This window comes from Cynocephalus volans, chromosome 7, assembly GCF_027409185.1.
Source record: "Cynocephalus volans isolate mCynVol1 chromosome 7, mCynVol1.pri, whole genome shotgun sequence".
Lineage (NCBI taxonomy): Eukaryota > Metazoa > Chordata > Mammalia > Dermoptera > Cynocephalidae > Cynocephalus > Cynocephalus volans.
In genome coordinates, this window is record NC_084466.1 from 149,098 (window position 1) to 221,186 (window position 72,089).

Genomic DNA, 72,089 nt, shown 5'->3' on the forward strand with positions numbered 1-72,089 from the left:
CTAGATAACTGTTACCACTGTAGAACAAGGAATGCTTATTTCCAGGTTGGTAGTGAAACACTGTCCACTACACAGTGCATGTGACTAATAAAGACTCTGCTTCAAACGTCACATCCCATGAAAATGTAGCGTATTCTCCTCTTAAGGTCAATTCAAATCATGTAACAATGTGTCTTTTGCCATGGAATCAGAAAGATCAGAGACCAACTGCACTCAGCTTAGATGGCTCTGGGGTTCTAAAACCTGCCTATATCAACATGACAACTTTATCTTGTTTACGTAAATTTATTTAATGTTAAATTTTATTTCTTTATACTTTTTCACCTTAATTACTGAATACTCATAAAGCTCCTAAAACATAATGTAAAAGAAGCAGACGAATACCTGAATAAACAACATGCCAGAGATGTTTTCATTTTCTTTGCTCTTGGAAATAGGTAGAGGGGGCTGGCTGGTTAGCTTAGCTGGGTAAGAGCATGGTGTTGTAGCACCAAGATGAGGGGTTTCTGTACTGGCCAGCCACCACAAACAAACAGACAGACAGACAGACAAATGAATAAATAAGCAAGAAAGGAAGAGTCAAAGAAAACCTCTGGAATTACAGCTGAAAGAGAAGGTGAATGGAGGCAGTCGTGGGTGAGATGGTGAGGCTCGCTCCCAGATTTTATGCATGAAGCTCCCTACACAACAGCTGACAAACAAAACAAAACAGAACAGAACAAGCCTCCTTGTGGGGTAATAGTCGCTTACATGAGAATGGGCAGGAAAGAACTCCTTAAAGGAGCACCCACAATTCTATTCATTGGTAGAGATTAAACCCACAATTTACCTATTGGTTAATAAAAGTATTTATTTGCTAGTGATTTTGTAAGTATTAATGTTACCACAAAATGCAATTTAATATCTTAAGGATGTTTTAATAAATTAGAGTACAACAAAAAAGAAACATTATGCTCTCGCTAAAATTGACATTATAGAAAAATACTTAACAGGTATTAAGGACTTTTCTATTATTAGAGATATCACACAGAAGTCCATAATAGTGTTTCCATTGGAATGCCTCTTGCTTATATAGACCTAAACTTTATGGAATAAACTTAATGGAATAAAGGTTGCATATTGCAACCTAACATTTTTGACCTATGAGGGTATAGGAGAAAATGTTCATAATATATATTTATTGTAGTATAATTTTCCACAACTGATTCCGAGTGACATGCCTTCTTTCGTTTATGCCTTCACATAGTTCCCTCCCACAGTGACACTGGGTTTTGGCATTTCACTTAATTTGGCCAATGGGACATCAGTAAATGGGATATAAATGTAGTTTTGGAACATATTTGCCCAACATAGTTTACCCTCTTGGAATCTTGTCATGTTGTGCAGAAGCTGGAGGATTTCCTATTGGATACACAAGGCCCAGCCAAGAGCCAGCACAAGCCACCAGATATGTGAGTGGAGTCCTCTTCAAGGATCCAGCCCGAGTCAGGGCATCAGATTCCTATAGCCTCATTTGTAATCTTAAGTGATACCAGCATAGGTAGTGCCCTGTTGGGCCCAGCCCTAAATGCTGACTGATAGAATTATTTAAAATTGTTTTTTGGTGGCTGGCCAGTAAAGGGATCCAAATCCTTGACTTTAATGTTATAACACTGTACTCTAACCAGCTGAGTTAACCAGCCAGCCCAGACATAGAGAATTACAAATGACTTTTTTAAACCAGTCAGTTTTTGTTCATTTGCTACAAATCAAATGCTAGTACCCTGTGTCAGGCTGGATCACAGACCCCTCTGCTCCATCCTATGCAGGTCCTGAGTCAGGTAAACAAAAGAAAAACCAAGCAGCCATTGGCAAAGTGGACATGCTTTACTTTTAGACACAAACTCTGCCAACCAGCAGTTCAGAGCCAGTGCCCTCCATACCAATAGAGTACACAACAGTGGCAATGAACCAAAGGGTACAGGGGCATGCATGTGCACTAACTCTACTCTTATGTATCTTGTTTACAACGGATGTGCTGAATCATACGCAGCTGGATATGAGGCGAGAGGGCCTGATCAAACCAACTCCATTTTCCTCACTCTCCATCCCTTCAGGATCTCTCACCATACAATGTACACATCTGAGACCTTCCATGGTGTTCCCTTAGTGAGGATGGCTGACCCTTGCATCCATATAACCTCTGTACTTATTGTACATTCAATACACCTTGAAGCTTGTCCCCATAGCTCTATCCTTTCAACTATTAGCCATGAAAACCCCACCCATACACATGTCCAGTTAGTAGTCATCATTGGGGTGATTTTCCACAGGAGTCCTCCAGCCACGCTGGTAGGAAACTTGGTGCATATTCAGCAAGCTGATACACTGGCCACATGAATGTATGTATGTGTCCAATGGACCCTGGTCCTGCAGCTACAATACTATGGGCAAAAAGACAAAAAAGTTATTGGCACCAATAGAGGGAGTTCTTGTCTCTCTGGCAGAACACATGCCAGCTTACCATCCTGGAAAGAATGGCTGCAGGAACAGCTGCTACTGCTCTTTGCAACAGCACGTCCACTGGAGAGGGCCAGCCCTTGTGGAGTCTCTCATTTAAGATCCCAACTGTCAGCCATAACCACCACGTCCACCCCTTCAGGGATAGGGGTTTGGTGGATAGCCTTAGTCCCTTTTTCAGAAACCATTGTAGCATTCAATCATCCCCACTACCTGGGGATGATAATGCACATGTAATTTCCACTGAACAGACAACTGGGAAGCCCACTTCTGTACTTGATATCCAGTTCCATTATCACTCTCTATGACTAGGGGCCAACCATACATTGCCGTAAGGCTATCCAACACCTTAATAGTGCTTAGCTGGTATGGGGCCTTACTAGACCATACAAACAGAAGACCAGTAGCTGTATCAATGGCTGTGAAGATGTACCTGTAGTTCTCTGACTTTGTCAGTGATTTCAAAAGATCCACCTGCCACCATGTTAGGAGCATCCTCCTCTTGAGTTTTCTGCCTATATGCATGTGGCACCTGGTGAGCCATCAAGGGTATATCTGGGGCCGGCCTGTGGCTCACTCGGGAGAGTGTGCTGCTGATAACACCAAGGCCCCGGGTTCGGATCCCATACAGGGATGGCCGGTTCACTCACTGGCTGAGCATGGTGCTGACAACACCAAGTCAAGGGTTAAGATCCCCTTACCGGTCATCTTTTTAAAAAAATTAAAAAAAAAAAAAGTATATCTGCCCATCAGGGGTATTTTTGTCAGATTTATGAAGCACCCAGTGAGCCATTGACTACACAGTCTTGCAGCCACCATGCTGCATTCTCCAATGTAGCCACCCACCTACATCAGCTGCTGGAGCTCTCTCCAGCCATCTTACCTTAGCCAGTGTATCAGCTTCATCATTGCCTGGACTGGCTAAGGGGAAATGTCCTATGACATGGAAAAGACTTACTTCCTTTTCATGTTTTAATTTCCATAACTCTTGCCACATGGCTTGTCCCCACAGGGGTCGGTGACCTACCAGCCATCACAGATATTTCCAAGTACATATCCAAAGGTTAAGACCCTTATATATGACCCACTCATATTGTTCCAAATGAACCTAGCAGCATTGGAGCCACCTTGGTTAAATCTGCAAGAGAATCAGAGGTTAGTAAGACATCATCTATATAATGAAACACTATAACCATGCTGGGCCTAGTCCACTTGGCTAGGTTCCCAGCCACTAAACCATGACAGATGGTTGGGCTATGCAGATAGTCATGGGGCAACACTTGAATAGTCCAGTGCCTTTCCTTCCAAGTGAAGGAATAGAAAAAAAAAAAAAAACATTTGCAAGGTCCACTACATAATGATAGGTTCCTAGCTGAGTTGTAAGCTGATCCATCGAGTCATGAACTGAACTCACAGCTGGGTGCAAAGGAGGCACTACTTTGTTCTGTTCTCAATAATCCACAGTCATTCTCCAGGTACCAACAGGTTTTTTCATTGGCCATACCAGGGTGTTAAAAGGGCTGTGTGTGGGGTGAATGATGCTGACCTTTTCTAACTCCAATATAGTGGCACCTATCTCCACGTGTCCTCCTGGCAGGTGATACTGTTTCACATTGACCACACGCATTGGCTTGGGTAATACTTGTGTGTCATGTTTAGCATGTACCCATAACACAGCCTTCACTGTCTTTATCTGCAACAGGAATTATCCAACCATTGCTTGCAGGTGTAGCCTACAAAGTACATCTATACCCAACATGTATTCAGATACGGGGGATACATACACAGCATATGCATGAGGGGGAAATCGTCCAATGCTCAATGGCAAAGACATAGCTTTGACTGTAATAGTCTGTTCTCCATAGCCATCAACATTCACTGTGGCCCCAGAAACTTACCCGGGTTGCCATGTATCAAGCTACAGTCTACACCAGTGTCCACCAATGCTAACACACGTTGTACATTTGTCTCAAACCAATGTATTACTGGTTCAACATGAGGCCTCTGGTCCTCTTCTGACCCTCAAAGAAGAGCACCTTGGCCTGGTCCCTAGCCAAAAGAGAACGGTCCATTCACCTCTACAGAAGTCACCACAACATCCTTCAAATACACTGGGTGTACATTGCCACCTGTTTCTGGATGTTTACTGAAAGGCTGTTTGAGACACAATTGTTACCACAAGGCAAACTAGACTGCATTTGGCTGCTGGTTGATTTTTTCCATACAACTTCCCGCTGCGAGCAAGTCAAACCACATCTGCATATGGCTGGTCTTGCTCAGTCCCTTCAGGGTAATATCCTGAGCATTTCTTGGGGATTTAGTCCTCACCACCTTTGGGACCCTCTTTGCTTGTCTCCTCCCCTCTGCTTCAGTCAGACTGGCCATCATGGTCACCACTTCATGTATAGGATAACCAATGCATGGGGCCAGTATGGCAATCAGTGACCCAAAGGATGTTGATGGAGCATTTCCAGCACTACGTCTCTCATGTTGCCAGTGAAACATTCATCGTGTGGGCCACAGATGTTCACATTAAACATGAACAGTCACATCCCCAGCTCCCAAATTAATTGAGCCATCTCAGTGTACAATTGCCACCTTCTCACAGTTTGGGGCAGTTTTCTGGCATTTGTCCACGTGGTCTGGACAGCTGCATTCACCCATTCCATGAAGGAATGGTTATCCTGTCTTTGTGCATATTTGCAGCTGTTCTGTAGCCACTACCACAGGGATGGATGTGTGGTGGTAGAAACCAAGTTCTCCATCTCCTCACCAGAGCACATCACATCACACCATCCACCCCTAGGTTCCACAGCCACAAAAGCCAAGCAGCTAGAGATTCATCCTGTTTCTGCTGGAACTGTTTCCCTAAGTCCAACAACTCAGTTGGAGTGTAGGAGACATACCTAGTGAATTGGGTCACTAGTGGGTTGCCAACTGGTTGTCCACCTGGTCCCATATGTTTCTCATTCTTCAGTTTCTGATGCACATGTCATCAGAAATTAAAATGAAAAGCAAAAATAAATAAAAATTAGTTTCAGAGAAATTTACATGAATAAGATAAAGTTGGCATGTGTTTATAGGCACATTATGAGACCTCAGAGTCTTGTAAGTTATGTACATAGTTACCTCTGGTCTTTCTGATGTCCTCACCAAAAGACACACATAATTGTTACATGGTTAGATTGAAATCTGAGAAGAGGGCATGCTCAAACCTCATGGGACATCAAGACTTGCTGACACCAAACTCTGAAACACTGTCTTCATTGATTGTGTAGATGATGACAGTGGAAAGCTTTTCACTACCAGCCTGGAAATAAGCATTTTCAATGTAAAGCACTGGACACAGCTACTTAGTACTGAGGCAAAACTCACCTTAAGGTTTTTCTGGAATTGTTAAAATGTGTGGTCCCAGACAGCCTTTGGAAGTCTGTACTTGATTTAGAGATAAAAACTGGAATGTTTGGAGGACTGAATTGACCCCAGGCCTTTAAGTAACTCTTCATGCATTTCTCTCATGTCATCTCTACATGCAGCTTGTGCAGCAGACTGTTCACAGTTGTGTTTTCTGGCAAATATTCCCAGTACTCATTTAAATTTTAGCCCACTCAATGTAATCTTAGTTGAGTTTTTCAAAAGCTCATCAACAATCTAAACAATATCAAATCTATATATTATTTTCTAATCCTTGTCTAATTTGAATCTTATGCCATATGTGAAACGACTGCCTCTGATCTGCTCCTCGAAATTCTCTGCTTGTTTACATCACTGCCTGTGTGATATTTTTTCTTTTCTTTACTTTCCCTGAATTCTTTTCCTCCTTCTTGTTTCTTCTCATAGCCCCACCAAGAGCTAAATCCTGGGCCCCACCTTCTCACTTTGCAGTTCTCCTTGGCTGATGTGGTCCTCTCTGGCTTGCACTCCTATTTGTCTACATCTTGCCCATCTTCTCCAGCCTTTAGAACTTAGGTTGAACTCTCTTTTAGATGCTTCTTCGTATTTATCCAAAAGACATCTAAAGCTCAACAAATCAAAAAGTAAAACCACATTCACTCTTCCCTTACTTACGGTGTCACTATCATTCAGCCAGCGACCCCCAACTCATTGTCAGAAGGTAAACAAAACCAACACGATTTTCTGCCCAACTTGCCCTGTTGACCGGTTATCCTCATTTCTTCACTTCACAGACCAGGCGCACCTTAACCTTAGGGCTAATGTAAAGGGATCATAGGTTTCAGGGAGTGAGTAACTGATGCCAAGAGGTGGCATCAGTGATCTCAGCATAGACATTGCAAGATCCCACCCTCGCCTCCCATGCCATGCGCATTACAAGACACCTGGTGAACAGTGTCGTTACCTTATTTTTCTTATGATGTTTCTTTGTAGTTATTCTTAGTAACAGGGACTTTTGCTGTATTAACATTGTGTAGCCTGAATAGCGGAGAGAGCTCTTTGGCTCATGTCTGATTCTTCACTGCCTCCAGCTTCCTAGTCTGTAAGTCACTCCAATTAATTTATATGTCTGATTGCCAAATGGACCTGCCTGCTTTCTTCTTCAGTCTCAAAGTACATTTTCAACTTGGAGGCACCATATTTTAATCCCCTTCCCGCACATTAACCAAAAGGAGATATTCTTCTGAAATGCTTTTTTTCCTTTGTTCAGCTCTAGTGTCAAGTCCAGTACTTTTGTCTGTCTGTCCTTTTCATTTCATTCTAAAGTCTTTATTCCACTGTCTAATATACAGTGCCAAAATTAACAGAGGAGACTTGGTGCTCACAAACAAATACCATAACTGTCTGTAATATTGCTGGGCCGAAAGCTCTTCCATTGGTATTGCTTAATTTATTTTTCTCCCTGTTTGGGACAAATCAATTTTCTCCTTTTGGGATAGTCAGCGGAAGACTCATGCACTTTGAACAAGCAGGAAGGGGCTCTGGTATGTTAAAAGGGGACTTTTTACAATACTGGAAAAGCCTAGCAAATCTTATTAAAAGAACTATTAAGTTAGTCAGGAAGTCTTTTCACGGTGCACTCTCAGGGGAAAAAGATCAAAAACATCATGACTTACAACCTGGAGACTTGATTTATTGAAAATAACATCAAATAAATAATTCCCTACTTCTGCATTGGAAGGGATCTTGTCAGGTGTTGATAACTACTTTGGGGGACAACTAAACGTAATGGCATTGACTCATGGACCCATATTGCTTTGTTTTAAAAGACAAATTCACCTGAGTGGACTGGTCCAATCACTGGAGATCTTCTGATAAAGACAACTCTGAAAAAATGATTCTTTTAACCATAGCAAACGAATTCTGCGTATACTGCTTATCCCCCAGCTACCAACCATATTTCTTTAATCATGTAGCTTTAATAAATCATTACACTTATTTTGTAATTGCTATATTTTTACTTTTAGAAATTTTATGTCCTCTAGACATTTTATGGCATGTGAATGTCAGGCCTTGTAGTTTTTAGAATTTTGGTGTGAACTTGGGAATATTCATACTCTTAGGTCTTTCCCAGACTATAGGACTCATCACTTTGTTAAAACCCTAAAAAAACACTCACTTACTTTTCTATCCTCAGTTTTTTTCTCCCAATCTTTGGTATGGCAAGACAATACCTTGGTCACACTAACTAAATGTGTAGCTGAGGGAGGTAAGTTGATCGATTGCTGGACATGTCACATAAATCCTAGATCCCTCAACTAATATATGCCACTAATGATACATGCCGCTAATTTTACAGATGTTCCTGATGTTGCCATTTATCTGGGACAACCCTAACCAGCGTTGACCTTCTGGGTCCAAATATTTAATCACTGCAAAACTTCCACTTCATGCTTCAGTCTATTTGAAACCATAAACTTTGTTCCCCCAGGCCTGAGTGTTAACCCAATCCTCACGCGTAGGCCACCCCAGTCTTATTCTCATTGGGAATATGTTTTATGAAAGTGAACAGCAAATACGTATTATCCCAACTACTTCATTCAGTAGGTTACTATGTAAATCAATTTGGAAAACATGTTAAGGATAGATCCATGGTTTAATTTAGTATTAAACCTTCCCCTGAACCAATCCTTTAATGAAAATACCATCTAAGGAAATACATGTGCCAGTTCAAAACACATTTTTGTATGTGGCACTGGTAGATATACCCTAATTTGAGTTTGGACCTACCATTGTCTAAATAGCTGGCAAAAGGAAGAGCTATGCCTATTGGGACATTTCATATCCTTTTAATTCTTACTTAAAACTCCTACAGGTCCACCCTTTTCTCCTTGTCTACTAAAGACCAAAAGGGCTATGTTAGATATAATAATCGCATTGTTCAAAGTATATAACAGAATTGTACATCAACAGAGATACAATTTGAAATCCATATGCTGTCATTGGCTAAATAACTGAAGACACTGTCAAAAGCATTGCTGCTCAACAAAAATCTCTTAATTGTCACAGGTGGCACCAGATTAATAATAGTGGAGTAGATTATTTGTTAACTAAATGTATTAGTCAGTTTTGTGTTGCTATAATAGAACTACCTGAGACTGGATAATTTATAAGCAAAAGAGGTTTATTTGACTTACGATTCTGGGACAGTTGCATCTGGGATGGACCTCAGGCTGCTTCTACTCATGGTGGAAAAACAGCAGGCAGCTGGCAGGTACAAGCAGATCACATGGTGAGAGGAAGCAAGAGAGAGAGAGAGGAGGTGCCAGGGTCCTTTAAACAATCAGCTCTCATGGGAACTAATAGAGCGAGAACTCACTCATTACTCCCCCCTCCCCCAGGGAGAGCATTAACCCATTCATAAGGGATCCACCCCCATGACTCAACCAGTTTCCAACACTGCCACATTGGGGATCAAATTTCCACATGAGTTTTGGAGGGGACAAGATATCCAAACTCCATCACTAAACAGTCCTGGTTCCTTTATAGATTTTCTAAATTGTCTTTGAAAATTGAACATTTTTCTATAGTCATCTCTCTCTTCTCCTAGTGTCCCAAAGGCAGAGAAAGAAGACCAGATAGCACTTTGTGTATTCTTCCCAGACATCTGCATAGACACACCACTGAGAGAGTGAGAGGACCTTTCAAGTTTTCATGTTATTGCAGGTGGTAGTGTTGCCAGTTATCCTCCACCACATGACCCATGTTAACAGTGAAAAGAGAAAATCAACAGGTTAAAGGCTAAAGAAAGCATCTAACCAGGAACAAGGATTACATCCCAGGTAGCACTAAGGCCCTGCATCATTAGAGAGTTTCAAGCAGGCTTACATTAATGAAATTTATTCAGGTTACAAAAGCTGTTTGTCAGATTATTTCTTTGGTTAGTTAAAGAAAGAAGTCTTTAATCATTGGTAAAATGGGGCATTTGCATTCAGGTGCAAGGGAAAGCTGTACACAGACTATCCATTTATGCTCCATCAGTTTCCTTGTATTGTACAATGTGGGGGGTACAGACATTAGTGCAACAACTTCATTACTCTTAATTTCTTGGTGACTTTCAAGGTTCATAAATATTTCCGCTGAAGTAAGCATCTCCAAATGGAGTTCCTGATGTCACTACTGGAATATTGCCAAGGTGTCATCTACATGCCTTTTTCTTCAGTTTCCAATGAGATTTTTCTCACTTCTCTTCAGTCCCTCTCCAGGTGTCTTGACAGACATCTATCTAGCACTGAAGTTCTCCTTTGAGGTCCAGCTTCTGCTCTGTCTCATAGCCAATGCCACATTTGGTAGCTATTTATTACTGCAGCATCCCATTTCCAGGTATCAAATTTAATTTCAGTTACCTATTCTAGTTAAAAATCCACCTGCAAGACATGGCAGTTTATATGAAATTATTACCACCTTTGGTTCTCTGGCTTAGAAAATCTTGCAGGCTAGCTAAGCTCCCAAACACTTGCAGTATGCAGGGCAGCATCTGAGAAAGATCATGTGGAAGCACAACTGGGCTTGTGTCCAAGAAGCCTCACTGGAGGCTCACAGTGGGTGCTGCTGGAGACTCGTGGGGCTGTCAATAAGCACACCTACTCATGGTCTTTCCATGTGGTTCTCTACCAGTGTGGTCAAAGGGTAGCTCCTTTGGAGTGAGCAGGGGTAAATCCATGTTGGGAGCAAAACTCGCATGGGCTCTAGGCATACTTAAAAAGACAAGAGGTTATTTTTGTTTTGCTTTCTAAATCTTAGCATGCATTTTCCTGAGTTTCCTCTTTTTCCACAGGTAGTTGCTATTTTGAACCCTGGTTAAGGGGCAAGATCACATTATTGACGCAAATGTAAAGTTGCTTTCTAGTTAGCCTGGAGCTGCAAACTTGCCACCAGACATGTACTATCCAGACCCTGAGAAACCAACAATAACATCAGTGAAGCTTTGTCGATTCTTCCCCAAGCAAAATCAATATCCTGCAGGACCCTAGGACAGTGTCAAGGAGGAGAATGGAGGCTGGACAGAGACTTGGTGAAACCATGCACCAGGTTTCTTGCATGGGGTCAGAACAGCTCATGTCTCCCTCCCTCCTGCTTTTTATTTCCCACATTCCATTCCCTCAACCCTCTCTTATACCTCTCATTAAATCAGAGTCCTTGAGATGGCTTCTGTCAGGCGATTCTCCTTCAGCTTTCCCAGACACATGTGCTAACCTAACATCTCTCCTCAGGTCACTGCTCTTCCTGAATAAGGGTTCACTTCATTTTCACCACCATTTTTCTTTTAGTTTCTTTGTTCTGGTTTGGGGGCAGGCAGCAGACTTGGGTTTGGTAACAGACGTTTGGGCATCATTCATCCAGTAGTTGAGTACCCCCGAATAATAGGTTTTGGTAAACAAAGCCAGAAGATGTCTGCCCTGAGTAGTTTCACCCCCAGCCTCTGTGGAAGTGAACCTGTGGGTATCAGCTGCCTGTGGTAGGTGAGCACTTAGGCTTGGATTTGGGGACTTTCCCTGTTCTTCTAGAAGTTGTGTTAACCACTGATTTGCCACCCTTTGGTTGGTAATGGAAAGTAGCATTTAAGGGATTATGGGTTGTGACCTGTCTGGTCCAACTGTAGTCCTCTTTCTACACTGGTTGTTTGTGAAGGGTACCACTTGGGTGTGAGAAATGACTATTCTGCACAGTTTTTTTAACATTAAAGGTACCGTTTTGTTGTGAGAAATTACTCAGGGACTAATGATCAGCTTTCTACTCGAAGGGGTTTGTTTCTGAGCTTTGTCTCTTTGGGCTTGAGTAAGTTTGTGCCTTTGGGTCAGCAAAGATGTGACAACAAAAAAAAATTTTTTTTCTGAGTTTCTGTTGGCTAGAGAAATAGAAACTCCTAAAATTTCTTAAGTGCCTTGGCAAAATTTGTCTATCTGTGTACTGAGTTCTAGAAGTGTTGAAACAGATACTCACTGTTAATGGCAATCCAGCCAAGATAAGAAAAAAGAGAAACTCCTTATTAGAAGGAATTAAGGTTACTTGCACATTTTGTTTTTCTTATACAATTCAGCCATAGCTAGGTGTAAACGTTGAGAACTTAATCAAAAACTCATCTGAAACTGAAAGATTAAAAATGGCCAAAAAGGTCTGCTTCAGACTACTGTGGAAATTGCTTAACCTAAGGTCTTGTCTATAGCACTTAATGGATTGCCTATTGGAGAAAACAAAGTTTAGCCATGTGAAAAGGTCCAGTTTGGTCTGAAGTATGATTTGGATTCAACCCTGTGTGATGAACTAGTGAGTTTGTAATACTATGTCACGAGTAAACTGAAAGCTTTAAGGTCTTTGTGTGTAAGAATATGTGTTTAGGTGTGTTTATGCGTGTGTGCTCCTATTCTGTTGTATGCTGTGTCCTGGAATTTGAAACAACTTGCTCTGGAGCTCAGGCTGGAAAATCTTTCCTCATCATTTGGGGTTTCAGCCATTTGTTGGTACCTTCTGGTGAGTGAAACAGTTGCTGGACTTGCTGTTTTGGAACTTCTTTTCCTCATCTGTTGGGCTTTTAGCCATTTATTGGTACCATCTCATGAGTAAAATAGTTCTACTCACTATTATTGTTTATTTGGTGGGTGTGCATTGTTTTGATTCTTTGTTTTGTTTTGTTTTGATGTCATTGTTTAAATAACATGATGAATTTTAGAAATGGAATAAACTATCATACATAAAATATTGATATATGGCAGACAGGTCAAAATTACTTGCTTCCAAGGTTTTCAATAAAAATTTTGGTTATTAAAATTTTTAAGTCTAATTAGTATGTATAATTCTCTGGGATGTCTAAAAAGAATAATAAGATGTGTTTTTGATGAGAAAAGAATCAGTATGAAGGAGAAGTGAGAGATGTGAAGAAAGGTATGGATATGAAGATGTAGTTCTGGATAGGACGGTTAAGAAAAAAGAGAATACTTTTGTCTGAAAACACGTCTTTAGTAACGAATTTTTGTCCTTAAAAAGACTGGTTGTTTAGTAAGGAGGAAGTATAAAAGAAAACAGAACGTCCAAAGCATGTTATGAGAAAGTCTGAGTAAGGTATAATAATGGATTCTGAAGTTTGGGTTTATGAAAGACATTTATGCATGACAAACTTGGATGCAAGTATAAGGGAATTATTTCTACATCTTCCTAAAGATTGAACTTTGACGTTACAAAGACATTGATGTAGAACTAAAATTTCCCCCATATTAGAACCTAGTTTTCTTCTTGTAATGATCTGCTGTTAATAAGACTGTGAGAAGTTTGGATTTTTCTCTATAAGGCATGAGATTCATCTAAGAGACTATAACAAGTATTTTTAAACACAGATTTCCATTTCCTCCAGATTTTCAAAATTGTTGGCATGTACTTGTTTATAGTAGTCTGTACTGATTGCTTCTATTTCTGCAGTATCAATTCTAATGTCACTTTTTTTCATTTCTAATTTTTGTTATTTGGGTCTTCTCTCTTTTTTTTTAAGATAGCCTTGTTAATCCCTTGTCAATTTTATTTATCTTTTCAAAAAACATTTTGTTTCATTGATCTTTCATATCATTTAACTACCAAAACTGAGCCAAGAAGATACAGAAAATCTGAAGAGACCAATAATAATAAAAGAGACTAAAGCTGTTATCAGAGAGCTCCCAACAAAGAAAAGACCAGGACCAGATGGGTTTACTGCAGAATTCTACCAAATCTTCAAAGAAGAAATGACACCAATTCTCTACAAACTATTACAAAAGATTGAAACAGAGGCCATTCTACAAACTCAGTCCATGAGGCAAACATCACCCTGATACCCAAACCAGACAAAGATGCAACATAAAAAGAAAACTACAGGCCAATATCTTTGATGAATATAGATGCAAAAATCCTCAATAAAATACTACCAGACAAAATACAGCAACACATACACAAAATTATACACAATGAGCAATTGGGAATCATCTCAGGGATGCAAGGTTGGTACAACATATGCAAAATAAAAAATGAGATACACCATATCAATAAATGTGATATACCAATCAAAGACAAAGACCATATGATCATATCCATAAATCTTGAAAAAGAATTTGACAAAATTCAACATTCATTCATGATAAAGACTGTCTACAAACTAGGTATAGATGGAAAGTATCTCAACATAATTAAGGCCATATATGATAAGCTCACTGCAAATGTCATCCTGAACAGGGCAAGCCTGAAAAGTTTTTCCTTAAGAACATGAACTAGACAAGGATGCCCACTCTCACTACTCCTATTCAACACAGTGTTGGAAGTACTAGCCAGAGCAATCAGTGAAGAGAAGGAAATAAAGGGCATCCAGATGGGAAAAGATGAAGTCAAACCATCCCTCTTTACAGATGATATAATCCCATATATTGAACAGCCTAAAGCCTCTACAAAAAAAAAAAAAAAAAAAAAAACTCTTAGAGTTGATAAATGATTTCAACAAAATTGCAGGATACAAAGTCAACACACAAAAATCAGTAGCATTTCTACACCCCAACACTGAAGATGCAGAAAAAGAAATCAAGAAAGCTGGCCCATTTAAAATAGCCAGCCAAAAGATAAAATACTTAGGAATAAAGTTAACCAAGGATGTGAAAAATCTCTATGATGAGAATTTCAAACCACTGTTGAGAGAAATTAAACAAGACACAAGAAGATGGAAAGGTATCTCACGCTCTTGGATAAGAAGAATTAACATTGTGAAAGTGTCCATATTACCCAAAGTTATCTACAGATTCAATGCAATCCCCATCAAAACTCCAATGACATTTTTTCTCAGAAATGGAAAAAACTATCCAGATATTTATATAAAATAACAAAAGACCACGAGTATCTAAAGCAATTCTGAACAAAATAAATAAATAAATAAAGCTGGAGGCATAACACTACCTGACTTTAAATTATACTACAAAGCTATAACAACCAAAACAGCTTGGTACTGGCATGGACACATGGATCAATGGAATAGAATAGGTAAATCAGAAATCAACCCACACACGTACATCCATCTGATGTTTAACAAAGGCACCAAGTCTATACACTGGGGAAGAGACTGCCTCTTCACCAAACTGTGCTGGGAAAACTGGATATCCGTATGCCAGAGAATAAAGCTAGACCCATACCTCTCACCATATACCAAAATCAACTCAAAATGGATTAAAGAATTAAATATACACCCCAAAACAATAAAACTCCTTAAAGAAAACATAGGGGAAACACTTCAGGAAGTAGGATTGGATACAGACTTCATGAATACATCCCCAAAAGCACAGGCAATGAAAGGAAAAATAAACAAATGTGATTATATCAAACTAAAAAGGTTCTGCACAGCAAAAAAAAAAAAAAAAAAAATAGCAGAGTGAAAAGACAACCAAGAGTGGGAGAAAATACTTGCAAAATATACATCTGACAAAGGGTTAATATCCAGAATATACAAGGAACTCAAACAACTTTATAGTGAAAAAACCCCCAAGTAACCCAATTAATAATGGGCAAAGGAGATGAATAGGCATTTCTCAAAGGAAGATATATGAATGACCAACAGACACATGAAAAAATGCTCAACATCACTCAGCATTTGGGAAATGCAAATCAAAACCACACTGAGATTCCATCTCACTCCAGTTATGATGGCTAATATCCAAAAGATTGAGAATAATAAATGCTGACGAGGTTGTGGAGAAAAAGGAGCCCGCATGTTACACTGTTGGTGGGACTGCAAAATCATGCTGCCTTTATGGAAAATGGTACGGAGGTTCCTCAAATAATTACAGATAGATGTACCATATGACCCTGCCATCCCACTGCTGGGAATATACCCAGAGGAATGGAAATCATCATGTCAAAGGGCTACTTGTACTCCAGTGTAATAAACAATAAGCAGTACCATTTCCTATAGCCAAGACCTGGAACCAGCCCAAATGTCCACCATCAGATGAGTGAATAAATAAAATATGGTGTATGTACACAACAGAATACTAGTCTGCTATAAAAAAGAAGGAAATACGAGGATTTGCAGCAACATGGATGGACTTAGAAAAAATTATAAGTGAAAAAAGTCAGGCATAGAAAGAGAAATACCACATGTTCTCACTTATTTTTGAGAGCTAAAAAGGAATAAATAAATAAATAAATATACAAATTAATGGTGGGGGGCCAGAAAGAAGACCCAACAATCACAACAATTCCTTGAACTTCTTAAAGACAAGTGAACAGATATGATGTTGATGGGTGGGATCATGGGGGGGCACGAATAGGAATCAATAAAGAAACACGAAAATCAACTACATTGTATATATATATATATATATATATAGTTTTTTTTTTGACCAGTAAGGGGATCGCAACCCTCGGCATGATGTGGTCCGCACCATGCTCAGCCAGCAAGCACACCAGCCATCCCTATATAGGATCCAGCTGCACTCTCCCAAGTGAGCCACGGGGCCGGCCAACTACATTGTATATTGATAAATTAAAATAAAACATAAATTATAAATAAATAAATAAACAGATTTCAAATAACTTCAAGATCAATGGACAAAATAAAATTTTTCCAAAATCTAATAACAAATCTTATGGGTTAAAAAAATAATAATTATGATAAACCAAAGCAAAAATTAATTACATGAAGTTAAATAATAAAGGGAATGTTTTGTAACTTCCAATGTTGGTTCTTTACTGAAATGTGTTGTTTTTCAGATTTAAGGAAATTTTCTCTCCAATTAGCCATAACTTACTGCAATTTGATAAAATATACCTTTATTATCACAGATGGAATCATTTGCTTTTTTAAAAAAATGTGATTGCTGCAAAATCTAAACTTGTTTGTATCTGTATGATTTTTATGGCAAAATGATTATTTACACAAATAAGTTTAATAAGTATTTCCCCTCTCTTTATAACAATAGACAATTGGAAATATCAGATATAAAATAGCATGGCTCTTCAAAGTTCATGACCCCACTTCATGTTGCCCTAACTTGGCCTAACTGCTGTTTCATCACTCTCCTCTCCCCACACCCACACCACAACGTGGAAGATAACCTGTGAATGAGCTTTTTCAGCACTGAGGGATCAATATAAAGAAGAGTAAGACCTTTTTCAATCAGAAAATTGATCTTCAATACTTCATGAGGAATGGTTTGATCAAAAAGGTGAAAGTAATATCTTGTCTCCACACAAGCAGTTCGCTGAAAATATTCACAGCCTTGAAGTGGGGGCTCATGACTTGGATGAAACCTCCTGCTCCTAAACAGATGATTTGTGTTCTTAAAATTGTCAATGTACCCATTAACGTATACCTTGCTAACTCAGTAAGCTGCCTGTTGTCAATCAACTTTTAAGACAATAGATAAACAATTGTTAAAGGTATTTTTCAGGCTTTGCTATCAGTGTAATGTTGGCTTGGTAGAATGCGTTTGGAAGTGTTCCTTCCTTTTTAATTCTTTCAATACTTTAGGAGGATTGATGTTAATTCTTCTTTTTCTTTCTTTTCTATTTTTATGGAGGTAAGAATTTGATAATTTTATTGATATTTTCTAAAACTAGTTCAACATTGTTGGTTTGTTTTTGCTTTTTTTATTTTCAATTGTCCTTATTTTGTTTATCTGTGTTATAATCTTTATTCTGCTTGGTTTTTCACTAGTTCGTTCCTGTTGTTCTAGTTTTTTGAAGAGTAATATTAGGTTGTTAATTTCAAATCTTTCTTCTTTTTAATGTAAGTTTTGCTCCCAGCACTGCTTTCACTTCATCTTTTGAATTTCTTTATGTTGTATTATTATTTTCAATTGTCTCAAGATCTTTTTGTCCTCACAAAGTGTACCTTCATTGTTTTAGTAAAGTGGGATTATGCAGTACATCCTCTATCTCTGGCTTATTTCATTAAGCATAATGTCTTTCAGTTACATCCATGTTGTCATAAATACCCTGATTTTTATTTTTAAGGCTCAATAATATTCCTTGGCCTGTATATACCACATGTTTCCTACTTATCTGTGGGTGGACATTTAGTTTGTTTCCATATTTTGGCCTTTGTAAACAATGCTGATAGCTTCTGGAAATCCTAATAAAAGAACCCTAATCGATTCCTTAGGAGGAATATCCAGAAGGAAAATTGCTAAATTATATTGTACTTCTATTTCTAATTTTTCAAGTAATTCCATGTTGTTATTTATACTGTCTTTACCAATAAATATTCCCACCAGCAGAGTACAAGGATTCACTTTTCTCCACACCCTGGCCAACACTTTTTATCTACTCTCTATTTGATAATAGTCATTGTTCTACATTGATTGGTAAAATCACATTGTTTTTGATTTGCATTTTCCTGACAATTAGTGATGTTGAAAACATTTTGAGATATCTCTGGGCCCTTTGTACGTATTTATTTTTTTGAGAAATGTCTAGTCTCAAAAATTTAGCCACATTGGGTTATTTGTTCTTTGCTTTTGGGCCGCCTTTTTTGCTATTGACCTGTAAAGATTTTTGGTTTTTGAGCTTTTCTTTCTTTTCCATTATTCTTTTATCAAATAAACAGTTTGCCAATATTTTTATCCATTCCATATTATCCCACTTTCATATTGCTGATTGTTTCTCTTACTGAAGATATTTTCTGATTTATCTTCTGATTTCTTCTCTTTCTGTAACACTTTCCGGGCATTTGTGAATTTTTACTTATTTGTGGAGTTTTGAACTTTTCTTCTACTATCAATTTTTATTTTTAATATATTGTGATTAGAAAAGTTTTTTCTATGATTTTGGTATTTTTTAATTGAAGGATTCTTTTATGTCCTAACGTGGTTTACCTTAAAGAATGTACTATGTGCACTTGAGAAAATTGTGTTCTGCTGCTGTTGTATGATGAATGCTCTATATGTCTGTTAGTGTAGAAATGGTTCGATATTGTTCACACCCTGATGTACTTATTATTTTGTCTGATTCTTCTATTTATTATTGTATGTGGGTTATTGAAATCTCATACTATTTAAATTGCTTTTTTATTTCTTTTAAGGATCTTTGCTATTTGCTGCATATGTAATTCTGGTCAGTTCAGTCTTTTATCTTTACATAATCTTTTTTTATGGGTTCCCCAGCAAATTCACACTTCCATTGAATTTGCTAAAAAACAGTCCCTAAGCCTCTATGCTCTCACCAGTTGTGTAACCACCCAGCACTTTGATGGGTTCATTAGCCCAGAAGCTTCCTGAACCCAATCCTTATGGATACTTAAGGAGGTTTCATTACATAGGCACGATTAATTAAATCATTGTCCATTTGTGATAGAATTCAACCTTCTTCAGTCTTACAGGGAGTGACCAATCAGGTTTCAGTCTTCTATTATATCTTGTAAGGTTCCAAAAGTGGGAGTGGTCTCAGCAATATATGGCTTCAGTCTTTCAGTCATTTGGTATAATTGAGCTGAAAGACAATATCATCTCGTGCTCTGAGTCTCTTTCAAGGTGTTAAGGTTATACTGAATTTCCCTCATTACATATTTCATTTATCAATTCACTTACAGCTACTATTTCCCTTTTTCTTCATTTGTACACACTTATTCAACATTGGATGGGGCATTAGGTTTGTCCATTGTGCTGGTCCAGATTGCAGGCAGTGGTTTTAGTCTTAACAAATACCCACCCTCTCCACCAATCCATTAGCATTCATACAGGAGAGGTTTACCTAGGTACAGATTCAGCGGGCTGTTTTACCACCTGGCAATAGAGCTATGTTTACTGTTAACCCCAGCTTTATCGGATAGTTTCAGAACACAACCTGCTTTATCATGCCCTTAAAAATTATGACACAAAGATTTAAAGATATGATTACAGTTTCTTGCATTGAAATAATTGCTGATTCCAACACTTGCAGTTGTAGCCCTGGTCCTGTGACCACAGTACCAAGTAGGAACAAGAAAGTTGAGGTGATGAGGGGAAGTAATCAAAAATTATACCAGCATCATTCCCCACCTTCTCATCACCATATCCACTTAAAAAGCAGAGAGATCTACCTAATGGGACCCTCCATTCATTTGTAACTCATGAAAACTATGATATAGTCACCCCTCTCCAATAAAAAGTTCAAATTAGCCTCTTCATTGCACAGCTTCTGAAGATGAGATTATATCACACTTAACAGGATCTGACTTAGGAATTTTGCAGAATTCTACATGATTTTACATTAACAGGGCACTGCATTAGAAAACCTGATGTGACCTTCAAGTTGTAGCAAGGAGGAGAGCAATGGATGGCTAAAGAATCTCGAAGCCAGAGCCTCTGAGGTTAATCACCACACACTGGGCAGGAAAGCTGGGAAGTGTAAATCCCAGTGGATGCTGGTCAGGTTCAGCTTTTTTTAAAAAAAATTTTATTTTGTCAATATACAATGTGGTTGATTATTGTGGCCCATTACCGAAACCTCCCTCCCTCCTCCCTCTCCTCCCTCCCACCCAACAATGTCCTTTCTGTTTGCTTGTCGTATCAACTTCAAGGAATTGTTGTGGTTATGTCTTCTTTCCCCCCCCCCGGTTTTGTGTGTGTGTGTGTGTGTGTGTATGTGTGAATTTATTTATTTATTTTTAGCTCCCACCAATAAGTGAGAACATGTGGTATTTCTCTCTCTGTGCATGACTTGTTTCACTTAATATAATTCTCTCAAGGTCCATCCATGTTGTTGCAAATGGCAGTATTTCATTCATTTTTATAGCTGAGTAGTATTCCATTGTGTAGATAAACCACATTTCCGTATCCACTCATCCGATGATGGACATGTGGGCTGGTTCCAACTCTTGGCTATTACAAAGAGTGCTGTGATGAACATTGGGGAACAGGTATACCTTCATGATTTCCATTCCTCTGGGTATATTCCCAGCAGTAGGATAGCTGGGTCATATGGTAGATCTATCTGCAATTGTTTGAGGAACCGCTATACCATTTTCCATAGAGGCTGCACCATTTTGCAGTCCCACCAACAACGTATGAGAGTTTATTTTTCTCCGCAACCTAGCCAGCATTTATCATTCAGAGTCTTTTGGATTTTAGCCATCCTAACTGGGGTGAGATGGTATCTCAGTGAAGTTTTGATTTGCATTTCCCGAATGCTGAGTGATGATGAGCATTTTTTCATATGTCTATTGGCCATTTGTATATATTCCTTAGAGAAATGCCTACTTAGCTCTTTTGCCCATTTTTTAATTGGGTTGCTTGTTTTCTTCCTGTAAAGTTGTTTGAGATCCTTATATATTCTGGATATTAATCCTTTGTCAGATGAATATTTTGCAAATATTTTCTCCCACTCTGTTGGTTGCTTCTAACTCTGTTGTTTCTTTTGCTGTGCAGAAGCTATTTAGTTTGATATAATCCCATTTGTTTATTTTTCCTTTGGTTGCCCATGCTTTTAGGGTCGTATTCATGAAGTCTGTGTCCAGTCCTATTTCCTGAAGTGTTTCTCCTATGTTTTCTTTAAGAAGTTTTATTGTTTCGGGGTGTATATTTAAATCCTTAACCCATTTTGAGTTGATTTTAGTATATGGTGAGAGGTATGGGTCTAGTTTCATTCTCCTGCATATGGATATCCAGTTGTCCCAGCATCATTTGCTGAAGAGGCAGTCTCTTCCCCAATGTATAGGCTTGGTGCCTTTAACAAAGATTAGATGGCAGTAAGTGTGTGGGTTGATTTCTGTATTCTCTATTCTATTCCATTGATCAGTGTGTCTGTTTTTATGCCAGTACCATACTCTTTTGGTTATTATAGCTTTGTAGTATAGTTGAAAGTCAGGTACAGTCATGCCTCCATTTTTTTTTTTTTTTTTTTTTTTTTTTTTTTTTTTTTTTGCTCAGCGTTGCTTTGGCTATGTGTGGTCTTTTATAATTCCATATAAATGTCTGGATAGTTCTTTCCATTTCTGAGAAAAATGTCATTGGAATTTTGATGGGGATTGCATTGAATTTGTATGTCACTTTGGGTAGTATGGACATTTTCATGGTATGGAGGTTCCTCAAACAATTGCAGATAGATCTACCATACGACCCAGCCATCCCACTGCTGGGAATATACCCAGAGGAATGGAAATCATCAAGTCGAAGGTATACCTGTTCCCCAATGTTTATCGCAGCACTCTTTACAATAGCCAAGAGTTGGAACCAGCTCAAATGCCCATCATCAGATGAGTGGATACGGAAAATGTGGTACATCTACACAATGGAATACTACTCAGCTATAAAAACGAACAAAATACTGCCATTTGCAACAACATGGATGGACCTTGAGAGAATTATATTAAGTGAAACAAGTCAGGCACAGAAAGAGAAATACCACATGTTCTCACTTATTGGTGGGAGCTAAAAATTAATATATAAATTCACACACTCTCATACACACACACACACACACACACACACACACACACAGACACACAAAATCGGGGGGGGAAGAAGATATAACAACCACAATTACTTGAAGTGATACGACAAGCAAACAGAAAGGACACTGTTGGGGGGGAGGGGGTAAGGGAAAAGGGAGGGAGGTTTTGTTGATGGGGAGCAATAATCAGCCACAATGTATATCGACAAAATAAAATTAAAAAAAAAAAAAAAGTATGGACATTTTCATAATGTTGATTCTTCCAATCCAAGAGCATGGGATATCTTTCCATCTTCTTGTATCCTCTCTAATTTCTCTCAGCAGTGGTTTGTAGTTCTCATTATAGAGATTTTTTACATCCTTAGTTAACTCAATTCCTAAGTATTTTATTTTTTTGGTGGCTATTGTAAATGAGCAGGCTTTCTTGATTTCTCTTTCTGCATGTTCACTATTGGAGAAAAGAAATGCTACTGATTTTTGTGTGCTGATTTTGTATCCTGCTACTGTGCTGAAATCATTTATCAATTCCAACAGTTTTTTTGTAGAGGTTTTAGGCTGTTCGATATATAGGATCATGTCATCTGCAAACAGGGACAGCTTGACTTCATCTTTTCCAATCTGGATGCCCTTTATTTCCTTCTCTTCTCTGATTGCTCTGGCTAGTACTTCCACACTATGTTGAAAAAGAGTGGTGAGAGTGGGCATCCTTGTCTAGTTCCTGTTCTTAAAGGAAAAGCTTTCACTTTTTGCCCATTCAGGATGATACTGGCAGTGGGTTTATCATATATGGCTTCAATTATGTTCAGATACTTTCCCTCTATACCTAACTTATAGAGGGTCTTTGTCATGAATGAGTGCTGAATTTTATCAAATGCTTTTTTAGCATCTATAGAGATGATCATATGGTCCTTGTGTTTGATTTTATTAATATGGTGTATCACATTTATTGATTTGCATATGTTCAGCCAACCCTGCATCCCTGGGATGAATCCCACTTGATCGTGGTGAATAATTTTATGTATGTGTTGCTGTATTCTATTTGCTAGTATTTTAGTGAGGATTTTTGCATCTATATTCATCAAGGATATCGGCCTATAGTTTTCTTTTTTGGTTATATCTTTACCTGGTTTGGGTATCAGGATGATGTTTGCTTCATAGAATGAGTTTGGGAGATTTGCATCTGTTTCAATCTTTTGGAATAGTTTGTAAAGAATTGGTGTCAATTCCTCTTTGAATGTTTGGTAAAATTCTGCTGTAAATCCATCTGGTCCTGGGCTTTTCCTTGTTGGGAGCCTTCTGATAACAGCTTCAATCTCCTTTATTCTTATTGGTCTGTTCAGATTTTCTACATCTTCATGGTTTAGTTTTGGGAGCTTGTGTGTGTCCAGAAATTTATCCATTTCCTCCAGATATTCAAATTTGTTGGCGTATAGTTGTTTATAGTAGTCTCGAATGATTCTTTGTATTTCAGATGAATCAGTTGTAATATCGCCTTTTTCATTTCTAATTTTTGTTATTTGAATCTTCTCTCTTCTTTTTTTTGTTAGCCATGCTAATGGTTTGTCAATTTTATTTACCTTTTCAAAAAACCAACTTTTTGATTCATTGATCTTTTGTATTGTTTTTTGGGTTTCAATTTCATTCAGTTCTGCTCTGATCTTAATGATTTCTTTCCATCTGCTAACGTTAGGTTTGGATTGTTCTTGTTTATCTAGTTCTTTAAGGTGAAGTGTTAGGTTGTTCACTTGACATCTTTCCATTCTTCTGAGGTGAGCATTTAATGCAATAAATTTCCCCCTTAAGACTGCTTTTGCAGTATCCCACAAGTTTTGGTATGATGTATCATTATTTTCATTAGTTTCAATAAATTCTTTGATTTCCTGCTTGATTTCTTCTTGGACCCATATGTCATTAAGTAGAATGCTGGTTAATTTCCATATAGTTTCCAGTATTTCGTTTGTTATTGATTTCTAGTTTTAATCCATTGTGGTCTGAGAAAATACATGGGATAATTCCAAGTTTTTTAAATCTGTTGAGACTTGATTTGTGACTTAATATGTGATCTATCCTGGAGAATGATCCATGTGCTGATGAGAAGAATGAATATTCTGAGGTTGTTGGATGGAATGTTCTGTAGATATCTGCCAAGTCCAATTGGTCTAGAGTATTATTTAGATCTTGTTTTTCTCTGCTGATTCTTTGCCTAGAAGATCTGTCCAATGTTGACAATGTGGTGTTCAGGTCCCCTGCTATTATGGTATTAGTGTCTATTTCCTTCTTTAGGTCTAATAGAGTTTGTTTTATAAATCTGGCTGCTCCAACATTGGGTGCATACATATTTATGATTGTTATGTCTTCTTCATGGATCAGTCCTTTTATCATTATGTAGTGTCCCTCATTGTCTCTTTTTATGGTTTTTAGTTTAAAGTCTATTTTGTCACATATAATAATAGTTACTCCAGCTCGTTTTTCTTTTCTGTTTGCATGGTACATCTTTTTCCATCCTTTCACTCTTAGTCTATGTGAGTCTTGATGGGTGAGGTGGGTCTCTTGAAGGCAGCATATAGTCGGGTCCTCCTTTTTAATCCAGTCAGCCAGTCTGTGTCTTTTGATTGGGGAATTTAAGCCTTTTACATTAAGAGTTGTTATTGAAAAGTGTTGATTTATTCCTAGCATTTTATTGATTGTTTGGTTGTCTTGGGTGTCTTTTGTTCCTTGCTTTCTGATTTACTGTTTGTTTTCTGTGTTTGTTGGTTCCTTCGGTTATAGACAGCCTTTTTGTTTGTTTGTTTTCTCTTCATGAATGCCATTTTTATTATACTAATAGTTTTTTATTTTTCTTGGGTTTTTATGGCAGTGGTAGTTATTTTTCAGGAACCAAACCCAATACTCCCTTGAGAATTTCTTGTAAGGGTGGGTGTGTGGTGGTGAACTACCGCAGTTTTTGTTTGTCTGAGGAATACTATTTCCCCTTCATTTCGGAAGGATAGCCTTGTGGGGTAGAGTATTCTTGGCTGCCAATCTTTGTCTTTTAGTATTTTGAATATATCATCCCATTCCTTTCTGGCTTTTATGGTTTGTGATGAAAAGTCTGATGTTAGCCTGATTGGGGCTCCCTTATAGGTGATGTGATGCTTCTCTCTTGCAGCTTTAAAGATTCTCTCTTTGTCTTTGAGTTTTGCCAATTTGACTATAACATGTCTCGGGGAAGACCTTTTTGGAGTGAATACGTTTGGAGATCGTTGAGCTTCCTGGATCAGAAGATCTGTGATTTTTCCTATACCTGGGAAGTTTTCTGCCACTATTTTGTTGAATATGTTTTCAATGCAATCTCCTTTTTCCTCCCCTCTGGAGTGCCCATGACTCAGATATTTGAGCGCTTAAGATTGTCTGATCTCTCTGATTTTCTTCAATGCCTTTGATTCTTTTCTTTTTCTTTTGTCTGCTTGTGTCACTTCAGCACCTCACTCTACCGAGTGAGCCCCGGGCCGGCCCCTTGTGTCATTTCAAACAGCCCATCTTCAAGTTCGGAGGTTCTCTCTTCACCTTCCATAAGCCTGCTGGTTAAACTCTCTGTTGTGGTTTTTATTTCACTGAATAACTTCTTCAGTTCGGCAAGTTCTGCTACTTTTTTTTCAAATAACTTCTTCAGTTCGGCAAGTTCTGCTACATTTTTTTTCAGGACATTGACTTCCTTATACATTTCCTCTTTCAGGTCCTGTATACTTTTCCTCGTTTCATCATGATGTCTAGCTGAGTTTCCTTATATCTCATTCAGTTTCCTTAAAATTATCACTAGAAATTCCTTGTCAGTCCTTTCAAGGACTTCTTGTTCTATAGGATCTAGAGCTTGAGAGTTATTAACTTTTGGTGGTGTACTTTCTTGATTTTTCATATTTCTGGTATCTTTTTTTTGATGTTTATTCATTATGGCAGGGGGTTTCACAGTCCACAGGTTTGACACTATTGATGAAGATGTTGCTGTGGCTGACAATTTGGTATGCCTACCTCAGTGACTGCTCAGTTGGCCACTAGTGCCTTGTGTGTATGGTTGCCTCGGGTCTTGGGCCTCTCCGGGGAGCCACCTCCCTGGTCAGCTTGGACTCTGCCGGGCTGCTGGATCATGGGGCGGTACCGCAGGGTGTGTGGTCTCTGCTGAGCTTCCACCTCCCATGCTGGACTTCTCCCTGTTCTGTGCACTCTGGCCCAGGCTTCTGGGATGCACCAAGGCACCACAGAGCATGTGGTCTCTGCGGAGCTTCCCCTTCCCCTACAGGATGTCTCCCTGCTCTGTGCATGCTAGGCCAGGCTTGGGATGGAGCCGGGTGGCAGCAGTGAAGCCTACCTGCTGCTGGATCATGTAGTGGCGGCCCCCCCACAGGGTGTGTGGACTCTTTGGAGTTTCTATCTCCCTTGCTGGACGTCTCCATGTTCCGTACGCATTGGGCCAGGCTGCTGGATCATGCGGCAGCAGTGTGGTCCCCGTGGAGTTCCCGCCTTCCCTGCTGGACATCTCCCTTCTCCAAACGCACTAGGCTGGGCTGCTGGATCACACATTGGCAGCCCCGCAGGGTGTGTGGTTTCTGCCAAGTCTCCACCTCCCTTGCCGGACTTCTCCCCACTCTGTGCACACTGGGCTGGGCTGAGAATGGAGCCGGGTGGCAGCAGTAAAGCCTATCTGCCGGATCGTGTGACGGTGGCCCCGCAGGGCATGTGGTCTTCACGGAGCTTCTGCCTCCCACACTGGACATCTCCCCGTTCCATATGCACTTGTTGTTATGTTTTTATAGTTTAAATCAGTTGATTTGTGGGAGAGAGTGATGCTAGGGACTGTGTATTCTGCCATCTTGACAAGAAGTCCTCATGTTCAGCTTTTAACCAATTTTTTCCTCAGGTCCTAGACCCAAGGACAGCTGATCTGACTGCAACACACAAGCATTATGGAATCTCCAAGGCTGGATCTCATACATATACCTTTAATATTCCTGGATTTTTCTATATTTATCCAAATCTGGTTCCTACCTTCCTATTCTCAGACTTTATTTTTGCTATTCACTCTCAATCTTCTCAGTTGCTCTCTTTTCCTCCACTCTCATACATGCACATTTCTTTCATACTGTGTAAGTTCACATTCTGTCCTTTATTGAAAAAAAAAAACCCTAAAGCTGGGTAACAAATTAAGAATCAAAATTTATTTCTAACAGTTCTGGAGGCTATCGCTAAGGTCATAGGGGTGCATCTGCTGAGGGTCTTCTTCCTTTGGGGGTTTTCTGCAGAGTCCAGGGGTGAGGCAGGGTATCACATGGCAAAAAGTGGGAAAACCATGTCCACATGCTTTTTCTGTCTGTTTATAAAGCCACTTGTCTACTTAACAATAACCCTTAAATCATTAACTCATTACTCCATGAATCAATTAATCCATTTGTGGTGGCACAGCCCTCACTATCTAATTATGTTGCAAAATCCCCATTTTTCAAAGACCACAGTTGAATTTTCCACCTTCTTAACATTAATACAATGGGGATCAAGCTTCAATTTGAGTTCTGTGGGGACAAGGTATAGCAAGATATTAATTTTTAAATTCTGCTACGAAGAGAGTGTCAAGTCCAGTCAGGCTGGACAGTTTTGAGGACCTCACTACATTCTCCTGTGATTGCTATTGAACAAGTGTATTTACGCATTTTAAAAATTTTGTTGTGTTTTCTTTTGCTTACAGTCTGTGGATATGGGTCACTCCTATTTGTATTTCAGTCCTAAATTGACTGAAATTATCAGGCCTACATCTCAACTTTTTTTCACTGAAATATGTGCAGATACTTGTGCATATGTGTGATAATATCTAATGTTATACTAGCTTCCATTCCTACGCTTGACTTGCTGTTGTCAGCATCACACTCCCAAGTGAGGCCTGGGCTGGCCCCTAAATCTTATCTTTTCCATTATCTCTTTTATATTGATTCTGTTTTATTTAAAAATCCATGTCAGATTCCGTTCCACATCCACAAATGCCTATCTGAATCTGATTGGATTCACATTCAGCTTAACTCTTAGTGGCCATCCACTTCATCTAGATTGTGTGGACCATTCTTGGAACACCAGGTTCCAAATACAGTGATGGGGGTACAGTGTGATGTTTCCATATGTGTTTAGATTGTGGAGTGAGCAAATCAGAGTCATGATCATATCTACCACCTCACATACATATCATTTTTCAGGTAAGACTTTTGTATGTGTGACCGGTAAGGGGATCGTAACCCTTGGCCTAACTCATAGTGGCCATCCACTTCATCTAGATTGTGTGGGCCATTCTTGGAACACCAGGTTCCAAATACAGTGATGGGGGTATGGTGTGATGTTTCCATGTGTTTATATTGTGGAGTGAGCAAATCAGAGTCATGATCGTATCTACCACCTCACATACATATCATTTTTCAGGTAAGACTTTTTTTTTTGTGACCGGTAAGGGGATGGTAACCCTTGGCTTGGTGTCGCCTGCACTGTGCTCAGCCAGTGAGCACACCGGCCATCCCTATATAGGATCCAAACCCGTGGTGGGAGCGCCACTGTGCTCCCAGTGCCACACTCTCCCGAGTGAGCCATGGGGTCGGCCCCACGTAAGACATTTAAAATAGACTTTATAAAACAACTTTGAAATACTCAGCAAATTTTAATGAAGTATATTCATCATGCTGTGTAATACATCACCAGAAATATTTCATTCTACCTAACTGATAGTTTGTACCCTTTGACCAACACATTCCCTTTTCCCATCATCTCCCATCCTTCCCCTCAGCCTATGGTAACCTTCATTCTATTCTGTACTTCTAATGTGATTTGATTATCTTCCTTTGAAAACTATCAAGAATTATTGGTGATTTTTAATAGGGTTTTTGTTATTGAATGGTTTGAATTCTTTATATATTTTGGATATTATGCCCTTATCAAATGTATGATTTGCCAATAGTTTCTGTGAAAGCCACAAATTCTCTTATGATAGTTTTGTTTGTTTTCCCACACAGGAACTTCTCAGATGTATGCAATCTCATTGGTCTATTTTTGCTTTAATTGTCTGTGCTTTTGGAGTAATATCTAAAAATCATTGCTCAGACCAATATCATGAACCACTACCACTAGTGTTTCTGCTAGTAGTTTCAAATTTTAGAATTTTAGAACCTCATGGTTAAGTCCTTAATTTATTTTGAATTGCTTCTTGTGCAATGGTTGAGATCAGAGTCATTCTTTGTTTCTCCATGGGGACAGGTAGTTATCACAACATCATTTACTAAACAGACTGCTTTCCCCTTGGCGTGTTCTTGGCACTTTTGTTAACAATCAGTTAGCTGTCAATGTGTGGATATATCTATGGGCTATTTATCCTATTTCATTGGCTTATGTGTCAGATTTTATGCCAGTAACATGATGTTTTCATTACTAAAATCTGCAATATATTTTGAAATTAGGTAGCAGGATGACTCTAGCATACTTTTGCTCAAGTTGACTCTGTTGTCTCTGGTCTTTTTTGATTCTACACACATTTTAAATTTTAATTTGTAATTGTGTAAAAAATAACATTGAAATTTTGGTTCACACTGCATTGAATATGTAGATTGCTTTGACTAGTATAAACAATTTAATAATACTGAATAGTCCAATCCATGAACATAGGATATCTTTCCATTATTTGTGTCATTTTTAATTTTTTCACCAATGCTTTATACTTTTCAGTGTACACAATGTTAACATCCTTCAGTAAATTCACTGCTAAATTTCTTATATGCTACTGTAATTGGGGTTGTCTTATTAACTTCTGCTTCAGATAGTTAGTGTATAAACATGATATTGGGTTTTCTATGTTCATTTTCTATTCTGAAACCACTAAATTTCTCTTTGAGTTCTAAAGGTTTTTTTGTGTTTTGTTTTTTGTTGGTTTATTTGTTTTTGGTGAAGTCATTAGACTTTTCTGTGTGGAAGATCATGAAATTTTTTTCTTGTATTTGTTTGCCTTTCATTTCTTTTACTTGCCCAATATCTCTCATTAGAAATTTCTTCCCCAACTGTATTGGCTGGAAAAGCTTTAACTTTTCACCATTGAGCATGGTCCTGCCTTTCGGCTTGTCATATATGTCATTTATTGTTAATGTACATTTCTTCTACTAACCTAAGAAAAATACAGCAGAGAAAAACATCTTTAAATATGTTTGTGAATATATATAATACATATATTAGGGAGAACAAGGAAAGTTTTATTATCTTCCAATATGTTTCTTTGTGTGTGTATATATACATATACATACATATATATACATAAATATTAGGGAGAAAAAGGAATGTTTTAAGAAGAATGACCCATTGCACATTTCTGGGGTCAAACGTGGCAACCTCCATTTTGAGTAGTTGAGACAGGACGGGACCTGAAAAGTAGATTACAAAATTTAACTGTATAAAAGGGTACATAAATACAGTCTGTACAGGTGTTGGAACATGGAATTAGTGAATAAGTGAGCACATCCAGGTAATCTCTGAGGCATGGAGGAAACTGAGAGGTGTAGTTTATTTGCAAATTGCAGCTGCTCAGTGGAGGTGGGGCCAGGGGGCAGGTGGATCTTATCTGCCCTCACCTGCCCTCACCTGCTCATCTGCCACTTTTTCTACACTGCAACTGGTGGAGGCAAATATGAAGGCCTTGAAGATGCAGCTGTGCTCCCTGTGTGGGCCAGGGGACTGTCCACCATCACTGAGTGGCTCTAACTTCACAGCCAGGGGGCAGCAACCATGAAGTAAGATGTATAGTTGTAGGCAGAGAGGGCAGAATGAGAAAAAGGTGCTTACCCCTTACCACCAGGCCACAGGCTATTCCAAGAGAATGAGAAGGCCAAGGAGCTTCTGGAGAATACCATCCAGCAACACCAACACCTGCAGCAGAAGCAGCAAAGGTGGGCCTACAGCCCCATCACACCAAACAAAGGTGGTGGAGTAGGTTTCAAATTCACCGATATGTATTAACCCATTTAAAGTCAATGACTGTAGTCAAGGTGTGCACCTCCTGTGTCCAAACACATTTGTTTAAGAACAAAGAGATCCATTCTCTTCACAGGCTCCCACACCAGGTAAGCCTGTAACATGGTAGGGTTGAAGAGAGAGGCACACCCAGACTTCTTGAATGGTGAGCACAGTTTCCACAGAAGAATGGAAGAATACAGCACGGTGCCAAAGTTTTACAGCCAGTCTGAGACCTCAAGCAACAAACCTAAATCTCAACCTCTCATTTTTCTATGATATGGGGTTAACTACACCTGTGTTATAGATGAAATGTTCACACACAATCAAAATAATTTTACATCCAGTGGAAATTAGAGGAGACACTGAATAGGGTATAGATATCACATGTAAAAACTTCAATTTAGCTAATCTCATGGTTAGAAGAAATTTATACTATCAAACTAAAAAGCTTCTGCACAGAAAATAAAACAACTATCAAAGTGAGGAGACAACCCAAAGATTCAGAGAAAACATTTGCAAGCCATACTTTTCACATGGGCTAAATCTAAAGCACATATGGAACTCAAAATACTCAATAAGAATAAATAAATAATCCTACTGAAAAAGGAAACAAAAACCTGGATAGACATTTCTCAAAAGAAGACTTGAAATGGCCAACGGATGTATGAAACATTGTCAACACCACTAATCCACAAGGAAATGCAATTTAAAACTACAATGAGTCACGTCAGATGTGTTAGAATAGGTATTATCAAAAAGATAAAAGATAACAAGTATTCACGAAGGTGTGAATACACAAGGTGTATTAAAACACCAATTTGGAAAGTAGCATAAAGTAGTTACAAAGCTAAAAATAAAACTCTCAAATGATCCAGCAATCCCAATTCCGGGTATGTGTCCAAAGGAACTGACAATAGTATGAGAAAGAGATGTCAGTCCTCCCATGTTTATGGCACCATTATTCACATCAGTCAAGATATCAAAACTACAGAAGCACTCAACAATGAATGAATGGATAAAATAAACGTTTACATATAAAATAAAATTCTACTAAGACATTAAAAAGGAAACAAATTGTCAATTGTGGTAACATGGAAGAACCTACAATACACTGTGTTAAATAAAATAAGCCAGATACAGAAAAACAAATAGTAATTAAATGTACTTATATGTGAACTATTAAAAAGTCAAACTAATACAAACAGAGAGAAGAATGAAGTTTACCAAAACTGAGGGTTAGGATGGGGTAAAATATCAGTGGGGATGTGTTGGTCCAACAGTATGAAGTTTCACTTCGGCAGGAGGAATAAGTTCTGGTGATCTATTGCACAGCATGGTGAATAGAGTTAATACTAATGTATATTTCAAAGTTGCTAACACGGTGGATTTTAAATCTCACCACAAAGAAATAAGTGTGTCAGATAATGAATATGTGAATTAGCCTGATTTAATAATTTCACAATATATACGTGTTGAAAGCTCAAATTGTACCCCATAAGCACATACCATTATAATCTGTCAAGTAAAACAAAATAAAAAATTTTTTAAAAGACTTGTCCAACAGTATTAAAAAAGAGAAAAAACTATATATTGAGCACAAGAGAAATACATTGAATTCAATGATACGAACAGGTTGAAAGTTAATGGGCAGGAAAAGATATACAATGTAAACATATCCATAACAAAGATATACCAGCTGACCATACTATTACCAAACAAACAAAATTACAACAAAACTCTTACTAGAAATAAAGAGGGTCATTTATGACAAAAGTGTCATTCAGGAGGACACCATAACAATTGTAGATATACATGCACAAAACAAATAAGTCCAACATCAAATAAAAATAATTAGAGAAGAAATTAAGGGAGAAACAGACTGTTCTATGTAAATATTTAGATGCATCAAGTGCAACTTTCGATATTTGATAGAAAAACTATGCAAGACTGACAAGGGTATAGAAGTCTTGGACAACATTATAAAACTTGAATTTACAGATATGTATATATAGACACAACACCCAACAACAGAATACCCAATCTATTCAAGCCCTTGGAACATACTCCAGAAAAGACCATTTGCGATGCCATAAAATATCTTCAATAAATTTGAGGATTGAAATTATACAATGCATGTTCTCTGACCACAATAGATTTGAACAGAAAATTATTAACTGAATGATACTTCAGTAGTTCACAATTACATGAAAGTTAAACAACAAACTCCAAAACTGCCAGTGAGCCATAAAAATGACACTAAAATTTGAAACATTTTCACAAACAGTAACACAACATACCAAAATTAATAAAGGGCTTAGAGTAAAATTTATATTTGTAAAGGTATACATTTTAGAAAGGAAAGGTCTGAAATCAATAACCTAACCTTCCAACTAAAAACCTAGATAAAGGACGAAAATTAAACCTCACAAAACAGAAAGAAGAAAATAATAAAGATTAGAGTAAAAAATGAGAAATAAATGATGCCGCTGTACTCTCTGCCCACTGTTGACAGGGATTTGGGGACAGAATGGTGGGAGATGGAAATGACCTCCCTGCCCAAGAGGATCCCAGAGACCCTGCCTCCAACCACACCCCTCAGGTTCTATGCTGGACACCATTTTGTCTTACTTGCTCATACCCTTTTTTGGGGCCTGGCTCTCCCCCACACCAAGGGCTCTGAGGGCAGATAGAGAGTTACCAGAGACCCAAGAAGACTCCTTAGGTGAAAACAAACTCTGGGGCCATCTCTACATCTGGAGGCCTACACACAAGCACAGCCATGCACAAGGCAATACACAAGTGGAGTCAGGATTTACCTCTTAGTGGCAAGATTCAAAATAGTACTCCATCACTGCAAACAGAAACACAAAAGATTTCTTAGCTATAGGGCATGTGGTACACACTCATACCTATGATTTGGCACCATTTCAAAATATGAGGAATAGGTATAAAAGATAAATATCCCTTCCAGACACTGCTTTTTACTGAGTAAAATAAGAAAACCACTATTGCTTACAGCTGTTTAAATAAGTTCAAACAAGTTGTTTACAATTACGTGCCTGTGAATTTGTGCACTAACATAGAAATGTTTCTATGCACCCCATAGACTCACTCTGCGTTAGCTTCAAACATCATAAAAAATTACCTTTACTTAGATAGTTTTGTAATACTGGTCATACAAACTTACCTAAACTACGTGAGTAGGAAAAAATCTGGGCTGGCCCGTGGCTCACTTGGGAGAGGGGTGGTACTGATGACAGCAAGGCCATGGGTTCAGATCCCTATATAGGGATGGCTGGTTAGCTCACTTGGGAGAGCACGGCAATGAAAACACCAAGTCAAGGGTTAAAGATATCCTTACTGGTCATCTTTTATTTTAAAAAAATCTGTGTAGTGCAGTACTTTAGACAATATATTTAACAAAATATACAAAAGTTAGAGTGGCAGTTAATGTCAAAAATCCTGAAGTAGGGCCGAGCCCGTGGCGCACTCGGTAGAGTGCTGCGCTGGGAGCGCGGCGACGCTCCCGCCGCGGGTTCGGATCCTATATAGGAATGACCGGTGCGCTCACTGGCTGAGTGCCGGTCATGAAAAAAACGACAAAAAAAAAAAAAAAAATCCTGAAGTAAGTCAAACCAAACTATTTATTATACTAAGTGTACATATTCCCTATCCACAGTTATGCTGGGTTCCATTAAGAATTTTTAACAAACAACATTTTTATGCGTAAATGTTGCATGTGAGGTGTCTTTCTTTTGCATTGTAGGCTGTTTACCAACATCTGTGTCTTCTTCCCACTCATTGGAGTAGCACCTCCCAACCTTCAGTTATGACAACCAAAAATGTCTTCAGACAAATGTCCCCTGGAAGGCAGTGTCACCAGTCATATTGAAATATTGGTAACACTCAAAATGTTAAATGTACTTTTACACTCCATTTATCATTTCTATTTGAAAATTTACATTATATAGTTTTCTCTTCAAGTTCTGACATAAAAAGTGTTGAAAGTTTTCTTGAAAGCTGACACATTAAAGAGATTTAGAAGGATATTTAACTTTATTTCCACTGTTCAATGAGCCAGCCCAATAAGAAGGCTCACATATATTGCATTCTTTCTCCCCATATTTTGATTTTCCCACAAACTGACTTCGGTAGAAATGGTGACAACACAGGATTCTCTTCCGATATACAAGGACTGGTAAATTCTCTCAGAAACTTTATAAAATCATTTAGCTGGAGTGCACTGCTTGTGTTGTAATGCAAACAGAGCACACATAAAATGGCTTAACAGGAAATCATTTCTTATATAATGTGTAAACAGTAGGTTTTGGGATAGTGGTGAGAATATCTCTGGTTTCTTCAATTTCTTCTATTTTAAATTAGGATGGATTTCTTTCACCTGTGGCCCCCAACTCCACCCAAGAGTCATCTTTATTCAGTTGCAGAGAACATGAGAAATCAGGAACTGACTGGAAAATTTTTATTTTGTTGCCTGAACTGGAAGTATTGTTCACCACTTATATCTACATTCCCCTGAAGAGAGTTAAATTACATGGTCATCCACCCAATCATGGAATGCTCAGATTGCAGGCTATGCAAACAAGAGAAAAGAGTGGTTTTATTTTTAAAAGACACAGTCAGTTTAACCCATATAGAATTTCTCCCCTCTTTAAATCCTCTAATGCCTGCTATGATGTGATTCCTTTTTATTTTTATTCATTTATTTTTTGGTGCATAGCTGGTATAGAGATCATTTGTGTTAAGAGCACCAATGTTATAAGCAAAAATGCTCTAACCATAGTCAGCCTTGAGACTTTGGAGAAAAGATGTTTTCACACTCATTCCATACCTGAAGGTTACACATCTGGTGATTCAAGAAACTACGTATCAAAAATCTTCAAAAATAACTAAAAACAATAAATGAAACACTTCTACAACTGAAAAACAACACAGCATAACAACAATTTACATAGTATTCACATTTTTTCCAGTATTATAAGTAATCTACACAAGATGTAAACTACACAGCAGGAAGTGAATTGGTAATACACAAACACTAAACCACTTGTAGAAGGGACTGGAGCATCAGCAAATTTTTATGTCAATAGGGGATCCTCAAGTCATTCTTCAATACCTGAGAACAATTATATGTTTATGGGTCTTCTTCTTGATGTAAGTTCTCTGATGTCTTGAGGTATGACTTCTGGCAAAATCTTTTCCCATACAAAGTACATTCACTGAGATTTTCCTTTGTGTGAATTCTTTTTTGTCTGTTAGGGGGTGGACCAGTACAAGGCCTGTCATATCACATTCATATTTCCTGTGAATATCCTGATGTATTCTCAAATGTGACTTTGTAAAAAAACTTTTTCCACATTCATTACACTCACATGGCTTCTCACCTGTATGAATTCTGATGCCTGCTGAGGTGTGACTTTCAGTTAAAAGCTTTTCCACGTTCTTTGCATTCATATGGTTTCTCACCTGTGTGAATTCTCATGTACATGCTGAGGTTTGACTTTTGGTTAAAAGCTTTGCCACATTCTTTACATTCATATGGTTTCTCATCTGTGTGAATTCTCATGTGCATGCTGAGGTTTGACTTTTGGTTAAAAGTTTTTCCACATTCTTTACATTCACATGGTTTCTCACCTGTGTGAATTCTCTGATGCATGCTGAGTTGACTTAAAATCTTTTCCACATTCCTTACATTCATATGGTTTCTCATATGTGTGAATTCTCTGATGCATGCTGAGGTGTGACTTTCACTTAAAAGCCTGTCCACATTCTTTACATTCATATGGTTCTCACCTGTTTGAATTCCGTTACGCATGCTGAGTTTTGACTTTTGCTTAAAAGCTTTTCCACATTCTTTACACTGATATGATTTCTCACGTGTGAATTATCTGATGCATGCTGAGGTGTGACTTTCACTTAAAAGCTTGTCCACATTCTTTACATTCATATGGTTTCTCACCTGTGTGAGTTCTCTGATCCTTGCTGATTTGCAACTTTTGGTTAAAAGCTTTTCCACATTCTTTGCATTCATATGGTTTCTGACCTGTGTGAATTCTCATATGCATGCTGAGGTTTGACTTTTGGCTAAAAGCTTTCCCACATTCTTTACATTCATATGGTTTTTCACCTGTGTGAATTCTCTTATGCATGCTGAGGGTTGACTTTTGGTTAAAAGCTTTCCCACATTCTTTACATTCATATGGTTTCTCACCTCTGTGAATTCTCTGATGCCTGTTGAGGTGTGACTTTCGGTTAAAAGCTTTTCCACATTCTTTACATTGATATGGTTTCTCACCTGTGTGAATTCTCTGATGCATGCTGAGGGTTGACTTTTGGTTAAAAGCTCTTCCACATTTTTTACAACCATACGGTTTCTCATTTGTGTGAATTCTCTGATGCATGCTGAGTTTTGATTTTTGCTTAAAAGCTTTTCCACATTCTTTACATTGATATGATTTCTCACATGTGTGAATTCTCTGATGCCTGCTGAGGTGTGACTTTAACTTAAAAGCTTTTCCACATTCTTTACATTCATATGGTTTCTCACCAGTGTGAATTCTCTGATGCATGATGAGGGTTGACTTTTGGTTAAAAGCTTTCCCACATTTCTTACATTCATATGGTTTCTCACCTGTGTGAATTCTCTGATGCCTGCTGAGTTTTGACTTTTGCTTAAAAGCTTTTCCACATTCTTTGCATTCATAAGGTGTTTTCCCTGTGTGAGTACTCTGATGCATCCTGAAGGATGACTTGTTGTTAAATGTTTTTCCACATCCATTACATTTGTAGGGCTTATCACCTGGGTGAGCTCTCTGATGCATGCTGAAGGCTGACATTTGGTTAAAAGCTTCTGAATTTTCATTACATTCACATGTTGTTTTACTTTTGTGAATCCTCTGATGTCTGTTGAGGGCTGACTTTCGGTTAAAAGCTTTCCCTGTAGATGTTCCCTGATATGAGATATGATATGACTGTTTACCAAAACATTTCTGACATTCACTGTATTTATCATGTTTCTCTCCTGTGTGTATAACTTTAGACTTTTTATGGAACATTTTCCCAAGTACATCACGTTGAAAAGTTTTCTTCCCTACCTGAGTTATCTCTTGGGCAATGACAGATGACTTATTACAGGCTTTTCCATAGTCACTATATTTACAAGTGGTCTCACCCATATGAACTTTCTTATATGCAAATATTATTGGCACTGTATTGGAGGATTGTCCTTTTCCACTATGTTCAGAAAGTTGCCCAGCTGGAATCTTAGGATGCTCACTAAGATGTTCATGATGACTATGTGATTTCTCAGATATATTACGCTCAACAGGTTTCTGTCCAGCACACACAGCATCAGTCTCTAGAAGAACTGCATTCTGACATTCGTTAAACTCCTCATGCCCCACTCCTGAATAGTTTTCATTATTTATAACCAGATTTAAAATATGCGTTGAATATGCATTCAATGATTTTCCTAACTCCACTCTCTCCTCAGCTGATTGGTTGCCCTTGATGATTACACCTTGCCACAAGTATCTACCATGACTTTCGTGGCTCCTCTCAATTACGTCATTGACTATCTGGACATCTGAAAAGACAAAAAAATACCCATGTCCATGAACCACACATAAGCATGTTTTATCATATGCTCATGTGTAAAGGTAGAGAAGTTTCTCCCAACCCAAGTAATAAAAGATTCTATAAAAATCAATAATGGGTATTGGTTTCAGGAGTATATGAGTTTCCTTCATACTGACACAATGTTATGTTGTATTAATATAATTTCTAACATTATGTCACATTCTTCTTTGCTTCTTTATCTACCTTTTTGTTTTTAAATCATGATGAAATATTTGATAATTTTTACCTTTTTCCTAAATGCAGATTTCAAATAATTGCTTTTCACCTTCCATTTGTTTATTACTCTTTTAATTTTTACTTTTATTTTGTTTTTACTCTACTTTATCTTTATAACAATAGTGGTTATCTCCTGCAGCCCTTTTTCTCATTCTTCTGCTTTGAATATGGCCAGGTTTTCCTTTATTGGCTACCTTCAGGTGCAGAATGGTCCAATTTTTCATCACATATGGAGGAAAATTACTTAGGGTAAGAATTTTGCATTAATGTTTCTATACTTTTTACTCTTCCTTAGGAAATAGCTATAGGCATGTGTAAGTTTTTGAAATAATAAAATCTTTTTCCCACCCTAAACAGAGCCTCCCACAAATTACTCATTTAACCTCACTTCCTGTGCTTCAAAAAACCATTACTCTACAGGAAAGTTCAGTCCACCCCTACAGATACCCTGCTGGTCTAAAATATTTGGTTCTGCAACCAAGAGACTTTGCCCACCATCTTTGAAAAGGTGCTTTTGACTTCTTATAAACTCAACCTGTATTATCTTCCCAAACTCTGGAACACACACTCCCACTTGATAATTCATTGCTCATGAAAGCTTTAGTATTATGCACTGGAGTTTTGGATGGCTGCTATGTTCATAAAAAAGAGTCTCCTACACATTTCTAAATTTGTCATTTTAGAATGATTTCTACAAAGAGAAGAGGAAAATACTAATTTCAAATTTTACTTCCAAACAGCAATCTCAGTCCCTCAACTTGAAACTCTTGTTTCACTTGACCTTCACACCATGAGTCTCTTGGTTCTTCTATAAAATCCAGAGCTCTCCTTTTCCATGCCCTATGCTCAGTCTGCCTCAGCTCCGCAATTTCTGATGTGGTGGTATAGAGGCTCATACCTGGAACTCTTTTCTTATTTTCTGATCAGCTTCCTATGATATCCTGCACTACTTTGGGATTCTGCCAAGAATCACAACCAAAAACAAGGCCCTTACCACATGCAGCCCATAGACCTTGGAATGCTCAGCATCCGGAACAGAACAGTAAGACATAGAGTTTGTTTCTTCATAAATTACCCAGTTACAGATATTCTGTTTTAAGTAACACAAAAGGACAGAGTCTGAAGAAACATGTGCAGAAGAGTGCAGGACATGAGGGCAAAAGAGAATACTAAAAAAGTGAATAGCAAACACAAATGTCAAAGAAGAGAAATGCAGGGATTATATTTTAGGAAAATACACTCTTAAAACACAGCAAAATAAAATATGGAGATATGTATGAGTCCATCTGAGAATATATAATACATGTGTTTGATGCAAGATGAGCCTGCCTCAGCTCATGGACCTGTGCAAAAATTGCTAGAAACAGATGAACACAGCCAAGATCTGCTGGGTTTTATTCTTCCTGGACTCTTCCCAGGATGTGCTTACTAACCTGGGAGGCTCTGGTTTGGTTGTTCTTCTATCATCCATGACTCTGCTCCTTTCTCCAACTTGAGGATCACCTCAGGTTTACTAATGCAGTACCCTGTTAATGGGAAGAATATAGGACTTTATAAAACTGCAAAGCCAGATCCTTGGAAGACTGACAAGAGCTCAGCTCCAGAAATTATACAATAAAGAGGCCAATTTGGAACTTTTGTTAGATGGGGATGACATGTTTTTAATGAAATGTAATTTTACCAAATAGCACAAAACCCTATAAACCATTCCTATTTTCATTAAAAAATAACAAAATGTTTTTCCTGAAAATTACTGGGGTATTTTACTCACCCAAAGACACGAGGCTGTGGTAGGTCTCCAGCATCACATCCCTGTACAAAGTCCTCTGAGCATCATTCAAGTCCCTCCACTCCTCCCAGGTGAAGTCCACAGCCACATCCTCAAGTGACACCAACTCCTGTAATGGCACATTGATCTCAATTCAAGCCACCAGCCCTGGGTCACAAAATAGGAATCTCAGAGTTCACACTTCTTTGTGAGGATGAGTGTCTTATGTGTTAAATAAGGTGCTGATTTTCTATTCTCCACATAGTGGAGGGGGAAAAAACCCAGCAGGAACATCCTGTCACTTTAGTAATAAATAACTAAAAATATGCTTACAAAGCTTACCTTATATCTATGAACCATTCTTTTTTTTAGTTATAAAAGTATGAATAAAATGCTCCTTCTCCAAGAAGTTTATAATCAGGTTTGAAAACATAAGTATAAATACATATCTGAACCAGTGTTTCAGATTAACAAATTTTGAGAAGTTCAATAGAGAATGGGGAAAGAAAGACAAAATATGCTGCATTCTGTTTGCACTCCACTGAAATGCCAAAGATGTTAAGCTCTTCCATGTGAACCACATGTTCTCATAAGTATGAGGCAACAGTAAAACTGCAGTCACAAGAGCAAAGGAAGACACCCCACATTAATGGAACTACACACAGCACCATGTCTAAGTGAATGCCATGGGTGGTGATAACAGATACACACACTATTAAAGGAACACATTATGGAATAGTTCTGCACTTAAATATTTTTCTACTTCAAAAAGCCAAACATTATATGCATTTGCTGTTTTTTAAATACTTGTAAACTGAAATCATATACAAAGGCACTCCAAAATTTCCATCCCACATGCCAAAAATTGCTTGTGTCTGCATGAGTCAACACTGCCACTTTCTAAAAACAGGGTGTAAATGTGGTTTTGTAAATACAAATCAGTTACATACTAGATTTGCAATGTAATAGTCATCCACAAGAACGAGAATGGAAAAAGCTTTAGAGATAATCAGAGCAGAAGAAAACAGGGTGGTTGAAGACTAACTGCATTAGAACACAGAGCAAGGCTGGTTAGCTAGTTCACTTGGGAGAGCATGTTTCTGTTAACACTAAAGTCACAAGTTGAGATCCCCATACAGGCCAACCAATAGAGAATAAATAAATAAATAACAGCAAATAGCATACAGAAGAGAAAAGTAATACAGAAACAAAAAGCAGGAAGACACTGTGGTACTAAAATCCTGTGCAGAAAATAAAAGTCTTTTACTCTCAGGCTCTCTACATAATTACAGCTAATTAGGTACTGGCACTGTAAAGTGTAGCTTTTAGTATGACAGAAAAATATGATGGGCAGAAATAAAACAGACTTGAATACATTATACTTGAAATATCTGTGGGAATGTCCAATTTGCAATTGGATACATGATTCCAGAGGTCAAGAGAGATCTAAGCTGAAGATAAAGATTTGGAAATGTATTAGTCCATTTCTGTTGATTATAACAAAATACCTGGGTATTTTGGAACTAGGTGATTTACTAGAAAATAAAATTTACTACTTGCAGATTCAAAAGCTGGGGAGTCAAAAGTCCAGGGAACACAGCTAGTGAAGACCTTGAAGGAGATGACAGTGACCAGGGGTCTCACGAGGCAAAAAGTGGCAGGGCAGGGAGAGGTTAATCTCTCATGTTCTTTTAAAGCCCTCAGTACCACAACCCTGCCCACCATTATTAACCCACTCATTATGGTATGGTCCTACAATCTAATCACATCGTTAAAGCCCCATCTATCAACTACCATAATAGGATTACCCACCATCCTAACACTGTCACAAGAGGGGGTCAAGTTTCGGGGTGACATTCAGTCCAAGGCAGGGAAATATCAAAATTTCAATGTTACCTGAAGAAATCAGAATAAATGAGCAAACCTAAGAGATTCCAAGTGAAAACAAAACAAACGAACAACAACAACAACAAAAAAAAACAAGGATAGAGTCTGCAGAAGCACTTTATCCTTAAACATAAGATAGAGGAAAATAAATAGAATGTGAAAAACAAGAAGAAATTTTCTAAAATTATTCCACAATTAAAGGAAAGCTCATTATTAAAAAGTCTGCTAATATAACTCATTATATCAATATATAATTCATTATATATATATGTATTTGGATTTGGTCTGTTTGGAAATCCAACATATTTGAAATTCTATGAGTGAAAATTCTTTAAATAATTATACAGGATGGTTAGAAAGATACACAGGGGCCAGGCCAGTATAGGAATCAAACTGTGGTCCTTGATAGTATTGGCATCACAGTCTCACGAACTGAACATAAATGACTGAACATAGCTGAGAAAAAAATCTCTGAGTTTGAGGATAAATCAAAGAAATTAAAAACTGAAAAGCATACACACACAAGAAAAAGAGAAAAGAAACAGAACATAACATCTGAAGAGTGTTGGACAATGTCAAAAGTTGTAATACAGAGTAATGAGAAAACCAGTAGAAGAGAGATGGAGAAAAAAAAATAGAAGAAACACTTAGAACAATAATGTCTGAGAACTTCCACAAATTAATCTCTCAGGCACCAAACCAATGATCAAGGGAGTTAAAATTGCACAGAACCAGATAAATGCCAAAAATCTACATCTAGGCATGTAGTTCTCAAACTTCAGAAAATCAAAAATAATTTTAAAAAATCTGAAGCCAGAGGGACAAAAAAATATCTTACCTAAAAAGAAACAAGCTAAGAATTACACCCAAAATCTCCTGAGAATCTGTGTAACTGAGAGAGTACAGTGAAATATCCAAACAGTTGATTAAAGAACTCTACAACACAGAGTCCTGTACACTATGAAATCAACCTGTAAAAAAGAAGAAAAAATAAAGACTTTCTCAGGGAAACAAAAATTGAGAGAATTTGTTGCCAGTACACCTGTATTGGAAGCAGTGTGGAAAAAAAAAAAAAAAACATGAAGAAGAAAAAAGATAGGTTAGAATCAAGATATACATAAAGAAAATGAAAGAAATAAGTGAAGGTTCAATAAAAAGCTTTTTAAAAATTGTTTATTCATTGCAACATAGTTGATTGTAGATATCTTTGAGATAAAGAATTGGATATCAATATATGTGCAATATGTGATGTTCAAATAAGGATAATTACTATGTTCTTCTATATACAGTGTAATCGATTTTTGTGACCCTTTACAAATACTTCTCTTCCCCCATCCCCCTGAGCATTTCCTCTTTCTAGTAACCTCACTTCTGTTTTCTACTCTTGAAGTCCAATGCCTAATAGGATTACCCACCATCCTAACACTGTCACAGAGGGGGTCAAGTTTGGGGGGGGCATTCAGTCCAAGGTAGGGAAATATCAAAATTTTAATGTTACCTGAAGAACAATATTGTGACTGTTGTATATTTCTCTTATTTAATTTTTAAGTTATTTATTTTCTTAGCTGTCACATATAAGTGAGAACATGCAAATTTTTTCTTTCCATACCTGGCTTATTTTACTTAACATATTTTTTTCTAAATTCATCCATGTTGCTGTGAATGGCAATATTTCATGCTTTTTAAAGGCAGAGTAGTATTCCATTGTATAAATATAGCAAATTTTCCTTATCCAGTCTTCTGATAATGAACATTTAGGTTGATTCCAACTCTTGCCTACTGTAAATAGAGCTGCAATAAACATGTGAGTACAGGTGTCCGTTCTTCATAATTATTTCCAATCCTTTGAATGTATACCCAGCAGTGGGATTGCTCAATCATATGGCAGTTCTATCTGTAGTTGCTTGAGGAACCTCCACATGGTTTTTGATAATGGCTGCACCAATTTACAGTCTCACCAATGGTATATAAGGGTTCCTCTTTCTCTGCATCTCACCAGCATTTGTTATTCTCTGCCTTTTTGATAGTAGCCAGTCTAACTGGAATGATACGATATTTCAATGTGGCTTGATTTACACTTCCTGGATGCTGAGTGATGTTGAGCAATTTCTCCTGTATCTGTCGGCCATTTGTATATCTTCCTTTTGGAAATGCCTATTCAGCTCCTTCACCCATTTTTAAAATCAGACTATTTGTTATTCTGCATTTAAGTTGAGTTACTTGCATACTCTAGATATTAATCCTTCATCAGATGCATAGTTTACAAATAATTTCTCCCACTCTGTAGGTGGTTCTTTTCCTCCGTTGTTTCTTGTGCTGTGCAGCAGCTTTTCAATTTGATATAATCCCATTTGGTTTTCCTTTTGTTGCCTATGATGTGGGGGTCATATTCATAAAGTCTCTGCCCAGTCCTACTTCCAGAAATGTTTCCCCTATAACTTCTCTTTTAGGAATTTTATAGTTTCAAGTCTTATATTTAAGTTTTAAATCCATTTCTTCCAATCCAAAAGCATGGAATATCTTTCCACTTTTTGTTGTCTTCTTTCATTTCTTTCAACAGTGATTTGCAGATTCCACTGTTGAGATCTTTCACATCCTTCATTAACTGTATTTCAAGATATTTTATTTTGTGGCAGAGTACTGTAAATGGAATATAGCTTTCTTGACTTTTTTCCTGCTACTTCAAAAACACTAGTGATTTTTGCATGTTGCTGCTTTACTGAAATTGTTTACTGACTCTAAGAGTTTCTTTGCAGACTTCTTAGGCTTTTCTGTATATAGGATCACTATCTCTGCAAACAGGGATAATTCAACTTTCTCTTTTCTGTTTGGGATGCCCTTGCTTTCTTTCTCTTGCCTGATTCCTCTGGCTAGTACTTCCTATACTATGTTAAATAACAGCTGAGGGTAGATATCCTTGTCTTGTTCCCATTCTTACGGAAAAGCTTTCAACTTCTCCCCATTCAGAATGACAACGACATTAGGTTTGTCATATATGGCTTTTATCATGTTGGGATACTTTCCTTCTATATCTAATTTGCTGATACTCTTTACCATGAAGTGATGTTGAGTTTTGTCAAATGCTTCTTCAATGTCTGTTCAGATGATCATATGGTTTTTCTCCCTGATTTTGTTGATGGAGTGTATCACATTTATTGACTTGTGTACATTGAATGATTCTTGCATCCCTGGGATGAATCCTACTTGATCATGATGTATAATTTTTTGTATGTGTTGCTGTATTCTACTTGTGAATATTTTACTGATGATTTTCCCAAATATATTCATCAAATATATTGGCCTATAGTTTTCTTGTTTGGTGGTGTCTTTATCTGCTTTTGGGATCAGGGTGATGTTTGCCTCAGAATGAGTTTGGGAGAATGACCTATGTTTCCATTTTTTGGAATAGTTTCAAGAGAATTGGTATTAATTCCTCTTTGAAAGGTTTGGTAGAGTTCAGCAGGAAAGCCATCTGGTCCTGGCATTTTCTTTGTTGGAAGATTGATGATTACTCCTTCAATCTCATTGCTTGGTATTGGTCTGTTCAAGTTTTCTATATTTTCTTGATTCAGTCTTTGTAGTTTCTGAGTCCAGAAATTTCTTTATTTCCTCCAGGTTTTCAAATTTATTTTTGCATAGTTGTTTATAATAGTGCCCAATGATTCTTTGTGTTTCTGTGGTAATGGTTTTGATGTCTTTTTTCATTTCTGATTACTATCTGTGTCCTCTCTATTTTGTTAGCCTACATAATGGTGTGTCTATTTTGATTATCATCTCAAAAGCACTTTTCCTTTTATTGATCATTTGTATCATTTGGGGTGGGTTCTATTTCATTTAGTATTGATCTGATTTAATGATTTCTTTCTATCTACTACTTTTGTCATTGTTTTATTTTTCTAATTCTTTGAGGTGTAGTGTTCAAATATTTATTTACAGCCCGTCTAGTCTTCCAATATAAGCATTTATCACAATCAATTTCCCTCAGTACTGCTTTTGCAGTATTCCCACATGTTTTAGTATGATTTGTCTGTGTTTTCATTACTTTCAAGAAACTTTTTGAATTCCTGTTTAATTTCTTCTTGGATCCATATGTCATAAAGGAGATTGTTGTTTAATTTTCACATATTTGTAAACTTTCCAGAGTTTTCTCTGTTATTGATCTCTAGTTTAAATCAATTGTTATCAAAAAATGTAAATGAAATAATTTCAATTATAAAAATTTGCTGAGACTTGATTTGTGACCTAACATGTGGTGTATCCTTGAGCATGTTCATTGTGCTGAGAAAAATATATATGCTGTAGTTGCTGAATGAAATGTCCTGTAGATGTCTGCCAAGTCCAATTGGTCTAAAGTGCAGTTTAAATCATGTGTTCCTGTTGATTTTTCACCTAATGATGTGCCCAGTAATGAGAGAGGGGAACTCATGTCCCCAACTATTATAATATTAGAGTCTATCTCTTTCTTCAGGTCTAATAGCATTTGCCTTAGTTACCTGGGTACTCCATTGTTGGGTGGATATATACTTATGATCAGTATCTCTTCTTACTGGATAGATCCCTTTATCATTAACCCAATCTGTCAGTCTGTGTCTTTTGAGTGGGGTATTTAATCCATTTACACTAAGAGTTACTGTTTAAATATGTTGACTTGCTCCTGTCATTTTGATTTTTGTTTGGATGTTTTAAATACCTCTTGTTCCTTTATTTCCATTTTATAGTTTGTCTTCTGTGTTTGTTGTTTTTTTTGAGGTGGTTAGATACAAGATTTTTTTCTCTTTAACATTAGCATTTTTGTTCTATTAATGGATTTTATTCCTTTGTATTCATGGTAATGATTATTGCTGTTCAGATATGAGATGTAGTATACCTTTCAGAATATCCTGTAGGGCTGATTATGTGGTGGTGAAAACCCATAGTATTTGTTTTTATAGAAAATATATTTTTTCTCCCTCATTTCCAAAGGATAGACTGCTGGGTATAGTCTTTGATGGCAAATTTTGTCTTTTAGTATTTTGAATATATCCCCCTATTCTCTTCTTGCCTTTAGGGTTTCTGATGAAAAATCTGTTGTTAGTCTGTTGGTGGCTCTCTTATATGAACTTGATCTTTCTGCCTTATTGCTTTTAAGATTCTGTCTTTGAACTTTTCCAATTTCATTATAATGTACCTTGCTGAGGACCTTTTTGGATTGAAATGGTTCTGGGATCTTTGAGCATACTCCACCTGAAAATCCATTCTCTCCCTATACCCGGGAAGTTTTCTGATTTTACTTAATTGAATATAATTTCAATGCCTTTTCCTTTTCTCTCCCCTTCTGGAACACACATTATTCAGATGTTAGTGTGGCTTCAATATTCCAAAATAAAAAAAGTTCTGGACATCTGCACAACACTGTAAATATACATAATACTACTTAAAGGTAAAAAAGAACTCAAATGCTAAATTTTTTGTTATAGTGTATTTTTCTTTACCAAAACTAAAATTAAAATAAATGTTTTAAAAACCAATAGATGGAACAAACTATTTAAAAATATTTGATTAACAAAAAAACTTAGGTAAAAGAAAAAGCAAAGGATTAAAATGTAGATGAGACAACAATGACAAAGAAAAATAGCAAAATGGCAGACCTAAATCTATCCCTTTTAATAAGTAAATTAAATGGAATTAGTCTAAATATTCTACTTAAGGCAAAAACTATCAGATTTGATAGAAAAGTTAAGACCTGATAATATGCTGTCCAGAGACATACACTTTAAATACAAAGACACAGACTGAGAGCTAAAAAAGCAAAATTAAATTAAAAGTACTACACAAACACTAATTATGAAAAGCTTCAGTGGAAATATTAATACTAGCCAAAAAAAGCTTCAGCACAAAATACATTACCAGAAATAAATGGAGCACTGAAGGATGTGAGCCCCAATATTGCCTATCACAGCATGGAAAATGGAAAGGAAATCTCAACCTCTCAGGGGTCTGCCAAAGGAGAATTCTGTGAACAATGGGAAAAGTGCTAGCTGGTCTCCTCTCTCTGCCACTGAGAAAACAGAAGAAGAAAGATAAATTAAAGAGGGTTGAGTGGCCAGATCACTAAGATGGTTAAAGCACAGTTTTGATAACACCAAGGTCAAGGGTTTGGAACAACACATAGGCCATCCATCAGTAAATAAATAAGCAACAATAAAACAAAGAAAGATGTTCAAATTCAAACAAAATTTAAAGAAAATATAAAGGAGCCAAAACTTGCTGAGTTTAAAAGAAAACTACTTTTCAACCCAAGTTTTTTCCAACAAAATATTTTCAAAGACACAAACTACTTTGTTTCAAGAATTACAGTGTTTTGTTTAAGAAATATATTTCCACTATTCTAAGTATGATAGGGTGTGATACATAGACAGTGCCTGATAAATAAAACTCCTTAAGAAATAGCTGCCTCAGAGAGAAGGCGAGGCCAGAGGAAAAAGGGCCTCACACAGAGGTAGCATTGGTATAATGGATTATAGTACAACGGAAGGCTGTGCTTTTTAGAAATATACAAGGGTAATTTCCCTAAAGAGCATAATCAGATAAAAATTTTTAAAGGGTCATTGGGTTTTCAACTACTATAACCTAAAAATAGGCAAAGAAATTCGTCAACTGCAAACAGGCATTTAAGAAAAATGGATGTTGACAGAGAATAGTGAGAGCCCAAAGGGCACAGTGCAGAAGTAGGAAGACACTGTTTCCAGAGACAAACACGAGGCCCTAATCAAAGAACTAAACCAGGTGCCCAATGTGCAAAACCTACTGCTCAAACCAGTGCCTGCAGTGTACTGTCCCTTACCACCCACTGTGTCTGAAGGGAAGTGCCCACATGTTTATGTCATTCTCCTCAATGTGAGCTGGCCACATGTTGAGGAGATGAAAATAACATGTCACTGGACATGATTTACTTGGGTTTTCAGTCAATGGTATAACAGTAGAAGATTTCTAGGGCTCTTGAGAGGGGCAAAATACATTTTGCATGTGGTAGAAACTTCTGGCCAGAAAGCAAACTGTGGTCTATTAAAGACTGCTGCAAAGTCTTACTATTCCTCTTATTGAGAGTTGAAATCTAATTGTCTTCCTTTTGAATCAGGGATGCTCTTAGTGATGTGCTTGACTAAAAAAATGGGTTAGGAGACATGCTTTGGTATCTGAGTATAGATAACCAGATGCCTCACAGCCACTTCCTGGGCCTCTTGGACAATTGCCATAGGAGAAGCCAGACAAACCTGACTACCCTGAGACTGCCAGACTCTGAGAAAGCCCACCTGGCCACAAAGAGAGGGCTGGATGTCTGCCCAATGTCTCCAGCCACTAGTGTTCTTCCATGTGAGACCAGACACATCATGTAGCAGCCAACCTACACTGTCCTTTTACAGTCTTACCCACAACATTCCAACATGGAGTAAGGAAGAAATTGTTATTCTAAGCAACTTGGTTTTGTATCACTTTGCTACACAGCTGATCACTGGAACACCAAACAAGTCATTAGAAACCACAGACAGTACTCTGATATGCAACAAGAAGAATGTAGGTTCACACTGAACATTAAGTCCAAAATAAAGCCAGCATTTCACATCTTATGTTACATCTCAAACTCTGAGAATGTCAACTTTCAGTTAACTATTTTGTCACTTTTCTTTCTTAACTGACTATTAGCTATGGTTCTAGTTTATAAATATACTGACTAATGCACACAACCATTTTTCTCACTCATTTCTAAGTGATTACCTGAAATAGGAGAATAAAATACAATATGTAAGAAAGTTTAAAAATATGACAAGTCTTCTTGCACTAGAAACAGAAAACTGTACAGTAGGAAAAACTGCACGTAGAATCACTGACATAAATTTATAGAAGCAAAATGAACAAATTATGAAAATCTGCAATTTCTGTTTTTATTCTTTGCATGCCCTTTTATTGGCTCTTCATGAATGTCCCACTAATTTCTGAAGGCTTTCTTCCCTCAGACTATTAAGGATGTCACCACAGGTACTTGTTAGAAGCACAGGTCACCAGGGATTAAACCTCATCACCCAGGAAACATGCCTTTCAGGGTTTTACAAGAATATTTCCAATGGAACAAAGTTATTGTCTTTATAAGTACCAACACCTCCTCCCCCTATATAGGCAGTGTATACAGAAATCTGAATAAATGAAAATAACAAGCAAACAAAAGTAGCAAGAATTGACACCACAAAGGATTAGACACAAGAAACAGGGAAGAGTCCAGAAAACATCCCATTTCACTGGCTTGGGTCACTGCATGGATCGTAGTGATACCACATGTAAGAGAAAAGAGGTAGATGTCATTTTCATTTTGGATTCACTGACCTTAAGGTACCTTTTGAATAGCTACAAAAAGCAGTCAACAGTGAGTTGAACCTATAACCCAAGGAAAAGAGAAGAAGTAGAAAAGGGAAGAAGCTAAAGAGAACCAAGAGTGTAAACTACAGAGGAATGAATCAGTCAAGAAGAGCACAGTGAGAATAGTACCCAGAATGAAGCCCTGTGATGAGAAATGTTTAGAAGAAAGAAGAAGAAAGAAGAGAGAAAACCATCAGTAATGCCATGAGAGAAACTAACTAACACAGAAGACTTTCTATGAGATCACGAACAGCAGTTTCAAATGTGGCAGAGGATTCAAGTTAGAAAAAGACTACAGAATTGGCACTGGATTTTGTTGTAATTTAAGTGATAATTCCATGTTTTATCCATGATTCAAGTACAGTCTTCCAAATCTGTACAAAAACCACAGGACTTGTAAGTGAAGCCATCTTGAATCAACAGCCTCAGTCACAGCACCAGGTCACTAAAGCTACATTTGCCATCCAGGTAACGCTAGCATGACAACTGCCCAGCTGAGTACACTCAACATGTCGATCCATAGAACTTCAAGGAAATAAAATGGCCAAACATTTGAAACCATTGCATTTTGATTTGTTCTTACACAGCAAATGCTAAATAATACATGTAAGCCCCCAGAACTCAGAATATTTAAACAAAATTATGTGGGTGAGAAAGTCTTAAATTACATGAAACCTTACAGTCTACTTATTCAGCAACATGTGCCTTAGCACTCACTAACCATTTCCACTGTGGAAAGCTATGTGTTTATTTGCAGGTTGGCAGTCAAAAACATTCTAACAGAAATGGAATTTCAGAATTTAGTGCCAGGCCTGGTCCATGGCTCACTTGGGAGAGAGTGGTGCTGATAACACCAAGGCCAAGGGTTTGGATCGCCATACAGGGATGGCCGGTTAGCTCACTCAGGAGAGCATAGTGCTGACAATACCAATTTAAGGGTTAAGATCCCCTTACCAGTCATCTTTTTAAAAACAACAACAAAATTTAGTGACAATATATCCTCATATCCCATGAGAATTCGGTATATTCTCTTCTCAGGTCCACTCCAATCATGTAAAAAAAAGCATCTGCTTTTTGACATGACATTAGACAGACCAGAGACAAATTTTTATTCAACTTAGATACTCTGATATCCCATGAGAATTCAGTATATTCTCTTCTCAGGTCCACTCCAATCACGTAAAAAAAGCATCTGCTTTTTTGACATGACATTAGACAGACCAGAGACAAATTTTTATTCAACTTAGATACTCTGAATTATTATATCTTGGTATATCTACATGCAAACTTGACCTTACATATGTACATTTCCTTCAGGCTGAGGTTTACTCATTTCTGCTTTTTCATTTTAATTCATGCTCCTCGTAATACCCAGGTAACACAGTGAAAAAAATGAAGAATAAATAAAGAAACAACTCACTGGAGATTTATCCATCTTTTCTTGCTGTTGGAAATGCACAATGCACTCTGGCAGCTTAGCCAGGAGAGGAGAGAATAGAGTGGATTAAGAAGAGAACTGTTGTGGCTCGACCCCAGATTCTCCTGCACAAAACTCTGTACACGTTAGCTGGAAAAGACAAACAAACAAACAAACAAGAAGCCACCCTGTGAGACAACAATCCTTTATGGTCAATAAGTTGTAACAAAGAACCATTAAATGTGCATCTGCAAGTACATTAATTGGTACACATTAGACACACAATTTATTTTTGGAGTTAATAAAAACATACATTACCTACAAATTTAGCAAGAATCAACATTACCTAAAATAATATTTCACCATTTAAACCAAAGAAAAATACATTGTGTCATTGCTAAAACTAATGCTATAGAAATATAGTTAGGCTATATTACTATTTTCACATTAATATAATGACTCCACACATGACTCCAGATCAGTGTTTCCACTAGAACACATCTTATTTATATGTACCTAAATATCTGTTTAGTATGCATCATGCAACCCAACATCTTTTACCCATGATCACATAGGTAAAAAATGTACATTATGGGGCCAGCCCATAGCCTACTTGGGAAAGTGTGGTGCTGAAACCAAGGCCAAGGGTTCAGATCCCTATATAGGGATGGCTGGTTAGCTCTCTTAAGAGAATGTGGTGCTGACAACACCAAGTCAAGGGTTAAGATCCCCTTACCAGTCATCTATTTTAAATAAAATAAAATAAAATAAAATAATAAAATATAGTAAAATAAAATACACATTATGTATATTTCTTTTGGTACACTATTCCAATAACATTGGATCTCCCAGTGATGGATCTCCCAGCACCCAAACTCTCATGTAGTATGCTCTGACACTGAACTGGAATTTGCTATTTGACTTGATTTCGCCAACAGCACTTCAACAAATATCATGCAAACATAAGTTTGACAAGAACTGGCCACGGGTGCTTGGTTGCCTTCTTAAACACAATCATAGTGTGAAGAAGCCTGGGGCTAAACTTTTGGAGACACAGGGCCCAGCCAAGAGTCAGCACAAACCACAGGATATGTGAGTGAAGCCATCTTGAACTAACCAGCCTCAGTCAAGGCACCAGGTGACTAAAGCTGAACTGCCCAGCTAAACACACCCAAAATGTGGATTCATAGAACCTCAACATAATAAAATGGCTAGATTTTTAAAGCCATTTGGTTTTAATTTGTTCCTTACATGGCAAATGCTAAATGATACACCTAAGCCCCCAGAACTCAATATTTTGAACAAAATTATGTGTGAGAAAAAACCTTAAACTATATGCCAAATACAATCAATATACCTTCAAAACCACAGGGACAAGTTTTGAAAATTACAATGAATGTCAATTAAGAGGACTTCATTGAGGCTCCTGGCGCTAACGCAGGCTATGTGAACCAATAAAACCAATTGCTTGCACATCAGTAAACTAAGGTGCCAGATTTTCTGGTTTTTTGTTTTGTTTAATATCATGTAGAAGTTCTTTACTTTAAAAACATAAAAAGTGTCTGTTTCTTATAAGTTAGTAGTGAACTGCACCAGAGTACTTTCAAAAGTTCATGGAAAAATATAATTGAAAGAAAATAGGGATCTCTCCACGAAGTATTTGAAGCACACTAGTATCCTAATTTTCCCTTTTAAGTAATGTAAAATTGCCTCCAATACATATATATTGGCAAAATTTGTGATTTTCAAGAACAGAATACTGACATTAAAGGAAGTACTTGTTATTTACTCTTTGTGGTGACATGATCCACAGAAAGCATTGGAGATCAAAAAAGGATAGGGATGTGTAAGGCAACGTATGTTAAAGCATACATTGTTTTAAGTTGACTTCAGCATTACAGAAGTAATGTCAACAGTGAACAAACACTTGTTTTGATGAAAGTGTGGCAAAATGGAGAACAGGCAAAAAGTCAGCATATGTAATCAACAAATCATGTGACCCCGGGCAACCCACATTTCCTCATATCTAATTATTTTCACTTTTCTTCCAAGATAAAAATACCTCACAAAATATTCCTGAACTACCAGAAAGAAACTATGAAGATGTAAAACCATCAGCATATCTCTAGATGCCAAAATTGGTGATAGGCTGGCTTTGAGAGAGCTCAGACACTAGGAACAATGAGGGAAAATTGAAGGAATGGGAGTGTGTTCAGAGAGCACTGCAGACAGATCCTCTCAGCTGTGACAGGTTATTCCTGCACCCCACAGAACACCTTCAAACCTCTTCAGTGACTAACATTTCCTATGTCTTTACCTATTCTCAAACTCACTCTCCCTTTTCAAAGTTGGACTAAATCTTCCAATATCACCCAGTCTCAGATAGCTACTGAATGCGGTATTATCGGCCAACTCCTTTGCACTGTAAGGACTAGACTAAATAACGGCGTGGGCTGTGAAAGCTGTGCCTTTCTGGGACTCTTTTGCCTTTGCTTTGAAGCAGTCCTGAGAGGGTCCAGGCCACAGTGATGTTCACCCAGGTGGGATTCCTATTCGCATTCATAGGGCACCCTCCTTCAAACTCTGTCATAGCTCCTGTACCCCAAAGAAAAGCAGAATGTTATCCCATGCCCAAATGTCTCTCCTAGAAATCACTGTCCCTGAAAATTTGGTCTTATATCAACATCTGTAAACACAGACCAGGAGTGCTAGGCAGACTACACAGAGCAGGAGTGACCAGAAACTTGACCTGAAGAGACACCAAGAAACTCCACAACACAACTGCCACAGAGTAACACTGTCTGCACACGCCTCACAGTTATTTCTCTGGAAATCTGGGGGCATTATACTAATATCAACATGCTTATGTTACAGATGGGTATAGTCAATGGCCCATAGATCGGTACCAGGTTCCTGGATGGCGGAGCTGGAATGTGACCTCCTGCACACCCCCCAGGCTCGCTGTCTTTGTTAGAGTTAGCAGGACTGAAGCCATGTTGGGTAGTAAAGCTGCCTGGGATGCAGGGGCGGGGGAGAATTTTTTAAAGGACAGTTTTTTTCTCTCCACTCTTGCTTCCCATCCCTTGACTTTCTTATCTCGCTCACTAAGTAGGAAAACAAGACTGAGAAGCTAATTAGTTCTTTGCAAAGCTAACAGTTCTTTAAGATTTGAAGAGTTTTGACAAATAATTAAGGCTAAACAACTGGAAGCTGACCTTGGGCACTAGCCATGCACAGTGGCACAAATCAAAATCTTACAGGGTCCTAAGACAACAGTGAAGATGAGAACAGAAATCAGATGAGGCCTGATTAGACCTTGTATCTGACGCATACACAGAGACCGCACCTAACTCACGTCTCCTGCTTTTCACCTCCCACATTCCATTCCCTCAAACCTTCCTTTAAAAACCCCTCAGTAAACGTAAATCTTTGAGATGGGGTAGCCTGCCCTCTTCTTCAGCTGAATACACCTGCTCTTCTAACACCAACCATTTGAATTCTGAGGTTTTTTTCTTTGCTTTTCAAAGAGGCGGGCAGCCGGTCCTGAGTCCGTTAACATCTTCACACGCCCCTACCCATGTTCCCGTTGCCACCCTGGACCTGAGCCCCATCCTGGGACATCTGGAACCGGCTTCTGCACACCCGGCAGCGCCCGCCCTCCTTCCGGCAGCGCCGTCCTCTGCCGGAACTGTCTGGAACCGTCTGGAAGGCGCAACCCAACGCCCCTTCCCCGCCAGGCCCGGCCCAGGTCTGCGCTCGTGCCACACGCCAGGCCCTGCCCACCCGAGGCTCGCGGCGTTTCTGCCCTCCAAATGCCGAGACACCATCCCACTCCGCAGCACCCCCGAGGCCCGCGGGGCTCCTCTTTCACCCTCACACCCACCTTCAGGGAGGCACAATCCAACCGCAGGATCTGAGGAACAGGGTGGGTACAACAGCAGCTCCCAGAATCTCTACACAAAAGATGGCGGAGTGTGCAGAGCCGCACATGCGCAGTAAAAACCCTGAAACCGTGTCCCAAAGTAGTCCCATGAGAGTGACGTCATTGCAAGGCAAAACTACATTTCCCAGACAGCGAGGTGAGCGAGGAGGCACATGCGCAGAAGAAACACACGAAGACCTTTTTCTATACTCCTGTGCCTGTTCCGTTAGTGGTCACTGAGACTACATTTCCCACTCTAGGGCTTTATATTAGGAAACAAACGAGAAATTTTTAAAAATTTCCCTGCACGGAGTACTGCTACCGGGACATCAGTCGTTGTTAGATCGAGACTGGTCTCCAACCAGGCAATAGACTAGTCTCTATTCCACAGATGTGGAATTCTGATTTTTTATTAGATGTTGGTTTGACAACTTGAAACTTTGTGGCAGTAATGGGGAAATTCAAATGGGGGCCTGATATTGCCATTATAGACCTATGTCTATTTTTACACATGCATTTTAAAGTATGAAAAAATCGAGTCCCAGTCAAGATGCCAGAATGGATGGTTCCCAGCAACCCTCTCTCACAAATCAACCAATTTACAACTACAAAAATGTACCAACAGCCAAGCTAGGGCTGGGGGAGCTCAGGGGAAGAGAAGGAGAGACCTACAGAGTTTATGAAGGCAGGAGAAGCCATGATGAGACAAAGAAAAAACTGTTCATAGCGTTTTGGGCCGCAGCAGCTTTAAGGCTGGAGCTGCTGAGACCATGAAGCAGGACTGGTAGAAGCCAAAGCTGTGCCTTTTGGATGGAGTTGCTTAGAGGCAGCAGGGGAGAAGAGGACATTGGTGGCCCCCAGAACAGCAAGACCACTAATAGGGCTCCTGGGAACCCACGCAGGAGCGAAGAGCCAGAATAGCTGAAAAGGGGGAGCCATTCAGAAGCTGGAGAGTCACTGCAAGGGACCAGCACAGGGCCCATCACGTGCAAAGTGTTTAGAGCACAGGCGGTGGGGGAGATGGGCCCACTGAGAGAACACTGGGACACAGTGAGGACAGCTGATCCACACCCCCATGAGTGCAGGACCACTCAGAGGAGACTGGTCAGGAATATAGGATTGCATGGGGTGCAGTTTGATGAAAAGACTCAGTCCCAGATCAGAGTTTCTACACAACCCAGGTGCACCGGGTCTCTGGAGAGCCAGAAGTAACTATAATGCCAACCATTAAACCCTGAATTGCACAAAAAGCCTTCCCTAGGGAAACAGCAGCAAAGCAGCAATTTAGCTCAGCCACACAGCTCAAGTACTGGTTCCCACAGGAAGTTCCACCATTTTAGAAGTAAGCAAAGGACAAAAAATTAGTTCTGGCCCAGGCACACCACCAGCACCTTGGGGCTTCCCGGGGGCCCAGAGCATGGATCTGGGGACTGGGTACCTTGCCCACAACCAGGCACACTGCCAGGGCCAAGGAGCATACCAAAAATATCACCTCCATGTGGGTGGGCTACCACAGCCATCACAGTAATCATGGCTGCTACAAAAGTGGTTAGATGTTTGCAGATGGTTTGCCAGCCACTGGCGTGCATTGACACAAAGAGAGTCACCAGCAGAGACCAAAGAAAAGAAGAGGATGTCTCTCTCCACAAAGTCCATTCCAGAGTGACAGAAGAAGCATCTGCTCTATAATAATATTGGGGGACATGAACACACCTCTCAGCATTGCACAGATCATCTAGGCAATGAATCAACAGAGTAACCATTATTCTTTCAAAGGGAGAGAAGAAATCTAGGGTAATTGGAGGGTGGGGGTGAGGGAGATGGGGATGGGGAGAGATTGAACAAGGGGCATAAAGAAAAATTAATATTCGTAACAATATGTATGCTAGTAATATTGATTTGATCAACATATCTCAATGTTCAACCCCAAAAATATGTATAATCAATTATGATTTAATTTTAAAAAAGAAGAAATAATAATGGCTCACTCGGGAGAGTGCGGTGCTGGTAGCGCTGAGGCTGCAGGTTCAGATCATATATAGGGATGGCCAGTGCGCTCACTGGCTGAGCGTGGTGCAGACCACACTGTGCTGAGGGTTGCAATCCCCTTGCCAGTCAAATAATAATAATAATAATAATAATAATAATAATAATAATAATAATAATAATAATAATAATAATAATAATAATAATAAAGTATGAAAAAATCATGTCTCTATTTTATTGTAAATGTGTTTTAAAAAATTTATTTGGTTATTTTCTTTCAAAACATTGAGATGTTTGTTCTCATCTGGTAAACTAATTTGTGAGTCTCAATGCATTCTATTACACAGTTAGAAAAACTGCTCTAATGTATAGTGAAGTAAAATAGCAGGGTCACAGGGTAGGTGCATTTCTTAATTCTTGTGCCAATTTACACTTGCAGTGTTTGATAATTAATTGCCCAGAAATTCCCATTTGTCCCTTTATTAAATCAAATTTTAGTACTTTGGGGTGTGTGGGTGGGGGGATGGACATGAACTTTGCCTTTTCTTCTCTGGTTTCTGCAGCAAAACAGGCAAGGAGATCATTACACGGGTTTATCAAAGTTTCTGCTATGATGAAGTTCCTCTTAAAATAGGAATTAGGGCTGGCTGGTTGCTCACTTGGGAGAACGTGGTGCTGATAACACAAATATCAAGAGTTGAGATCCCATCATTGGACAGCTACCAAACAAACAAACAAAAACTACAAAAAAAGCAAAAATGCCTTTCTTGAGTCATCAGAGTTGATATGGGCTTGAGTGTTAGAATGTGCGGCACAGTAAAAGAAGGGCAAACATTGGGGGGGTGTGGATGGGATGTGTGAGAGGCTGCGGTCATGCCTAAAACCTATCCCTGGTTTTCTCTTTTCCTAATGTATTTCCTGCCTTGTTCAAATTCCCCTGTTTTCTTTGATTCTTCAACTTCCCCTCAGTGATTCTAATTGCAGATCCAGGGAACCCAGCCTTCATCTTCCCACAGCCTTCTTGTCTCAGACTTTAGAATCTCTAGACCCCCAACCTTGAACTCCTAAATCCCATGCCTCTCTCTTAAACACTTATTGGTATAGTATGTGGGAATCCTTTAAACACAGGTTGATTGGTAGGGATTGGGTGGCAGGAGTCGCTGCCGGATCTTTCACACTCTGGATACAGTTTGTCACTCCCTCTCTGTGTGTCTGCCTCCTGTACATAAAAATGGAAACAGTAATACACATTTGGATGTGCAGCCCTCACCCTGAACCCACCTCTATTAACATAAAGGCCAATAATGCAATCCCTTTCCTTCCCCTATGAAGGTAAAATTCTCTCCTCCAACGAGAAGAGGCTCAGGGATGATACCTAAGTGCTTCCACACTAGCCATGTGTTGTAGCTTTGCCTGTTCAAGTATGCACTTCTGTTGTTAAACTTATTTCTAAGGATTTTATTTTGATTCTATTGTAACTAGAATCATTTCTTCTATTTTATATTTCTATTATTTATTTTGTGTACAGAAATACAATGGATTTTTGTATACTGATTTTGTCTTTTGTTACTTTTCAGAACTCTAACAGTTTTTCATTAATTCCTTATGGTTTTATATATACGAAAACATGTCAACTGAAAATACAGAAAATTGTACTTGCCTTCTCATCTAGATTCCTTTTATTTACTTGTTGCCAGTTTTTCTATCTAGTACAATGATGAAAAGATGTGGTGAGGGTGGATTGTTTATCTTGCTTCTAATCTTAGAAAATAAGCATGTGAACTTTCACCACTAAGAATAGTGTGAGTAGTGGGTTTTTCATATGCTCTTCATCAGTTTGAGGATGTTCCCTTCTATTCCTATTTTGTTAAATGTTTTCTTCATAGAAGGATGTGAGCTTTTGTCAAATTTGTTTTGTCCGTCTATTGAAATGTCGTGTGGCTTTGTTTATTAATTTATTGATATAGCACATCATACTATGTAATTATTTTCTATTAACCAAACATGTAGTCCTGGGATATATGAAACATTTACATGGTGTATAATTATTTTTATATGTTGCTTGATTCTATTTATTTTATATTTTTACCAAATTTTGCAACTATAGTCATAAGATACATTCTTCTGAATTTTTCTTTGCTTACAATGTCTTTGTAGAATCTCGGTATCATGGGCATACTGATGCAGGAAACGAGTGGAAAAGCAGCTCTACAACGGTTATCTTGGAGAGACTTTCGGAACAGTTGATGGCAAATCTCCAAATGTATGATAGTATTTATCATTAAAGTTCTGGACACGATCCTTTCTTGGTATGTAGTGGTTTCTCAATGTTAATACAATCACTTCACCTGTACTAGGTCTATTATTATGATTTATTTTTTTCTTGACTCATATTTTGCAATTTGTTTGTTGGAATTTGTCCATTTCATGTACATTATCTAATATATTAACATGGCATTCTGCATATTATTCTTCTGTAAATAGTTTTACATGTGAGGATTGTAGTAATGTCTCCTCTTTAATTTTTTTCTTTTTTTTTTTTCTTTTTGTGACCGGTAAGGGGATCATAACCCTTGGCTTGTTGTCGCCCGCTTGCTCAACCAGTGAGCGTACTGGCCATCCCTATATAGGATCCGAACCCGCGGTGGGAGCGCCATTGCGCTCCCAGCGCCGCACTCTCCCAAGTGAGCCACGGGGCCAGCCCTCCTCTTTAATTTCTAAATTTAATTATTTGTGTCTTCTCTCTCCTCTCTCTCTCTCTCTGTCTCTCTCTCTGGTCTAGCTAAGGATTTGTCCATTTCTTTAATCTCTCATGATACTAACTTTGGTGTTCTATTCTTTTTTTCTTTTCCCATTATCTAGTCATTGATATCTCCTGCAACCATGATTCTTTTCTTCCCTCAGCCTACTTCAATTTTATTTGCTCTTCCTCTTTCAGTGTCTTCACATATAAGCAAAGATCAGTAATTTGAGGTCGTTCTTTTTTAATATAAATATTTACATCTATAGACTTTCCTCTAAGCTTCGCTTTAATTGTCTTCCACACTCTGTGTATTCTATCCTCATTTTCAGTAATATAAGTGTATTTTCTAATGTCCATTTTGATTTCCTTGACCCGTTCATAATTCTGGAATGTGTTGTTTACTTCAGATAAATATATTTTTAATTGAAATGTAATGTAAAATAATATATCAGACAGTAACTCACTCTGTAAATTGAAGTTTTTCATGTGTGATAATGTGCTTCAATTTTTCAAGGCTAAATTGGTGTAATATGAAATGTATTTCTTACAATGGGCTAAATTTCAAAAACATCTGAAAACCACAAATTATTCTTAGTCACTCTTTTTACCTTTGAAATGTCTTCTTGAAGTTGCCTCTTCATTCTAATGTGGTCATCACACAAATCTGCCTATAAAAAGAAAGGTCTTATTTCCTACTGTGCTTGCCTTTGTCTGTGTGTGTCTGTGTGTGTGTGTGTCTGTGTGTGTGTGTGTCTGTGTGTGTGTGTGTCTGTGTGTCTCTGTGTGTGTCTGTGTGAGAGAGAGAGAGAGAGACAGAGACAGAGACAGAGAGTGAGAGAGAAATACTCTCTTGTACACTGTGTTGCAGTTGCCCACTGCTCCTTGGCCACAGGTCTAAAATAAAAATCTTAGCCCCAATGCACCAGCATGTGTTATTAAAATAGAATTTGGGGAGTAGGGTCACAATGAGTAAATGTTGACAGCAAGGTGAAAGAAAGAAGAGCCTCAGGTGTCCGAGAGCGCAGGACAACTCGGGTTATTCAGATGCATCAAAGAAGTGCTGGATTCACCCTTATCAGGAGCCCTCCTTTCTCTCTTTCTCAAAACTCTTTCTTTCATCACCTACACCCCCAACTCTTAATGCCTCTCCTCTTAAGAACTAAATGCTTCCTCCTTCTCTAACTTGTCTTCTCTGATGCACTTTGAATGAGGCATTGGGGCTCCAGGACCTGCAGGCTGGGATCAGAAAACATTGGCAGCAAATTGTTACCCCCTTACTGTCTCTTTCTCCTCGATTTTGGTTTGTGGACTCTCTCCCATCTGCTTCATTCCCATACTCAGTTCTTCCTCATACTCTTCCTCAATAAATGGCTTACAGGTTGATGGAGGGAGTAAATCTTCAAGATCACCTGACAGCAGACAGAGTAAAGGGTTTACCAAAAAGATAAGAAAAAAATGGTGATAAAGCAGAGGTTAGAATTTCAGATGCCTTTTATGTGAGCCAACCTGCTTCCTGCTTTTGCAGTTATTCACAGCCCCAATGGGACGGGTCCCCTGGCTGCCCTCTCATATCTCATACTGTCTTTAAAATGTCCAGTCACTTTCATAGAAATTGAAGTTGAATTTTCATTACTATTTTTCCTACTACAATAGTTTATTACTGATGAATATCTGTCCTTACCAATGTGACTAATGTCCAGCTTTATCTTTCTTGGGGAATTCCTTTTCCACCCATTTAGGTGTAAGAAATTTACTTCTGACTTGATTTGGGATAACAGACATCTCCTGTCATCGGATGGACCATGCTACGTGTGTTGAAACCATGGACATAAATGTTCCATCCGATCCCCATGTTTCTAAGCTCCCTTACAGTTATGCAGGGTCAAAAGACTAGTTATGGCCCATGATTTACCTCCAATAAGGCATAGAAGAATTAGTGTGCAAACTGAAATGTGCTCTAGATGACGTAACTCTGAGAGTTCAGAACCAGAATCAGCCGAGGTCTCTGAGTCACTCTGAGGAGCAAAATGCACCCCTTGTTGACCTGAATGTAAAGGCGAGTGAGAAATATGTTCTCTTCTCTGCATCCACTGAGGTAAGATTATTTTTTCTTCCAAATTTTATTTTATTTTGTCAATATACAATGCGGTTGATTATTGTGGCCAATTACCGAAACCTCCCTCCCAACCTTCCTCTCCCCCCTCCCTCCTAACAACATCCTTTGTGTTCGTTTGTCGTATCAATTTCAAGGTCTTCTTCCCTCCCCCCACAAGTTTATTTGTGTATTTATGTATTTATTTTTAGCTACCACAAATAAGTGAGAACATGTGATATTTCTCTCTCTGGCCCTGACTTGTTTCACTTAATATAATTCTCTCTAGGTCCATCCATGTCGTTGCAAATGGCAGTATTTCATTCTTTTTTATAGCAGAGTAGTATTCCATTGTGTAGACATACCACAGTTTCCCTATCCACTCATCTGATGACGGACATTTGGGCTGGTTTCAACTCTTACCTATTGTAAATAGCGCTACAATGAACATTTCAGAACAGGTATACCTTCGACTTGATGATTTCCATTCCTCTGAGTATATTCCCAGCAGTGGGATAGCTGGGTCATATGGTAGATCTATCTGCAATTGTTTGAGGAACCACCATACCATTTTCCATAGAGGCTGCACCATTTTGCAGTCCCACCAGCAATGTATGAGAGTTCCTTTTTCTCCACAACCTCGCCAGCATTTATCGTTCACAGTCTTTTGGATATTAGCCATCCTAACTGGGGTGAGATGGAATCTCGGTGTGGTTTTGATTTGCATTTCCTGAATGCTGAGTGATGATGAGCATTTTTCATATGTCTGTTGGCCATTCATATATCTTCCTTAGAGAAATGCCTACTTAGCTCTTTGGCCCATTTTTTAATTGGGTTGCTTGTTTTTTTCTTGTAAAGTTGTTTCAGTCCCTTGTATGTTCTGGATATTAATCCTTTGTCAGATGTATATTTTGCAAATATTTTCTCCCACTCTGTTGGTTGTCTTTTAACTCTGTTAATTGTTTCTTTTGCTGTGCAGAAGCTTTTTACTTTGATGTAATCCCATTTGTTTATTTTTCCTTTGGTGGCCCTTGCTTTTGGGGTCGTATTCATGAAGTCTGTGTCCAGTCCTACTTCCTGAAGTGTTTCTCCTATGTTTTCTAATGTAGCAGAGCTTGCCAACCTGAAGAATTTATTCAATGAAATCTGCTGGTTAAATCGAGTTTAACCAGCAGGCTTGCAGAAGTAGAAGAGAGAACTTCTGACCTTGAAGATGGGCTGTTTGAAATAACACAGGCAGACAAAAAAAAAGAAAAAAGAATTAAAGGCATTGAAGAAAATCTGAGAGAGATATCAGACAACCTTAAGTGCTCAAATATCCATTTCATGGGTATTCCAGAGGGGAGGAAAAAGGAGATTACACTGAAAACATATTCAACAAAATAGTGGCAGAAAACTTCCCAGTTATTGGAAAAGACACAAATCTTTGGATTCAGGAAGCTCAAAGATCCCCAAAGGTATTCAATCCAAAAAGGTCTTCTCCAAGACATGTTATAGTTAAATTGGCAAAACTCAAAGACAAAGAGAGAATCTTAAAAACTGCAAGAGAGAAGCATCACATCACCTATAAGGGAGCCCCAATGAGACTAACATCAGACTTTTTCACCACAAACCCTAAAAGCCAGAAAGGAATGGGATGATATATTCAAAATACTAAAAGGCAGAGATTGCCAGCCAAGAATACTCTACCCCACAAGGCTATCCTTCCAAAATGAAGGGCAAATAGTATATTTTTCAGACAAACAAAAACTGCGGGAGTGCACTCCCACACGACCACCCTTACAAGAAATTCTCAAGGGAGTACTGGGTTTGGTTCCTGAAAAATAACTACCACTGCCATAAAAACCCAAGAAAAATCAAAACATATTAGTATAATAAAAATGGCATTCATGAAGAGAAAACAAACAAACAAAAAGGCTATCTACAACCCAAGGAACCAACAAATACAGAAAACAAACAGTAAATGAGAAAGAAAGGAACAAAAGACACCTAAGACATCCAAACAAAAATCAATAAAATGCTAGGAATAAATCAACACTTTTCAATAATAACTCAATGTAAAAGGCTTAAATTCCCCAATCAAAAGACACAGACTGGCTAACTGGATTAAAAAGGATGACCCAACTAGATGCTGCCATCAAGAGACCCACCTCACCCATAAACACTCAGATAGACTAAGAGTGAAAGGATGGAAAAAGATTTACCATGCAAACAGAAATTAAAAAATGAGCTGGAGTAGCTATTCTTATATCTGATAAAATAGACTTTAAACTAAAAACCATAAAAAGAGACACTGAGAGCAAATACATAATGATAAAAGGATTGATCCATCAAGAAGACATAACAATCATAAATATATATGCACCCAATGTCGGAGCAGCCAGATTTATAAAACAAACTCTATTAAACCTAAAGAAGGAAATAGATACTAATACCGTAATAGCAGAGGACATGAACACCCCACTGTGAATATTGGACAGATCATCTAGGCAAAGAATCAGCAGAGAAACACAAGATCTAAACAACATACTAGACCAATTGGACTTGGCAGATATCTACAGAACATTCCATCCAACAACCTCAGAATATTCATTCTTCTCATCAGCACATGGATCATTCTCCAGGATAGATCACATATTAGGTCATAAATCAAGTCTCAACAGATTAAAAAAACTTGGAATTATCCCAGGTATTTTCTCAGACCACAATGGATTAAAATTAGAAATCAATAACAAATGAAATTCTGGAAACTGTACAAACACATGGAAATTAAACAGCATTCTACTTAATGACATATGGGTCCAAGAAGAAACAGAAAATAAAACAATTTATTGAAACTAATGAAAATAATTATACATCATACCAAAACCTGTGGGATACTGCAAAAGGAGTACTAAGAGGGAAATTTATCGCATTAAATGCTTACTTCAGAAGAATGGAAAGATGGCAAGTGAACAACCTAACACTTCACCTTGAAGAAATAGAAAAGCAAGAACAATCCAAACCCAAGTTAGCAGACAGAAAAAAATCATTAAGATCAGAGCAGAACGTAATGAAATTGAAACCCAAAAAACAATACAAAAGATCAACGAATCAAAAAGTTGGTTGTTTGAAAAGATAAATAAAATTGACAAACCATTAGCATGGCTAACTAAAAAAAGAAGACAGAAGATCCAAATAACAAAAATTAGAATGAAAACGGTGATATTACAACTGATACATCTGGAATAACAAGGAATCATTCGAGACTACTATGAACAACTATATGACAACAAATATGAAAATCTGGAGGAAATGGATAAATTTCTGGACACACACAAGCTCCAAAAACTGAGCCAAGAAGATGTAGAAAATCTCAACAAACCAATAAGAATAAAGGAGATTGAAGCTGTTATCAGAAGGCTCCCAACAAAGAAAAGCCCAGGACCAGATGGATTCACAGTAGAATTTTACCAAACATTCAAAGAGGAATTGACACCAATTCTCTACAAACTATTCCAAAAGATTGAAAAGTGGCAATTCTCCCAAACTCATTCTATGAAGCAAACATCACCCTGATATGAAAACCAGGTAAAGACACAACTAAACAAGAAAACTACAGGCCAATATCCTTGATAAATATAGATGCAAAAATCCTCAATAAAATACTAGCTAACAGAATACAGCAACACATATGTAAAATTATACACATGATCAAGTGGGATTCATCCCAAGGATGCAAGGTTGGTTCAACACATGCAAATTAATAAATGTGATACACCATATTAATAAAATCAAACACAAGGACCATATGATCATCTGTATAGATGCTGAAAAAGCATTTGATAAATTTCAACATTCATTCATGACAAAGACCCTCTATAAGTTAGGTATAGATGGAAATTATCTCAACATAATTAAAGCCATATATGATAAACCCACTGCCAATATCATCCTAAATGGGGAAAAGCCAAAAGCTTTTCCTTTAAGAACAGGAACTAGACAAGGATGCCCACTCTCACCACTCCTATTCAAAATATTGTTGGAAGTAGTAGCCAGAGCAATCAGAGAAGAGAAGGAAATAAAGGGCATCCAGATTGGAAAAGATGTCCCTGTTTGAAGATGACATGATCCTATATATCGAACAGCCTAAAGCCTCTACAAAAAATCTCTTGGAGTTGATAAATGATTTCAGCATAGTAGCAGGATACAAAATCAACACACAAAAATCAGTAGCATTTCTATTCTCCAACAGTGAACATGCAGAAAGAGAAATCAAGAAAGCTTGCTTACAATAGCCACCAAAAAAATAAAATACTTAGGAATTGAGTTAACCAAGAATGTGAAAAATCTCTATAATGAGAACTACAAACCACTGCTGAGAGAAATTAGAGAGGATACAAGAAGATGGAAAGATATCGCATGCTCTTGGATTGAAAGAATCAACATTGTGAAAATGTTCATACTACCCAAAGTGATATACAAATTCAATGCAATCCCCATCAAAATTCCAATAACATTTTTCTCAGAAATGGAAAAAACTATACATTTATATGGAATAACAAAAGACCATGCATAGCCGAAGCAATGCTGAGTAAAAAAAACAAAGCTGGAGGCATAACACTCCCTGACTTTAAACTATACTGCAAAGCTATAATAACCAAAACAGAATGGTACTGGCATAAACACAGACACAATGATCAATCGAGTAGAATAGAGAATCCAGAAATCAACCCAAAAACCTACAGCCATCTGATCTTTGACAAAAGCACCAAGCCTATACATTGGGGAAGAGACTGCCTCTTCAGCAAATGGTGCTGGGATAACTGGATATCGATATGCATGAGAATGAAACTAGACCCATACCTCTCACCATATACCAAAATCAACTCAAAAGGATTGAAGAATTAAATATACACAGTGAAACAATAAAACTTCTTAAAGAAAACATAGTGGAAACACTTCAGGAAGTAGGACTGGACAAAGACTTCATGAATATGACCCACCCACAAAGCACAGGCAACCAAAAGAAAAATAAACAAATGGGATTACATCAAACTAAAAAGCTTCTGCACAGCAAAAGAAACAATTAACGGAGTTAAAAGACAACCAGTATACCTGTTTTGCAATGTTCATTGCAGCACTATTTACAACAGCTAAGAGTTGAAACCAGCCCAAATGTCCATCAGCAGATGAGTGGATACAGAACATGTGATATGTCTACACAATGGAATACTACTCTGCTATAAAAAAAGAATGAAATACTGCCATTTGCAACGACATGGATGGACCTAGAGAGAATTATACTAAGTGAAATGAGTCAGGCACAGAAAGAGAAATATCACATGTTCTCACTTATTTGTGGGAGCTAAAAATAAATAAATAAATAAATACATGAACAGCAGGGGGGAGGGAAGAAGACACAACAATTACAATTCCTTGAAATTGATACGACAAGCGAACAGAAAGGAGGTTGTTGGGAGGGAGGAGAGGGAGGAGAGAGGGAGGGTTCGGTAATTGGCCACAATAATTAACCACATTGTATATTGACAAAATAAAATAAAATCAAAAACAAAGGCTGGGAAGTCAAAAGTCCAGGGAACACATCTGGTGAGGGCTTTCCTGGCACTGTGACTCTGCACAGACATGCAGGGTATCATGTGACAAATGGGCCAAGCGAGAGACAGCAAAGCTTCTCATTTGCTCTCCTTGGCCATTGCCACCCATTGAACCATCAACGCATAATGGATCGGTCCACGAGGGCACAGTCTTTACAGTCTAATCACCTCTTTATGATCCCACTGTTCAACTACCAATACAGGATTTCCCATCCCCTTCTCACTGTCACAGTGGGATTAAGTTTCACTGAGTTTGGGAGGGACATTTGATCCACAGCAAAGTGTATCTGAAATATTGCATGGGAATATACATATGAATATTAACAAAATTATTCTTTGACATTCTGTTGGCATGAGCAGGACTGAAGACATGTTGGGACCTAAAGCTGCCTGCACTGCACTGTGTGGGGAAACAAGGTGAAGCCTTGGAGAGACCTTGTACCTGACTCATCGACACGGGCCCTCATAGCTCACGTCCCCTTCTCTTCTGCTTTTCATTTCCCATGTTCCATTTCATCAAACCCCTCTTTAAAAACCCCTCAGTAACCCTGAGTCTCTGAGATGCTTTAGTCTGGCCACTCTCCTCCAGGTTTACCGGAGAGACATGTTAGCCTGACATCCCTCCTCAGGCCACCCGAATTCCTGAATAAAAGCTGACTTCCATTTTCACCAGACTTTTGTTTGTTTACTTTTTGCCCGGGGCCAGGTAGCCAGACCTCTGAGATCAATGTCAATTTTGGGGAGCCTCAGCCAGGAGCTGAGTGTGCCCTGTAACAACTCAACTTTGACCAGATGTCCTCGATTTTATCAGGCAAACCTGAAAAATAATGACAGAGGAAGGTGGGGTCAGAGAGTGAAAGGAGGCCACAGTGCAGGTAGTATCTGAGCAGGGTTTGAGGGATGACCAGGAACTCTCCCCATCATTGTGTCTGACTAGGAGTCATGTGTAAGTGAATCCAGAAGCTTTTCCAGTGTGACATTGGTCGAGCTGTGCCTTCCCTGGGGCTGGTCTAATAGGCCCCACTGCACTGTTCCTATTTGTGGAGTTGTGGGGATGAGCCTGGGGGGGGTTGCTAGGGGATGGGGTAGCCTTCATGGTGGGGCCTGCAGCCTGCCATCCACTAGGCAGAGTTGAGTTCACTGGTGTCAGTGAATAAGGGACAGATGCCCACAGTTTAGGGAGCAGGATGATGGTGACTATGCATTAGAGCCCACAGCTCAGCCAGAAGCCAAACCCCGTGTGGTGCAAGAGGTGGCCATGACCCATACTGGTCATCTCTGCTGTCACAAGCCACCCCAAAGCCATCTCATTTGCTTGTGATACTGTGGTCAGCAATTTGGGTGGGGCTCAGCTTGGGTCCCTCAAGGGGCTGTGTCATCTGGCAGCTCCATCTGGGCTGGGGTCTAAGGTGGCCCCATTCACATCATTCCAGAGCCTCTCAACATCTCACCTGGAGCATCAGTGAGGGGGTGTGGGGAGGTGACTCCTGCCACTCCTGCCACAGCCTTGTGCCACTCCACAGGGACTCTGCAGCAGAGGATGTGCTCACCTGCCCATTTACTTCTCATTGAGCTGACTGAGTGACATCTGGGACACCTTGGGCATGGATGATGACCACTCTGTCCCCGCAGGGCCCTGCTGATGGGGTGGAGTGCAGGTATGGCCACTCACCTGACTGTCCTGCCAAGGTCATCAGGAAAAGAGAGGCTGCCAGACCATGGTGTTGAAGCTGGGGTGCATGTCCTGGTGTCCCACATGAGTGGTCCCTCCACTCCAAGGCCTGGAGGCTGCTGAGCTCCATCAGCTGTTCAGAAGCAGCGAAGCCCACAGCAGCCCCACCAGGTGGGAAGCAGGAGCTCTGGCAACTAGGTGTCCTTCCATGCCACCCCCTTCCGTCCCTTCCTCTGGCCCATCCACACCTGCAGGAGGAAGAAGTGCTTCCTGTTTCCTCCAGCATAGGAGGAGGCTGGTGGCACTGCCGCGGTGGCCTGCACTGTGATGTGACCTCCCCCAAGCTCCTCCGCATCCTCCCACAGCTCTGTTCAGGCAGAGCAGCTGCCCTGGAGGTCACGCTGCAGGCCACAGTGTCTGTGCCCAGCGAGTGGCAGCAGCCAGTGCACAGCCCAGGAAGGTGGGTGCCCCACCCACGACATGCCTGAGGCTGCCCTGGCTCCTGCTGGCAGCAGCCCCTGTCCCGGCCAGAAGGACGGCAGAGCCATCCTACCGACTGTCCCTCCGGGAGACATGGCATGGGAAAGGGCTTCCCACAGCGTAGCTGAGGCCCCAGCCTCTCTGTGTCACTCCCTGCCACCTTCCTGCCCTGTGCTCAAATGCTCGGGATCGCCTGCAGACTGTGGGATTCCAGCTCAGCGTCCTCTTCCCTGGTGAGCTGGAGCTATCAGAAGGCAACAAAGGGCTGGGGCCCATGGCATGTCCCACATCGGCACACCAAGGCACCGGGCCTCAGGCAGAAGGTCCTGATCGGTGCCCACAGACCTGGCAGAGATTGGGGTGGTGCTGGCTGTGAGCTCCTGTGGCACCGTGTCCCTTCAGCACCTGCCAGAGAATGGGGCATCCTAAAAGGAGTGGCCAGAAAGCAGCCTCCCTGCTTCAGGGTCCGCAAGAAATAAAGCTGGTCCTCACCTGTGTGGCCTGAGACATGCCCCCTACAGGACAACAGTGATGATTTTAACAATGGCAGTGACCACGTTGATGATAATAACAGGAATAAAAGTAAACCCAAGGAGGTGGCAGAAGAGTACAGACCTCCCGCAAGTGAAAGAGCAGGTGCGCATGTCAAGACCAGGGGTGCTCTGGGGCCAGAGCAGAAAGAATGCAGCGTGAACGGGTTCTGTGAAGGTGAAGGACAAAAGGTAGGTGGGAAAGAACACAGAAGAGGAGGGCAGGTGCCAACAGGAGACTCATGTGTGGAAAACTTAGGGTGGGCCTTGGGAAAAGAGGAAACCGATGCCACTCCCAGAGCCCAACACCACCCAGGTAGAGTGATGGTTAGGGTTGGTGTTGATGTTGAGGTTCAGGTTCAGGTTGAATTAGGGGTAGGGATTGGAGATAGGATTAGGGGGTGGGGTT

General features: G+C 38.8%; 1 protein-coding gene across 5 annotated transcripts; it reads right to left on the reverse strand.

The window, feature by feature from the left end:
- Positions 1–9,091: 9,091 nt before the first annotated feature.
- LOC134382622 (zinc finger protein 717-like) lies at positions 9,092–56,630 on the reverse strand. Of its 5 annotated transcripts, XR_010024085.1 has the most exons (7): positions 56,542–56,630; positions 52,662–52,808; positions 48,737–48,887; positions 40,967–41,093; positions 40,629–40,721; positions 34,140–34,174; positions 9,092–9,159 (listed from the first exon to the last, which is right to left on the reverse strand). XR_010024085.1 is itself a non-coding variant. In XM_063103332.1 (6 exons), the coding sequence occupies exons 4-6, from the start codon at positions 40,998–41,000 to the stop codon at positions 37,254–37,256; spliced, it is 1,800 nt and encodes a 599-aa protein (XP_062959402.1). In that variant the 5' UTR covers positions 41,001–41,093; positions 48,737–48,887; positions 52,662–52,808; positions 56,542–56,630; the 3' UTR covers positions 34,189–37,253. The 5 variants fall into 5 exon arrangements, 4 of the variants coding, with proteins under 4 accessions (XP_062959404.1, XP_062959402.1, XP_062959401.1 ...); XM_063103332.1 differs by lacking the exons at positions 9,092–9,159; positions 34,140–34,174 and adding an exon at positions 34,189–38,926; XM_063103334.1 differs by lacking the exons at positions 9,092–9,159; positions 48,737–48,887 and having other exon boundaries at positions 33,707–34,174.
- Between the last annotated feature and the right edge of the window lie 15,459 nt (positions 56,631–72,089).

What these genes read in the sequence shown, in the direction of transcription:
- LOC134382622 (XM_063103331.1), bottom strand. An exon ending in CCACAGCCTCGTGTCTTTGG is followed by an intron (nt 40,722 to 40,966) that starts GTGAGTAAAATA and finishes TCCCATTAACAG; the next exon opens with GGTACTGCATTAGTAAACCT. An exon ending in ACCAAACCAGAGCCTCCCAG is followed by an intron (nt 38,927 to 40,628) that starts GTTAGTAAGCAC and finishes TTGTCTTTTCAG; the next exon opens with ATGTCCAGATAGTCAATGAC.